The sequence below is a fragment of the Phyllopteryx taeniolatus genome, chromosome 11 (genome assembly GCF_024500385.1).
Source record: "Phyllopteryx taeniolatus isolate TA_2022b chromosome 11, UOR_Ptae_1.2, whole genome shotgun sequence".
NCBI classification, from domain to species: Eukaryota; Metazoa; Chordata; class Actinopteri; order Syngnathiformes; family Syngnathidae; genus Phyllopteryx; species Phyllopteryx taeniolatus.
Window position 1 is genome coordinate 18,862,909 of NC_084512.1, and position 60,948 is coordinate 18,923,856.

Consider the following 60,948-nt stretch of genomic DNA (forward strand, 5'->3'; position numbering starts at 1 on the left):
CCCATGGCGGAGGCGAGCAGGTTGTCCAGAACGAAAAGCTTGGATATTTATTGTCAAATACTGTGTAGGCTTTAATACAGTCAAGCCTCCGAAGTTGAATAGCCATGAATTCATAAAATTCAGAATTTCTGAGGTTTTTTTTTCCCCTGGAAAATGTAACAGGAGGTCCCACAAAAGTCAGCGGTGACTTTTGTATTTTGCGTTTTCTTATTTATTTATTTATTTATTTGTTTTTAGGTAAGATTTTGTATTCTTTTTTTTAATCAGGGTTGGCCGAATTGGAACTTAGTGCAAACCAGGAAAGTTATTCACGTGTCATTATATACACACTGATCAAATTTAATGGTGACTACACAATTTCTTATGTTTATTTGGTAATATAATAGTAATTAGCTTCTTTTTACCCTTGTACGACAGTTCCGGTTGTTAAAAAAATGCAATAAGTTGTGACCTCAGCAAATCCCTGGCGACTTGTCTGTTTTGCTTTTTCTTGGATTTCCATCAATGTTTCAGGGACGCCAAAGGAAAAGTGCAATGGTGAACAGAGAACCTGAAATGGAACTTATTGTTCACGCTGCTCAGTACAATATGGCTAAAGCAACAATAGGTCTATGTAAATAATTAAAGAAGCATGGAACCATTTTAATACTGTAAGAGACCTCTCAGGAATACACAATCAGCAAAGTAAGCGTGAGTACACAATTTATTGTTCTGAAGTGTTCTTTTATGAATATTTAAAGGTATCAACCCGTCTTCTGCAACACACATCCTTGAATGCATTTAGTTGTCTTCAGAGTGAAGGGTGAGTCCATCAAAATGTTATTGTACATTGGATAACTTCTCATTACACTTCCTTACCAACTATCCATCCATCCATCCATCCATCCATCCATTTTCTGAGCCACTTATCCTCACAAGGGTCGCAGGACCTTACCAACTAAACATGGTCAAAAGTTACTTAAAACTACTGTATTGTACTGTACAGTGAATAAAGGTGTAACAGTGGCAAAGGTTTGACAGGTGGTTGGTCTAATGGCCACATGTCCCACTACTTTTGTCCACATAGTTTATATAGCAGTTAAGAAATTGCATGCAGTAGTTTGTTCACCACCATCCCGAAATAATAGACGATAAACGTGGTTTTAGCATAATTCCGCACAGCAACGTGCACCTTCCATCTGTCCACGCCACAGCTTTTGACGAAAGGCAGCTCTGAGGTCACGTTTTCCCATTAAGGGTTAGCGAGCGTAAAATGTGTGTATGAGAAGTGGTCCAAAATGCGGCCTGGCGCAAAAAACGTCGGGGACGGCGCATAAGGAGCGCAGTGTGTGAGGCTGGAATGACTGCAAGACTCCTGAAAATAAACACGCATCAAGCAGAGGAGTGACTGATGGAGTGGATTGACGCTGACCTCAACAGCAATGACACGCACACACACAGAGCATTGTAGGAAAACAGACTTGTTGCTGCCACTGGGATGCTGAGATGACCTTTTAGCAATGCATCTACTCTATTGTCTCATGTGATGTTTAAGAAACATTTAGCAGCAAAATACAGTGCGTTACAGTTGACTCAAATTATGTTTTGTTTTTTTTAGATACATGCTCTTGTTTGGAAAAAATGTTCTGCTTTGACTAGAAAGCATAGATTTTAGATGCGAGCGCTCTATGGTGGCGGTGAACTCAAATCACAACAAGCAACAGTTTTTGCAGATAGTGAACAATTGTTCAAAAAAGAGGCCTCAAGCTGTTAATTGCAAGTCCCAGTTGAAGTTTGTTGTAAAGCTAAACATAAAACAAAACAACTACACATGGTGTATTTAAAACAACCACATAGCTTTGTCTTAATAAACTTTAGTCTAATGCTTAAAAAAATAAAATAATGCAAAACGCCATAGGCAGGCTAACGTATAGTATCAGTGTTATAGCCCTATAACCCATGGATGTTTGAACACAAAAGGTGGAGCAACGCATGGAGACAGATAATAAAACAATACTCACAGGTGTATATTGTTTATCCTTTACGAAAAATGACTAATCTTACTGCAGCTTACTGAGTCAGTTGTCCGACACTTCTTCGTGTGTCTCTGTATGTATTATACTGCCCTCAGGTGGCCAAGGTGCACACACCAGATGAAGCAGCACAATGTCCATTGAATTGAAGCAAAGAATGTGGTAAAAACTTTGATTCTTTTCATTCTATTTGATTATGTCATTTCTGTAAATTTCTCTATCGAGTTTTATAGATTGTTGTTTTTCTTTTTTAAACACATTCCAAAAATGTGGGTTGTTATTGGGGGGAGGCTGGAACGGCTTAATGGCATTTCCATTCATTTCAAATGGGAAAGATGATTTGGATATGACTGTATTAAGTTACAACCTTGATCACGGAACAAATTAAACTTGTATCTCAAGGCACCACTGTGCGCATATTTTAAAATTTCAATTTGCCATTTACATTTTTGTCGCATTCCAAATAACAGAGACCTTCATGAAAATGTGGATTGCATTGCACCCGTTTAAGGAGAAAATCCAAATTCCAAACACTTAAAAATCTCAAATAAAAATGATAAATGTTAAAAATGAAAAATAATGCCACCTCTAATGGATGCTCCAAATGAAAGAAAGACAAACAAATAATAATTATTATCGTCGTTCATCATCATCGTAATTATTTTAACATGCAGCTTTATGCTATAGTTTTCCAGTAATAGAGTTGTTTTTGCCTTGGTTAGTTGTCTCAGCAACCTAAGATTGTTCCTCAATTTAATATCGAAACTATATTTCTTTATAGGTGAATTGGCGAACTACCGTGCTGGCAAAAAAAAACATTTTGTGAAGTCATTTTTTTTAATTTATTTAACAACTACAGAAGTGGAACTGTCGGGAAATGGTACACTGGCTGCTCAGCATTACGATGGATGCTACAGATACGAAAGTACATTATGTGTGAAATGTTTTTTTAAGGTGGTAATAACCATTTTTCAAGTCAAGGCATTCCAAACTTAGAATAGAAGATAATTGTTCAGAAAGTCAATTTTGTGTGTAACTTTCTGTTTTTCTTCTTCTTCATGAAGGTCCATGAGTGTTCAAAGCATCCAATCTGAAGCCTGAATGTGTCTGAGTGTTTAAAAGTGGTTTCATCTCCTCCCCGGACTCTGAGGTAACAGGATAGATGTAAACAAACAATTATTGGCTGGGCCATCATTGGCGTCCAACTAACCGGTATGGACACCGAGCTCCTGGCTTTAATAACGTCCCTGCGTTTGGAACGCCCGTCCTTCAAGAATGTTCCTCATCAGTCCCTCGTGGCGCTCGTCTCAGTAGGAACGCTCGCTGTGGGTCTTCCAGCGTCGAGCGTTGTCCCCCAATCGCGCGTACGCTTTTGTGACATCTTGCAACAATCAGCCGAATTAGCGGAGGTCTCGGCGGAGGGCCGAGTAGCGGGAGGTTGTGAAAACAGGCGGGGGGCCTATTAGGGGAAAGGCGATCTGCATTCATCAGCAGTGGTAATAATTCTTCCTTAAGAGTTCTGATCAGGCTTCATCTGTAAGAAAGGGATGTTTACAAACACTGTCAGGGGCCCCAGCACAGCACCCTGTGGTGCTCCATAGCAATTGCCACACAATCATCTTTGTCAGTGTCCTCACTATTGATTTGTAACCAATGTTTGTTTTGTACTTTTCCCTGTTTTACAAGTAAAACACATTTTAGACCAAAGAATTTGAAAAATCATGCAAGGTGGGGACTTTTCAAAACTCCATCTTTAAACAGAATAGACGGGCAAACCTATAAAAAAAAAAAACAGATTAATTGGAATTGTATTTGTAATATAGAATAAATATAATGCTATGTTATTATTCTTGACACCATTGTTTCTTTAGTTTCGATTTTTTATTTATTTATATTGTTAACTGTGTTCGATCGCTATAATCTTTGAAAATGTACGCTACACTATAATCTTTAAGGAATTCCAGAAACTCCCGGTGCTTTCTTCTGGCTTCTGATTGGCTAAAATAGGTGTTGGTTAGGTTGTCACTGGACAACCTGTTGCTTTGCTTTTTTTGTGTGTTTGCGTTTTTTTTAATCCCAGTGGTATGGATAGATTTTTTTTAAATAAATTGATTTAGAATTTTGTTAAATTAGTATGTTATATTTGTATTTGTATTCTGATTGTTTGACTTTGTTGACACAGACTTGTTATTCATTGTTCAACTCAGCATCATTTAACATAATTCAGAAAATGGATGGATGAAATTTTCTTTACAAGTTGACGTGTGATTGTACGTCACTCTCTTTTATGTCTCTGAATTGGTCCAATGTCATAGCCTAATTTCTATATTGCTCTTTGTCCTCAAGCTCTTCAAGAAATAAATGGGCCCCTTCATTATGGTAAATATTAGGAAAATACTTTACAATCATATGTAAATATGTGTACATATTTATTCCCCACTGCACGTAGCAACTTGAGTGTTTTTGTTTAATGTATGAAGCCGATCATTTGACCACCTTTAAAAGTCCCATCGGTCAAACTTGCAAACATATTTCACTACAGCAGAAGCACTGTTTATATTGTAATATTCAGTCATTGCAAAGTGCCAAATTGCATTACTACTAGTAGTAATTCATAATAATTACAATAATATTATTGTTATTTAACTTTAGTTTCTAGTAATATAATAGGATTTCCTTCACATGCAAGTAGGTTTTAAATGGTTTCCTTGTTTTGTTTTGTTTTGTTTTATTCTCACTGTATCCATTTCAGGTGCAATGTGCTCCCTTCAACAATTGCCATCAGTCATCTTAATTCCATCATTCTGTCAAATGTGCTTAGTGCCAATTCACTTTATGACACACAAAAAGCTCCTCTTAATTGTACAAACGCCCATTCAGTTATCTGTTACAGTCTGTTAAAGCGTTTTTAAAGCCGCAAATTTGACCCAGCGATGTAGAAAAATTATTGTACGCCACTATTTTAATGCATATTTTGATTTTTAATTTACTTATCTGATAATTGTAATTTAATAATAATGTAAATGTGTTTTGAGGATCATAGGTAGATAGAGATTGTTTCAATCCATGAATCATTCTGTCCCATTTTGTGGTGGATATTGCCTCACTTTTCTTGCAACCCAAAAAAAAAACATAGTCTGGTGTCTTAACTATTTCTCCAAATTTGATTAATATATTTAAGTTTTATTAAATGCAAAGAAAAAAAACTATCAATTTAAGACGAAAAAAATACATGTTCATTAAATTCTGGAGAAATGAAAAATTAAATATGTAAAGAGACAGAAATATGTTTGAATTCTACATATGCACTTTCTCACTCTTTTGTCTTCTGCCGCATTTTTAAAGATGACTTTTTTTTGTTTTAGATCAAATCAAACTTTACTAGTAGACATCTAAATGCAAGTTTTTCACAGGGAAACATCTGCCAGGGTGTGTAAACGTATGAGCGCAACTGCATGCACCTGTGCAACAATACATCTGAATATTAAATCCAACCTCACCATTCACACACACACACACACACGCGCGCGCGCGCGCTCACAAACTTTTGTGATAGTGATTCAGTCTTTTCTCGTGCGTGTAAACGAATCCGTTTTTTGCAAGCGAACGCAGCACGTCATCCTCATTGACTTGTGCGCGCTCCGGTGTACTCCTCCTCGAAGTCGACGTGCGCGCCCCCGTCACCAGACGTTCTTTGGCTCCTCCAGGTGTCCGTCAAAGTGAGGTGAACCTTTTTTTTTTTTTCTTTTCTCTGTTTTGGACGTGTCTGTGTGCGCGTAATATTTCCAGTGGTGGGCGTGGCGGACGGGAAGAACGCTACCTCCACCTCCACGCGCGTCAGGTTACTTTTTTTTTTTTTTTTTTTTTGAGTGACAGCGTCACCATGGCGAATAATTCCACGCCGGGCTATTGTCTCTTCCGCGCCGTCCCCGGGCTCGGGTGACCGACCAATCAGGCTGCACGTCCGCGCGTGTTTGCCAGCTTGGAATAATATTTTTAAAAGGGAGCTCCTCCACGACAAGCTTGGAGAAGCAGGAGGAGGAGGAGGAGGAGAAGACTGCGGCAACTTTTTTTTTTTGTCTTGGTTTCTCCCCAACTTTGGAGGAAGGAGTTGGTTGGTTTTGTTTTGGTTTTTTTGGTTTTTTTCCATGGCCGGAGTGGAGTGTCACCTAATGGACTGAGTGGGAAGCACCCACAAAGTCCCCCCAGCTTGTCCACCATGTCCATGCTGCCGACGTTCGGCTTCACGCAGGAGCAAGTGGCGTGCGTGTGCGAGGTTCTGCAGCAGGGCGGCAACATCGAGCGCCTGGGCCGCTTCCTGTGGTCGCTGCCGGCGTGCGAGCACCTCCACAAGAACGAGAGCGTGCTGAAAGCCAAGGCGGTGGTGGCCTTCCACCGCGGCAACTTCCGCGAACTCTACAAGATCCTGGAGAGCCACCAGTTCTCGGCGCACAACCACCCCAAGCTGCAGCAGCTGTGGCTGAAGGCGCACTACGTCGAGGCGGAGAAGCTGCGCGGACGGCCGCTGGGCGCCGTGGGCAAGTACCGAGTGCGTCGGAAGTTCCCCCTGCCGCGCTCCATCTGGGACGGCGAGGAGACCAGCTACTGCTTCAAGGAGAAGAGTCGCAGCGTGCTGCGCGAGTGGTACACGCACAACCCCTACCCGTCCCCGCGCGAGAAGCGAGAGCTGGCCGAGGCCACGGGACTCACCACCACGCAAGTCAGCAACTGGTTCAAGAACCGGCGGCAGCGGGACCGCGCGGCAGAGGCCAAGGAGAGGTGAGCCCTTGGGACTCCAACTGCTTTGGGGAACGCATGTAAACTACCTCTACCACTACTACTACTACTACTACTACTACTACTGCTACTACTCAGACGCTCAGCAAGGTGGGGAGAACTTTTCCCATTCACTTGACTAGTTTACATTTGGGATAAGCTTTCGTCCGGCATGCAGCCGAGCTCACTAATGGATAGACACTATTCTGTACCTATAAAGATGAGATTTAAAATTTCACATTCATAAATTCAATTTGATAATTAAAAAAAAAAAAAGGATTTTGCTTCTGATGAGCCAATCAAAACAAAACTTGGAGGCCAGACCTAACTTGTAGGACCCTTGCCATATGCAGCTGCACACTCCCAACCTGTATGTAGGATATATTTTGTATATTTTGACTTTACTCGGCCATTGCATATTTTTTATTTTGTGGATTTTTACATATATATATTTTTGGACTATGCCTGACCATTCCATGAAGCTATTTATTTGTTCCTAAAATAAATTGTCTTCAAATTAATATTTACAGTATCGGTCAAAATGTACTCAGAAGACACTGAATGTATAATAACAACAACATATGTCTACGACCCATTAAACCGCAACTGGGCCCCTCATCTAACTTTTAGGACCCCTGCTGTATAGTAAATCCAGTTGTACTACATTTATATATATTTTTTATATTTGGATGACGTGATCATTCCATAGATCAAGCTTTTGTTCATCACACACCCAACCTCCCTATTATACATCATAGATTTCCATTCCAATTTAGTCACTGTATGTGACAATTATTACATTCATGTCCTCAATGTATTGATTCAAACAATTACTCCTGATGTCCCATCAAAATCACAATTTGGGATCTATTTTGGGGCCCTCGCCCAACTTTTAGGGCCGCCGCCATTAAAACCAATCCGACTCCCAACCCGCTTGTAATTTTCATATTTAATATTTTGACTGTATTTGACTATTCCATAAAGCAAACCTTTGGCACCTTGTACGTAACCTCAGTAAAATACATCATCTATTGCCACAACATTGAGATATACTCCACATAAAATGGTGATAATGTATACGTTTGCATTTGTGCAATTCATGTAATAGTGGTGGGTGGGGGGGAAATAATTTTTCCAGTACTGTATTATACTCCTGATGACCCATTAAAATCTGACTTGGGACCCGTTTTAGGGCCTTGACCCTAAAGTTGGAGACCCCCTGCCCTTTGGAAATGAATCAAAATATTCTGTACATAAAGCAATGTCAATGTCCACAGAAGACACGCCTTTCCATTAATGTAACTGTTTTATATTTTAATAATATAAATAGTATCTCACCACTGATGACCCAATAAAACCACAACTTAGGGCCCATTTTGCAGCCCCAACCCCAAGTTTAGGACCCCTGTGCTAGGAAGTCAAATGTATCCTTTCAACCTCACTCATGTATTGCCATAACAGCCATCGACATGCTGTACATCTTAATTCACACATAAAACATACATTTACATTCATTATTGTAATAGTTACAACAGTTTTGCACTGCTGCAATAAATCCTGGCCTTGGACCCATTTGGGGGCCCTGACCCTAAATATAGGACCCTGCCATATTGGAAATCAAAATACTGCCGCCGCTGTTCACTGGATAATTGTATTTTCCCTCAGCTCAATGACTTCACAACAATGGCGCCTTTGCCAAAATTATACGCTCATGACCCAAAACAGATCCCGGGTCAGTTGTTTTGCCCAAAATAAACTGCACTCTTGTTTTTTTTTTTTTTTTTCTTAAATTATTATTATTGCTGATTGTTGAGGAGACAAATAGAACTTTTTCAGTCATGATTGTTGTGTTAAATAAAATTGTGACATTAAAAAAAAACAATATTATCGCAATTGCTGATACATTTTGTATGTTTGGTCGCCAAATTGCAGCTTCAAAAAAAGTGAACTTCCGTGCAACATGTTGCTGAGACACTTTAGTGACGCTCCCCATTAAAAAAGTGAACATACTTTTCTGATTTTATTGAAGCGGTTGTGATGGTTGAAAGAAAACAAAAGGACAGGCCACGCTCTCATCTGGTGATACAAGTCTTTGATGTTTAATAACTACACTTATGATATATAACCGGTGCTTTCAGGAGCTATAAGAATCCAAAATATGTTGCTATATCCTGCAGATGACCACACAAGAAAACACCTCAGGGTTGTGTGCGCGCGTGTGCTTTCGAAGGGGACGAAGACATGTTGCTGTCAGGTGTTGGCTGCATGCTTGCATGCTCGGTGTCTTCTTTCACCCTCAGGCCAATAATTCGAGGCTGAAAGCTGCAAATAAATCACGTCTTCCCACACAGCGCGCGCGTGCATGTGTGGGAGAGGGACGACGACTTTAGGTTTAGGCGGCTCGCACATGTTGGCGTGCCGAATTTGCTCCGAATCCTTTTTATAGAGGAGGAGCACTCCATGAAAGCATTCCACATTTTCACACTACAAAAAAAAAACGTGTTGTCCAGGATTGCAACTGCTTTTAAAAAGTGCAAACATCCAACTGATTCAAGTGGTAATAATAACGCACACTTGGCAAATCTCACTAAAATACATCACCTATTGCCATAATACATAATCCTAATGCACACGGAAGTCATATATTCTCAACACAAAAAAAAAAAACATTACCAATATGTCCAGTTGGGGTGATATGATTGATGAATGAATCATCAGATAATTATCTTTATTGCACTTTTGTTTCATGATTGTGGTATTCTCAAATGCCCTCTAGTTTGATTTCAAAATAAAATAAATGTGTTCTGCCTGATCATGTTTTCTTCAAAGAATGGGACACTGAAAAAAAAAAAAGCTCTTGGAATTGACTTTATTGGAACATGTAAATCGGTTACACGTGATTAAAATATGAGGAATATCGGGTCAGTCACGTTTTTTCAGTGTACATGTTTTAAAACGTCTTCCAACATTTATAAGGACAGCTGTAGTTAATATAATAGCAAAAATACATTGTTATAATATTTTCCACCCAAAAACAATTTAGGTGTATTTAATTTAACTTTTACTGTTATAATACAGAAATTACACGGCTTTACAGTATAGTTACACTTGTCCACTGTGTATTATTGATGTGTACAAATGTCATTTTGTGTCATATTTAATTGTGGTCTTCATGCCAATCAATGTAAAGTTAAGAAAATGATGAATTTGCGTTTATTTGAATGCAATAATGAAGCGATTACTCACGACTTATAACATTTAGCTCGGGCAATGCATGTTATTAACTGTAATGGCGACGTGTTCGATATTTTTAATAGCATTTGCGTGCGTCATTTATGTTTTGCTCATGACAAAGGAATGCATTCTTTTGAAATGTGCAAAATATTGACAGCATGTGTGTGTTTGCAGGGAGAACAATGAGAACGCCAACAACAACAACAGCAACAACAACAATAACAACAACAATCCACTGACTTCCTCCATGAACGGAAGTAAAACTCTTTTGGGGAGCTCGGACGACGACAAAACGCCCGCGGGCACGCCGGACCACCACACGCCCCCGAGCCCGGCGCTGCTGCTGCACGGCTCCGCGGGCGGCGGCCAGCTGCAGGCCCCCTTGCACGGCCTGGCGCCTCCGCCCGGCCCCAGCGCCATCCCGGTCCCCGGAGGCGGCGGCGGCGGCGGCGACTCTGTGCACCACCACCACCACCACCACCTCCACCACCACCACCCCATGCACCACGACACCATACTGAACCCTATGTCGTCCAACTTAGTGGACCTGGGCTCGTAGAAGAAGAAGTTTGCGGAGGACGTTTTTCGCTTGTTTCCCCCTTTTTTTGTAATAGAGAGAGTGCAGAAATGTGCCAGTGGGGATTTTTTTTATTTTTTATTTTTTATTTTTAAAGAAAGCACTTAAAAAGGACAACATTTCCCCTTCAATTGGCAACAAAGGTGAGGTGGGTCCATTACAGTGGAAAGACAAACGAAAAAAAGTATTTTTAGCAAAATGTAACATGTCAGATTGTTGAAAACAATAATAATAAAAATGTCTTAATTATTGCTAATTGTTTTTCTAGGTGGATTAGATCGTTTTTCTTTGTTTACAGGGTTTTCTAAGAGAGCCCAACTAGTTTTGTTTTAGTTTTATTTATGCAGGGGGGGGGAGTGACTAAGGGGGAGTCGTCTTCAAGTGTCTTACATAAAGAGCCGTGATAAGATGAAATATCTTTCAATAATCTCTTGATATTATGATGATGATGATGATTATTATTATCATCATTTGGAGTAAAAAAAAAAAAAAAAAAAAAAAAAAAAAAGACTGCATGTGAAGTTTACACGATGAAGCCTAAAAGGAATCGCCTATAGTTTCATATAACCTTTACAATAAAAAGACAAGAAATATGGATTGGACCATTTCTTTGATTCAACGTGCAATATTGTTATTATTTTTATGATATTTTTACTGTTGGATAAATCTCAGCAAGGCAAACTGAAAACAAACAACACATGCGGACAATGATTGTCTTTCTGTTTTTACGATATTTTCTTCTGTTATACTTTATTACAAGCTAGTAAAAACATTTTTTCAAACTGAATTTAAATCTGCGCGCATGTGTCACATTAGTTCAAATGTTTTCAATTCATTATCATTCACCCTAATTAACCTCCCTTTAAAAGGCTAATTTGTGTGTTCTGATCAGTTAATCTTATTTACATGGGAAATTTAGTGATTATTAAAAAAGGAATGTTGCTGATATTTTCAAAATTGCCAAAAAAGTTATTTAATATAAGTTAATTCAATGCAAAATGGGCGAATTAAGTGAAGATTTCTGGCTGAAATGCTATTTTGAGTTTTGTTTTTTATTGGGGAAATACTTCAGTCGAAAACGAAGGATTTCCATAGTTGTGTGTGTGCACACAATCATGTTATTTTTCTAAATCGAAAAAAAGAAGAAAAAAATGTCTTTAATACGCCATCACAACAATGACGTCACTAATATTCCTTTTCGTCTTTCACCCATAGTGTGAATGTTTATGTTGTGTTTTGAAGAGACAAATAGTCATTACAAACTACGCAATGACGTCATCGGCGTCACCATGGCAGCGTGTCGTTAATGTGATGTTCCCCCACGCAAATGAGCGTGTAAAAAGTCTCGTAAAAGCCACAGAGCAAGGCAGGCCCACGAAACACTTCTCTTGGCGGACTAAAAATCATTAACAGTTTGACACTTTAAATCACGTGTCAGGATACAACGTCAATAGGTTTTCGATTTGAGAGGAATTGCATTTTTACTTGCAAGAAAATTCGACGTTTTTTTATGATTGTTTTTTTTTAATTTCTTTTTTAGCACTATTGCTTTTGTATTTTATCATCAAAATCCAAATTAATGCACGCTTCTAGCTGATTAAACATGTAACACAAGTTGGAACGGAGTTTGATAGAAGTATAGTTTAAAATGGTGTACATGCTCCCTAACTGTTCCAGCAAAAGATTCTTTTTGACAGCTTGAGTTTACTTTCAAACGAACATTTCACTCGGGAGCTGACATAAAAATGTACATTTGTGGAACTACTTCAACCTCTCGCCTGCGTCCAAGATCAGATGAAATGCAATCAGATAGCTTAAGTGGCCTTTTTTTTTTTTTTGCTTTGGTCAGTGTCAGGTGCAGCATGTAGTCTGTAAGGAGGGAACATTTTTAGTGTGACACATTACTGGTCCCACTGGGGAAACTCTTCACTTAGCTCCCCATCACAGGGGTCAGTGGTCAAACGTTTATTGCAGGCTGCTTGGAAAGGACTTCAGACTGTCCTGCTGATAGATATAGATTGATAGATTAATAGCATAATTATAAAGTCATACAATTGTGGCCAAAATCGGAACCCATTTCGAATCATTTGAAACACCATTTCATTATTGATTGATTTATTTTGTTTTTTTTTTTTTGCTTGGATTTAAGTTGCATTTAATGATTGGAAAATAAGATTATTATGTGATTGCTATCGTATGCAGAGCCCCGTACATGAAGTAAAATAGAAATAAAACATGTTTCTCGTGTGCACCAGAAAGTTTCTCATGCGTGCGAGAAAGTTACAACTGTCATCACATGACGTGCAAAAACATGTAACACGATTTTTGGCTATCACAGTTTTCTTACGTGTAATATGTGCTCTGGCGGTGTCTAATAAATGACATTAAATTACATCAATTATAAACACATTTATAAAGCTATTATCATATGGTTCTTCTGAACATTGATTTTTTTTTTAGCTGACATCCAAAAATCAGATAGACCTTAAGATCCAAATGATTTATATATATATATATATATATATATATATATATATATATATATATATATATATATATATATATATATATGATTTATATATATGTATAATATTCAGTATTAAAATAAATATTATGTGATATAGATCCTTCATCCTTCCTAAATAGTTATAATTTAATCAAATTTAAAGTATGTAAAAGAAAAAGATTATAAAAAAAAAAACTTGGCCATCCCCACCAAACATTTAATATCTCGAAATATTTGTATTGCTTATCTAGAAAATGGGCGGCACGGTGGCCGACTGGTTAGAGCGTCAGCCTCACAGTTCTGAGGTGCGGGGTTCAATCCCCGTCCCCGCCTGTGTGGAGTTTGCATGTTCTCCCCGTGCCTGCGTGGGTTTTCTCCGGGCACTCCGGTTTCCTCCCACATCCCAAAAACATGCATTAATTGGAGACTCTAAATTGCCCGTAGGCATGACTGTGAGTGCGAATGGTTGTTTGTTTCGATGTGCCCTGCGATTGGCTGGCAACCAGTTCAGGGTGTACCCCGCCTCCTGCCCGATGACAGCTGGGATAGGCTCCAGCACGCCCGCGACCCTAGTGAGGAGAAGCGGCTCAGAAAATGGATGGATGGATGGATATCTAGAAAATGGCCCATTTTTGTGAGCCCTTACCCTTTTGACATTTGATCAATTTAAAAATATAACATTTTCCTACATTTCTTATTGCAATGGATGGAGAGCTCACCTCTTCTCCTCCTCCTCTTCCTCCTCCTCCTCCTATGTTGAGGTGAGCATGCAACATGTTTATGAACCTGCAAAAAGAGTTAAACCCATTCTGCTGCTGTCAGTGTACATTTTGGACTATACAGTATCAGGTGCATGCTATAAAACAGCAGTGTGTGTGTAGTGTATTGTGTTACAGTCAAAAAGGAGAGCAAGATGGTGGCGGGAGCTGAATGTTGAAAGAAAAAAAAAACATCTAGGTGCTTTCCCAGGTGTTAGCCACGTCCAACCTCTACCATTTGGTTGGCATTCAATCCACTCGGATGACTTTTCCAGCGATTGTCACTCGATAGCGTCTCATTAAATGAGTCTGACGTGACAATTAACGACACCTTTTTTGAAAGTTTTCCGCCGCATTGGGCTCGGTTGAGCCCCGAAGGGCACGTTAAAGCTTGTAGTGTTCAGAAAGACGCCTTCAGAGAAGTTTGAATTCAATAATATATTTATTAGTGTGGTGCTCGTTTGCGATGGTGTAGCGCAGTCGTTTGCAACCGCTGAGGAGAAATCAGATGTGCCATTAACCGGTCCGAAAGTAATTTTTTTATTTCCAAAGAGAATTAGTTTTGTTCATCCATCTATGTCAATGACGTATAGTGACAGACACAACAATTACTTTCGCAGAAGGTGCAATTATAACTTTGTCGCCACTTGTTGCCACTCATACAACGGAACAACAGCTTTGTGTTCAACTAAACAGGCCCAGAGTTCACCCGGAGTCAGTAAATACGCAGATAAATTGTGATGAGATCATCATTATATCAGAATTCATACTTTGTGGCGTTCCGTGAGATATTTTTCATGCAAATCACAGAATGTGCCTAAAAAGTTCTCTCCAGTTTTCCCCGTATAGTCACGACTCCATTATTCCGCTGCCGAGTATGAAGAAAATTAGGGGCGGCTGGCTTGACTGCTACTTTACGAGCGGAGGCTGGCTTGACTGCAGCAGAATTCCCCTTTTCACAGATTTGATTCTGAGAACCTATCCTCCGTTCATCGCTGAAAATGTCACCTACTGGCCGAAAGCCTACCTTGGTGCCGAGGAAAAATGTTGAAGTGACACATCACGCCTGAAAGACCATTCTAAATATTTTAGAGGCGTCAATTACTCCTGTGAATAATGATTTATTCCCTGCTGAATTGATATGTTTGCGTACTTACAAAGAAATGAAGACGTTCCCACCGTGTACTTTGAGGTTGCTCTCTTACCTTTCTCATGATCACCCTCACTTCACAAGATCTTGACCAAGGCCAATTGAGTGTCTTCCACTTTGCAACCGCAGCGCCAATAGTTGCCACCTTCTCGCCGAGCCTTTCAGCTGATGGTTTCGTAACCGAGTCCAGCCTCGCGCACATCTACAATCTTGTCCCTGACGTTTTTCGACAGCGCTTTAGTCTTTAAACCGTGTTATTGCAATTTGTTGATTGAAAATCGATTCCTCCAAAATTTCTTCTGTTCACACGAGTAGATCAGGAGTCTTGCTCATTGGTTGATGGGCACCTCTTGTAGGGGGATCAAATATTTATTGCACTCATTGGAATAATTTTTTTAAATTTTATATACCTTTTGTATTGTGTTTTTGTTTTTTTTAAGTATTTTTGACCGATATTCCCCTATTACTATGTTACTTTTCCATCGAGTGGAAAAGCATTTCATTGTTCTAGCGGTCACAACAAGTGACTGGAATAGATAAATGAACAAACATGACTTGTTTTAAAATGTATTTTTTATTTTTTTTTTAATTTCTAATAAAGACTAATTTTCTGGCCGATTAAGTGCAATTGGAAAATTTCCCACGGCACACCTGATGATCTCATAGCACACTGATTGGGAATGACCGCGCTTCACAAGTGTAAAAATCGGATGTCACTCATGATAGTGTAGACCTCCGCCAAGGCCCAACTGGAGGAAGAATGGTGCTCGTTTGTTTCCAGGGGATGGGGACGCTCGGCACCACTGATGCCAATTCCGGTATTTGCAGTTTTGTCCAGATTCCAAATGGCTTATCCTTAGCCCCAATGGCAACTGGTTGAGTTTTCGAAATCTGATCCAGTTACGCAGTGACAATTATTGGAGCATGCAGACATCAATCAACAGGCAGAGGTGGGTAGTAGCACGTTTTTACTACTCCATTATTATTTATATTAACTCTCTCCTTTATTTGTATTTCCCTGCTTTTTATATTTTAATTTTGTAACCATTGAGTAATGTGTCACGCTAACCTGGTTGCACTATTGGCTCTCGGGACTTTTTATTTTTTTTCTATTTGTTTACGATGCTCACGTACAACTGCGAGGCCTGAGACTCACCGAGGGAAAGTGAGAGACAGAGGATGGAGAAGGACAGGAGATTTCCAAAGTTGTTGTCTTAAGTGGCTTCTGGAAATCGAGCTGCATTCCACTCTAGCAACAAGAATCCCGCGCCCCACCGTCGTCCAACTCCGAGTTCTCGTCTCGAAGAGGAGCTACTGCATGTACAACCTTTAAACTTTGAGAGGCTTTGGGCTTATTTAGAGCGTCACATCTCCTAACCTTTATACCAACTTTCCTTGACCTTTCTAGAAAAGGTCATCAGGTCGAGGCGAAATGAAAAGGTGCTTCATTTCGAACATAGGAAAAGACAGCACTGTTGACCATGAATTCGACTCCACTTTTCCTAAGCAACGTCATCGCGCGACGGCCTGGGGGCCAGATCTGGCCCGCCGCACCACTTTATGTGGCCCGCTAAAGCAATGAATTACTTGTTTCTTGCGAAATAGGTTGGTTCTTTTCATTTTTTTTCAGCAATCCCTTCTTAACAAACAATAGCTGTAGACTTAAAATGTGTGTGCCGCAATTTTCCATGACTTCTGATTTCAAATTCAATTTGTTGTTAACAATATACGCAACAATTAAATGCTGGGACAATTTTGTATATGAAATAATATAGTGAGGTGACTATAAATATACTGTATATGGTTTTCATAGTCATAAGGGGAAAACCGTAACTGTGATGTGGCCCGTGACAAAAATGAGGTCGACACATAGTATTTGTCCTGCTCATCGAAAGATAGATATTTCAAAATATTGTTCTTTTATTATTTCATTTCTATTTATTTTCTTCATGTCTTCTTGGTGAAGTTTTGTATATTGGCCAGCCGCACCTGCTTAGCCCATCTGAAGTTGACTTTATATATATAAATATAAAATCCTGCTACTATTTACAGTTTTTTCTATGCCAAAACGAGTGCCAAAATAGCTCCTCTGTTACTCTTATCAGCTAATTGGTTTCTCAAACATTTGACATGAATAATACATGGCGAAAAAAAAAACATGAACTTTTAGCCTGGCACCTCCGCTCCAAATGTTATTTTTCAATCACTGTTTGGGGCTTGGAGGGATTTACTGAGCTTGTGCAACAACACATTTTACCGTCCACGGCTTTTCTGGCCCATCTTACGAGCAGCAGAGGAAGGGAACTTCCTTGTCATTCTCGTCAGGAATTGCCGTGAACGCGTGTGTGTGTGTGTGTGTGTGTGTGGGTGGGGGTTCAGCTAAAAATTCTCACACGTTCAACCTGCCAAACAGCTGAGATTGCACAGTTGATAAGCACGCACATGCTGTAACACCGACACATCCAAGTAGGAAAGATGGTCTGTTGCTTTCTTATGCAACCTTTCCCCGCATTGGTGTGTTGACACACACTGCGTTAAACTGACAATAGGAAATATTTTTGGGGGTGGGGGCAGCAATAACAATAACTTTGTTTTTTCTCTGGGAAGTATGTCATTTTGCTACTCCAGCACTGAGAGGAAACATGTAAAGTTCAGGTTTTTGTATGTTTTATTTATTTAGCTGTGGCATTTTTTAAACATCTTCAAAGATATACACTATCTTTTTTTTTCATACTTGGGTTTATTGGACAACAACAAAAAGACAATAGCCCTATTTGAGTGAATGCATGTGGAAGTGGCCTCAATATCTTAGCATTAAGTAGTACACTTGACTTGCTCTGCGCATGGAAATCATGCTGTGTGATGCGTGTGGATAATATTTGAAAGAAAAATTGCATGGATTGGACCTTGCAGGCCATCTTTCTGCCTCTTGTCACTGGCGCTTCAGTATATTTAACATTGCATGTCATTTTTAAAAGGGGTCAATCTGACTCGCAACATAACGGGGAAGTTAACTTCAGATTTTGGACAATTCCATGCTCCCAAATTTGTGGGGAACAATGTGTGCTTAACGGTGCCAGGGTGACTTTGCACCAGTGCACAAATACACGGATGAGAGAATTTGCTGTGGGTGAACTCCACTGGCCTGCAGAGTCCTGACCTCAACCCGACAGAACACCTTCGGGACGAATTGGAGCCAGGCCTTTCTTTTCCAACATCAGTGTGTGACCTCACAAAAAGTCCCATAAACACACTCCTAAACCTTGCGGAATCATATTAAACCCTATGGATTAACAATGAGCTCTTGATTAAATTCATATGCGAGGAAAGGCAAGTGAGCGAATACTTCGGGCAATAAAGTGTCTTATGCAGACGTTGCACATCCGAAATTCAAAGTCAGACCCCGAACCAACAAAAACTATATGATTGGGCATCATTGCATAACCCTTGCCCTTTATAAGGCAAGGAACATTTTTCTGGCGACCGAAACTGAAATCTCGAGTATAGAGCCACGTGATTCTCCCAATCAGAAAAAAGAGATAACAAACTGGTATGATCACGTCTCTGTGTTACTGTAATTCAAAATGACATAATGTAGTTGACTGCTACGGATATTAGTTGCACGTCTAGGTGGTTTTGTCACATGATTGCAGCTGAACATTTACATAGAAAGGCAATGCATTTGCCACATTTATACTAATGCAGCTGTTACCTTCCCCTCATTGGTCCTCTGATCATTTACTGTGTGTGCACGTGTGTGTCTGTGTGTGTGTGTGTGTGTGTGTGTGTGTGTGTGTGCATGCATGTGTGTGCATGTGCGTATGTGTGTGTTAGTCACGTTCTCGTGTGAGCTGCTGGAGGTCCTGCTTGTTGCCTTGCTGCTTGATTAGCTTCTCCGCTTGTGGGCTTGATTCAAAAGCAATTGTGTGGCATATTGGGACAAACATGCCACTGGGTGTGATTGCACCATGAGTGGCTGTCATCGTAAACGGTTAAAAAATAATAATAATTAAAAAAAACACGTGGTGGAGGTGTACGGTGCAGGGGGGTAAACTGACCTTCAAGATTGTTTATACACCATTTGTGCATTAGCGCACACTTCACTTGACACACATACACACTCATACAAATATGACAGTGCGCATGGAGGTGACGTGCATCTAAGGAAAGTGAAAGACCTGCTGTTAAACTGCTTTTCTTGTTAAAAAAAAAAAAAAAGGTTTTATGAAGAATTCTAAAGTTGAGTCTGTAGTGCCCCCTGGTGGATTAGTTGATCATTGCAGTTCATTGATTATGAGCTGACATGTTTCGGGTCTGGTGTTTACATATGGAGAGCTAAATGTTACTGACGCGTCTGGACTGGTCGTGTTGACGCATTCACTAACTGGTCACTTGGGTGACCACTCCAGGCTGTACCCCGCCCCTCACCCCAAGGTCAGCTGGCAAAGGCAAACATTTTGGAAAATGGATGGATGGATGGATGGATGGATGGATGGATGGATGGAGTGAGTTTGCAGTGGTGTAGAAGTTCACTGCATCATCCTGAGAACTGCTTCTAGTATTTAGACCCATACAAGTAGACCAATAAGGTCAGCTAAATATTCGAAACATCTTTGGAGATGATGCACTTGTCGCCCAAGCACAATAATATACACCTCCATAGAAAATAGCAGCATCTACTGTACAGTAGATGCTAAGTGGTATATGTTGTGTTTGAATGAGATGCAGTATAAAGTCATTAGTACACAGAGAGCTCAGTGCAGTATGTGTGTGTGTGTGTGTGTGTGTGTGAGAGAGAGAGAGAGAGAGAGAGAGAATTCCTTACTGTGTGTGCATTCAAGCACATTTCAAGTGTTTGTATGTACTGTGAACACACACACACACACACACACACGCACCTGACATTTAAATGAATGGATGTGACATCTTAATCCCCCCTTGCAAACACACGTACAACATCCCCTGCGGGTTTTAAAGGCCATCAGGTGTGTTGGACAGCCGCATTACAAGTGATGAATCAAAAGAGACCAACGTGCTTGCACAGAGATTGGAGCTAAGCCACTAAACGTATACTATACATATATACGTTGTTGTTGTTGAGTTCAATTTGATGCAATTTCCGGGTCTTTTTGATGTCAGACATTGTAAAGAGTACTGGTTGTGGCTAATAGTTTTTTTCTTTACCCAAATAAACACTGGGAACACACAAATTGCTGTAATATTATTTCATATTTCATACTTAGATGAGAAGATGGATGGAGTACCAAAATCACTCGCCCATAGCACTTTTTGGGAACCTGCCACTGGGTACCAACCACAGTGATAGGGTACCAAAAGAGGCGGAGCTAGCTGTAGTCCAGCCTGTTGATTGGCGGATGGCAAATGTTGTCTTCCCTAACGGAAGGCGTGTCTTCTTCTTGTCAATAAACCAAGCACATGCATTCGGTACCAAAAAGACACGACGCGGCTCCCTTTCTGGAAGTGAACACCCAACCGACATGTCTGCTGTCCTAAAAGCAGAGCTAGACACAACGGAGCCTCTTGATTGGTTGACAAAGAATCTTCACTTACAGAATGTAATGCATGGCTACTTTTCGTTAGGGTACCGAAAGGGGCAAGGGTAGCCACGTGGCACCTAAAGGGCCCTTCCAGAGCAGGAGCTGTGTCGAAGAAGACACAGAGACTAAACTAGGCCGCTTGGGGGCCTGAGTGTGAGTACGCCAGTGTGGAGGAGGAGGCTTCAATAATGCATGGGTAGAAAGGCGGGGGGGGGGGGGGGGGGGGGGGCACCTCGGGACAAGGGGGCCGACTTTAAAGATGTGACTCATGTACAGGAGGAGTGCATTAAAAATGGAACGAGTGGTCGGACAAAACAGCCGGATCCCCTCCGATTGGACCCCGCCCACACTTTTAACGCACAGACAGTGAAGTACACACGATGGACAGTATGTGGAGTGAAAGTCGTGAAGTCGCTCATGCCAAGGGGAGCAACTGGAAGAGAAGAGCGATCACGCACAGATGATCACTTGGCTTCGTTTACTGTACAGGCAAAAGTATTGGGACGGCTACAGATGCCACTGGCGTGCTGCGAGCTTCATGGCCGGTGAGGCGCTGATGATGTTCGAGTCAGACACAGTCCAGGATTCTCAAGATTACTTCGAATTTTCTTTGAGTCCTCCCCGATTCGTTACAGTGCCGTGAAAAAAAGTATGTAAATATACCGGACAAAGATAACCCAAGTAAAAATGGTAATTTCATTTAAGGAAAAAAAAAATACTTTTCAAAGATCCCCGGTCCTGTGTGAATACATCATTGTTAAATGGTGAATTAACTGAAATACTTGGCCCATAACGATTCGATTGTATTTTCCCCGCTGGAGGCAGCACTTCATCGGCAAGCTGACAAATCAGACTTTTGTCAACTGATGCACTGTAGCGGGATCATGCATGTGGTGCATGCGGCGGACACATCATCAAACATAAATAGCCCCCACCCACACCTCGACAACTTAGCCAAAAATGTATACGTGCCTGTTATCAGACTATCTGTGCAGCTCTGCTTACCTTTTAGCTTTGGAATAATAGACCTTACGCGTGGTCCGGCCACTGCTTGGAGATGGCAGATCTTCCGTCAGAGTCGCTGCCAAGTCACGGGTGGAGAAACGTAACGTGGGGTGAAGTTGTGTAATTTAGTTCGCTCACAGATACATTTTTAGAAAAACGCAGTTAATAAAAGATTGACGTTTTTCACACTTGATAGTTTGGCAGGCGCCTCAAACACAATATTTGTATACAAGCTATCAAAAAATCCAACTTTCTGTTTTGCCTTGACAGACGTATGTTCTCTCTGAAAGTTACATAAACATTTCAAACATTTAGTGCGCTCCGTGCGGCCCCGGGCCCTGCAAGCCAACGAGAGCGCCTATAAACTGACCTCGGTGACCCCACGTGACGGTTTCGGAAACACGCACGTGAACCTGAAAGCAAATTTAGGACAAGTGAGTGGCCGCAAAGCGAGGAAATAATAATACAAATGTTCTTGCCCCCGGCGTGTCCGGGGCTTTCGTCCTGCCGTCTAATGGCGGAGTCGGCCCGCAGCGGCCGGCGGCCTTTTTTACTGCCCACTTACAGTGAAATCTTCTCTGTAACCTGCTCACCGTGCCCCTCCTCACCACAATAGGCGGGTTAAACTCTAAAAGGCCGCGCTCCAGCGGAGGCCATTATGCCCTCGGCGTCATATAAACGCACACGAGTCATTCATTGGGTGCGTGGCAGGTCTCAGGGTATCAGTGTTGGCAAATGAAGCAAGGATCTGGGTTCCATTACACAGGCTGAATCTCAGATCTTGCACTAAATGGAGACGCTGCTTCAGTGTTCCAACATCGTTTGACTTTTATGTCATCAAACTTTGATGACCGCGTGTGTGTGTGTGTGTGTGTGTGCGTGTGTGTGTCGCTTGTGCCTTCGCTGCAAACATGGCTGTAGTGTTCACGTCTTCACTCTTTGACATTAACTACTGGGGATGCAAAACACCGATATGATAAAGTGGAGGTATTGTACTTGCCACCGCCATGGAGCTTCTTTCTTCTTCTTTGTTTTTTCTAGTGTGCATGTGGATACGTGTAAGTGTATGTGTGTGTGTGTGTGTGTGTGTTATTTTTTAATTTATTTTTTTACTTCCAGTTTTTGAGCTCGCAATCATTTTTTTGTTCCCATTATGTTTGTGTGTGAATAACAACAAACTAATTATAATATAACAAAAATGGAGGGGGGGGGGGGGGGGGAAATCCAGATTTTAAAAAAATAATAAATTCCCACAAGTATGATCCCTACTAAAAATTGTGACTTTAATATTTTGACATTAATTTCCATTCATGTCATACTTTTTAAGTCAACATTTTTTTGTGTGTATTATGTTCTAAATGGAATAAAAAAGTGATACACATTTTTTTTTTTTTTTTCAATTTCTTAAATTTTAACTGCATATTCCTAATCCAATTAATTTATAAAATACCTTTTAAAATATATATTTTTTAGAACATCTCATGTCAAATCCCTGTTTATTAAGCGATTTTTCTGATCTAAAGTGGATATAAAAAGTCTACACACCCCTGTTTGAATGACAGGTTTTTGTGATTAAAAAAGAGAAAGAGAGGGACCAAGAGAAATCATTTAAAAACTCTAATGTGACCTATGATCTGTACAACTTGACTCAGAAAAAGAAAAAAGAAATCTTTTAGAGTGGGAAAGTAAAAAGCAAACACCTGAGATCAAGTGGTTGCAAAAGCGTGCACACCCTCTTGTACTGTCACTGGGTTTGTGGCCGTGTTCAAAATGTGAAATTACGCATAGTTGTGGGTTAACCTGCAACATGTAAAATGCTGCACTCTCTTGCCACAGTATTTGGTAGACCCACAATAATAGCATTTGATAGGAGAGACCCAATAAAAAAATGTATTACTGCAACAATATTGCTTATTATGGTGGTTGTGCCCTTTGTGGTGGTGTACAACTGCACTGTGTCATCCTAAGAAATGTTCCTAATGTTCTGGTTATTGGGTGAGATTGACAATTCTTTGGCCATTCACCTGAGAGGACAATATTTATAGGCCGATTTTATTTTTTGAATCACTCTTCTATTGGATGTTATTCGACTGAGCAGGTGTACCTCATGAAATGTCCCGTGAGTAAAAACGTTCACGACATCTCCGCTAGATGGCAGTCAAGGAACACGTTTGGCTTCGCTGCGGTCAGCAAGCCCCCTGCGCACCCTCCCGGTGGCGGCGCGTGTGCTCGTGCGCGTGCGCGTGTCAACTGGGAGTGGCGGCTGCCCTAATCCGCGCCATATAGCGTTGTAAATGGGGGATGAATTGATAAGGGCAACTGAGCGTCGGTCAATCCCTGACCTTTTGTTTGGGTTTACTGCACAAAAAGCCTGCGTCACGCCAGGGGAGGCTTTTGGCCTCGCTTGAAATGAAAGACATCTCTGCTATTGATGCCATAAATGTGCTCTGCTGCAATATAGTGCAATGTGTATCCTACAGATTAAACCATTGATGTTGGGTTCATTCTGTGGATCGTGATTACATGCAGCACACTTTAAAGGGCACAGCTCGGGCGAGTTGAAGTAGCATAACCCGGAAAGTGTGCGATATGGTTTTACGCCCAGCTCATTTGCACACGTGCGCTTATGTGACATTGTCCACCATAAACGCAAACAGGCTGACAAACAAGGCAGATGGCAGGAACACACGCTAAACATATTTTGCCGTCCTATCCTTAACATATGCTCGTGTTTTACGCATGCATGTGCGTGTGTGCGGCGACTCCGGCGTGTAAAGTGCACGCTAAGAAGGCCTGAGAACGGCGGGAGAAAACACAGGTGCTCGAGCTCTATTTAAGCTGCTCAGCCACTCTGTCCGCTCGGTGTGCACAGGGCGAGAGATCACAGCTTGCACCCGGTGGCCTTCCACAAACAACACGCACACACACACACACACACACACACACACACACACACACGCGCGCGCGCATATATGCACAGTAACCCCCAACCCCCCACCGAGCCACATATGTGGATGCAAAGCCTGAGCGCGTGCACGCGAGAGGCTGAGCGCACGCTCGAGTAAGTATGATGCTGCTGGGCTGCTTTCATGTCGCGCTAACACACACACACACACATACACATACACACAGTGCACTTTGAGAGTAAACATCATGACGTCTATACAACAAATTAATAGGAGAGCATCTTCAAACAGTGTGTGTGTGTGTGTGTGTGTGTGTGTGTGTGTGTGTGTTGCATGCAATAAGTGTACAACAAGCAGCAGGTGCACGGCGCGTATAATTTACACAGCAGACACGCCGGTGAAAGTCGTGAGTTAACCTGCAAAATGTAATATGCAATCATCTGTCCGTTATGATGGATCATATTATCTCTCTATCAACGCGCCAGGGGAACCTCACTCCATTCACAAATATGTTACAAATATTAAATAATGATAGCAACTAAACTGATTGTATTTACTACTAATAAAAAATAATATAAATATAAAAAAGTGATATAATGATAACTCACAACTATATCGTGTATATAATACAGTACTGTATATTATTATTATTATTACTATTATTATTATTATTGTTGTTGTTATTATTATTATTATCTAGGCAGATTATTCGAATATTATTATTTATACAAACGCCTTTCAAGGGACCCAAGCACACGTAATATACAACAAATGTATGGTATCGTTCAAAATTATTAATTTTTTTTTCAACTAATCGGGCAAACTATTAGAAGGAGCTCCCACTATGAGGCGGTGCAAACTATATTTGATTTGTGCGGGTGTGCCTAATTCTTTGGAAAGGGAGCGTTTATACTTCCAAGCAGTTATGAACGCAGTGTCCACGATTGAGATGGCATTCGTTCATGTCCCCAAATAAATACATACATAAATCAATGCATATGCATATGTCTCATCATAAGGAGCCGTTTCATTTTGCTTGCTGATGAGCTGCTGCTGCTGCTGCACGAGGACACACCAATGGCCAACTTGTGTGCAGTTAAGCGGCGAAATGTGGAAAAAGAAAAAAAAAAAAAAAGAAACAAAAAACAGGGCAGGGCAAGTATTTCTCACTGCCAGACTCTTAATAACACCTCCCTGATTCCCCCCCCCCCCCCCCCCCCTCCCCTCCTCCCTTCCCCACGTCTCTATTAACTTTGGGGATTGTAGAGTTGATAAAGCCTTCGATGCCAAACCAAAAACAACAATCCCAAAGTATGTTGTGTGACAAGTTGAAGCGGCAGGAAAATCGGAATTCAAGTAAAAGTGGGCCCGGTTCGGCGCCGTGTGATTGTCTCACATTCTTGGCGTTGACTCTCGTGTAAGTATCACACACACAGATTACTCCTCGCTAAGTTCTTTTGTGTGCTGATCCATATTTGACTTGACACATCACGAACACGACCCCCCCTCCGCACACACACACACAGACACACACACACACACACGCTTCCAGACGCGCCCACGTATGTTTTGCAGTGACACGCCCAAACCTTCGAGGCCTAATTGGACTTCAGTCAGATACACAACCCATTTATATGCAATTTACATTTTTCAAACATCTATATATTTCAGAACTTTTTTTTAAAAAGACCTGCAGGAATCTACACCTTTAAAAAAATGGGTAAAAATTATTGGCTTTATTAGTTATGCCTGTTTTCTATTGTCTTGTAATACTCCAATTTGAATAGTTTAAGTTTCATTTGAATCAGAAGCACGACCTCGCTATTAAAAAAAAAAAGTTACGTGTGTGTATGGTAACGTGTTTGATGGTACCAAAAAGGCATCTGGCAGATAATTGGTTCTTTCTATAATAATAATAATCATCATCAGCATCGTAATAATAATAGTATCATACTAAATTAATGTTTCAATAATAATACACGTTCATAACTGTAATTTTTAAAATACTAACGTGAACTACACGGCACTAATCCACAAAACCAAGTAAAGTGTACGCCCTCGAAGTTTTTTATTTATTTATTTATTTTTAAATCAATGATAGAATAATGAACTAAAGCTTTTTTTTCTTTTGGTGGGGGGGGGGGGGGTCAAAATAGGAGCTTTATTTTTTTTTCGCAAGAATGCCTTTCCCCCTGTTAAAATATGTCCTCTCTCTCTTCCTCTTTTGCATCTTCCAGTGAATGTTTCAAATGTTCTACACAATTATCCTAACCCAAAAGTCTTCCCCAAGCTGGCAGGCCTTAGAGGTTCCGTTCTAGACATTTTTTGGGGGATCTCTTCAGAGTGTATGTGTGTTTTTGCTTTTGGGAAATTTGGCTTTATAAAAAAATATATATATATACATTAAAAAAAAAAGGTGTAAAAGCAGGACAGGAGACTCTTAAATCCACACTCAACACAACTCCCCCAAATCCTGCAAGTGTCCTGTGACAAATGTGCTCATTGGTTGGAGATTTAACTGCAAAAAAAAAAAAAAAAAAAAAAAAAGCCGACTTGCCCCTGTTTTTGAGAGGGGGGGGGGGGGGAGGGATGGGCGCGGGGGTGCTTGTCGTCCCGGGAAGAAAAGCTCTTTTGAGAGGGCCACAATGGCAGATTGGGCCATGGGAGGAGTCCTATCGCGATTAGGCCATTTAATGGCGCGTTTACTTAATTTCTGCATTCACCAGCAACGGTAAACAAAAGGTGGAAATGGCACTCACCGTTTTGGGGGTTTGTTTTTGTCAGCATGTGTGCATCTTACATTGAAACCGCAGGTCACGTGTGAGGCGGTGTACCTATTTGAATGACACACAATGTGACAACATATTTCCCCCCGCCGTGTGTCGCTTAAGCTCCAAAAGGTTTAGGTGAGTTGACCCCCCCCCCCCCCCCCCCCCTTTGCCTGACTGTAACCTGCTTCAGCCATAAACCCGCAGAGATGAGCGCTAAAGCCCCCACAATCCAATAATGATCCAAAATGAACATGTGTTTAGCCACTTATCGGATGGAGAGAGCCACTCAAAATCACGCCAAAACATTTCAATTAAATATTATATTTGATTATTTAGAAAAACAACATAAGATCCTATGATATTCACATATAAAAACATGGTTTGAAGGTGAGGAGGAGGAAGAGGAGGAGGAGGAGAAAGGAAGAGGAGGAGGGTCCACATTGTGATATGCGCAAATGTCACATACATAACAGACAGGCCTTCAGCACGTGAGTGTTTTCAGTTTGGAACAAATATTTTATGTAGGAACACCAAGTCGAGAAAAGTGAGGGAGGAGGGGGTAGAAAATAGGATGAGTGGGTGGGACAGCTGGGCAGCCAGAATTATGTACAAGCATATTTTTACACGTATATTACACAGCGGGAGAATGGTGGCATTGTTTTTGTTTTTTTCTTCTTCAGGTATACATCATCCCATATATAAAAAAAATAAAATAAAATTGCAAAATAAAAATCTGACACATTGTTTTGACCCACACAGGCAGTGACAAAAAAAATAAAATAAAATTGGAAAATAAAAATCTGACACATTGTTTTGACCCACACAGGCAGTGACAAAGGAATATTATTTTATCTCTTTTTTTTTGGGGGGGGGGGGGAGCAAAAAAAATATGAAAACAACAACAAAAAAGGTGCTGATACGACTTGAAATGATTGTCTGGTGAACAAAAAAGAAAAAAAATAGAAAAATGCATCTTGTCCGCGTGACGTCATCACCAAAAAGAAATGGTCCAAAGGTTTTGATTCCCTCTGCTCGATGCAAAAGATTTTCATTTTAAAAAGAAACAAAGAAAAAGGAATATTCATGCAAGTCTAGTTTCGTTGGTGTGTGAGGGGGCGTGAAGAAGAGGAGGAGGACGAGGAAGAGGGTATAGCATGGGTCCTTTTTTGAAAGCGCTTTTAATTAAAAAAAAAAAAAAAACACGTGCTTTATCTCTTTTTATGTAATATTTATAGCAATCGGTCCTTTTTCTTCCTCCATCCAAGTCCTTTTTTTCCTCTCAGGTCCATTTTCCCTGTAAATAATTCTCTTTTTCTTGTGTTTTTTTTTTCTTTTTCTTTTCCCTCCTGTTTTGTTTTGTTTTCTGCGTATCATACGTCGCACTCCGAGTCACTGGAGGTGACGGACAGGATGGAGGTGCCGGTGTCGACCCGCTCCGTCATGCTGGACACGCTGGTGGTGGGACTGGCCGCCGTCGAGGGCGACTCGGCCGAGCTGTGAGGGGTGAGGCCGGCCTCGGAGAGGGACCTCATGCCAGCCGGTCCCATTGCTTGGTGCTGGAGCCTGCAAAGGACAAGGAGGGGGGGGGGGGGGGAGAAAAGCGTGAGTTTTAGCACCCAAAAAGGAGCGAAATGTCAATTAGACTTTTTAGAAGGCACCCCCTTTCACCGCGAGCACCCCTCCTCATCGTGCTCCCCCTTTTTGTGTTTTTGTTTTTTGCAAAAAACAAGCTTTCCCCCCCCCCCCCCCCCTTCAGCTCCCTGCAGCCAAGCATCCACGCCTCTTATCAACCCGCTTTCGGGGGCACAAAACGCGGCACTGCTCGGAGCGAACGTTGCCACGTCTGCTTTTATTCTGCAGTCGAAGCCACAGAAATAACGTCGCCGTGAACGGGTGACGCGGTGCTCGTTGCAATCATCCTAAATGTCGATTTGCAATCCACTCATGATAATAACTCCACCGTGGTGGCAGGCGGGGGATAATAATATCAGCGTGGAAATATATCTGCACCGTTAAGAACGCCTTTCATATGGCTTACAGCTCATCTGCTCGTGTATTCTTCTTCTTGTTTTTTTTTTTAATCAATTACAGCATTTTTTCATTTTTTTTTTTTGTAGTGCAGTGATACCACACTTAATGTTATGAATACAAATGCTTTTAAATATATCAATGACATTTTCTATTATCCCCTGCACGGGATAATCTTAATGTGCAACGATGCAAAGTGACTTTATAAGGCAGCAAAAATGTGTTCGTAACGCGTGAATAAATAATAAAGTGAAATAGAACATTTCCCCCCCACCCCCAAAGAATTCTGATCTATTTGAAAGTCTCGAAAAATGTGTTTGAGCAAGATATTAAACATGAACGCTTTCCCATATTCAAGTATTTTTAAACCCCTTTAGAAATATTTTAAATATGTGAAAATGCGAAAGAAGACGTGAAAGAAGTAACATAGAAATAACAAGAATAAATAAGAGCACGTATTATAGGTTCGTTCTGTGCAAAAAATGGCGATAAAACGAAGTGACAATCCAAAAGTAATTTCCTATTTGATCGTGACTTTCAAAACATGGGTGTCAAAAGACATTTTCAGCGCAAAGCAATTTGAGATGTGATCGTGATTTCCACTTCTAAATTCTCGAATGCGTGTCCGTAATTTGCCGAATTCAAGCGTAATTCGCCAGGAAAAAAAGACGCCGGATGGGGGTCGAATCCGCTCGCGCGACCCTCGCGGACGTTCGCAACTCGGCGGCCGCTTCCGCGCTCCCGTCGGCTCCACCGACCTGTTTTTGGCCGCCGCGGCTCTGTCTCGTTGCCTCCGGTTCTTAAACCAGTTGCCGACCTGTGTGGGAGTGAGTCCGGTGGCTTGCGCCAGTTCCCTTTTCTTGCTGGGGTTCGGATAGGGGTCCTGCAGGTACCACTCCCGCAGCAGGCTCCGCGTCCGCTCCTTGAAACAATGCGTCTTCTGCTCGCCGTCCCAGATGGTCCGAGGCAGCGGGAACTTCTTCCGCACGCGGTACTTGTCCACCGGACCCAGCGGGCGTCCGCGCAGCTTTTCGGCCTCCTGGTAGTGCGCCTCCAGCCACATGGCCTGCAGCTTGCCGTGCGAGTCCTTGGTGAACTTGTGGTTCTCCAGGATGTGGTAGAGGTCCCTGAAGTTGCCCGTGTGGAAGGCCACCACGGCGCGGGCGCGCAGGATGGACTCATGCTTGTTGATGGCCTCGCACGCTCCGGGCGCCACGGGCAGGGACCAGAGGAAGCGACCCAGCCGCTCGATGTCGCCGGTCTCCTCCAGCGTCTCGCAGACGCTCGCCACCTGCTCCGGGGAGAAGTTGAGTGTGGGTAGCTGGAACATGGACGAGTCTTCCGCGGACCTGGCGGCGGGCGCGCTGGTCGCCAGCAGCAGCGGGCGATCAGCGAAGCTGGGCAGGAAGAAATGGGAGGGATAAAGCTCTAAGGGCGAGCGGAAAACCATGGAAATGACCTGAGAGGGAAACCCAAATTATGGAGGAAAAAAAGAGGGGGCGAAAAAGCCGCGGCGAAGTTGCGCCGGAAAAAAAGCAGATCGAATGATTCAATGGCTGTCGCCTAATGACGCCAGCCTCATAATATCTCCCCCCTAAATCCGCCGTTGAGTGTAGCATTGAAACATTTTGTTTCCCTTTTCTATTGGTCTTCTTGGTGTCGCCGCGCCGTTGCCATGGCAGCGCTGCCAATCACTGTCAAGCGTGCCAATCATTAGCCAGTACGTAGCGCGAGGCTTTCACCGCCAGTGCCGCGCGCACGGGGGGTTATCAGGGGCTTCCATCGCCACGGCAACCCCCGCAACCCCCGACCCCCCATCCTCTCTGGCCCGCCCCTCCCTCCCTCCTTTTTATACACACCCGCCTCCATCGCAGCCTATCTGCTGCACGGAATGAGCAATTAGAGGGTGGAATATTTTTGCCATCTTTAACGAGGCGCGATAAAGCAACCAGGGGCGGGGGGGGGGGGGGGGGGGGGAAGAAAAATAGGAGGACGCAGCATGCGGGAGGCGGCAGACGAGGCTTTAAATGAGGCGCACAAGTGGACGATTTGCAACTCGGGACGCTTAGTTTTCTTACAAAAAGAAAAAGAACTGCAATATAGCTGAATCAAGTATTTCTTTTGCGTGTTTTTCTCTCTCTCTCAATTTCTCTTCTCTAAATTTGTTCCGATAGGTGCTGCGGTGGTCCCCGGTGCGGGCTGCGACGCGACGCCGCCTCCCCCTCGCTTCATCCCGGCCGGGACGATCGGCTCGGCCCCTCCTCCCTCCCTCCCTCCTCCTCCCTCCCTCCCTCCCTCCCTCGGTCGCCCCACCCCAGAAACACGAGCACAACTTCAAATCGATATCGAATACGAACGACTCCTGCTCACGCGTGACTATGGTTTGGTTGCCCAAAGTTTTTCGCCCCCTCCCTCTTTTCCTTCCAGCCTGATCTCAAGCTGAGGACGCGATCGGCGTCCACGTCCACGGTCACAGGACTCGGCTTAGCGCTGTAGCCGCGGCGGTGTGATTTTCATGTTTGCGGCTCACATTTCCGACAAGGGGTGTTAAAATCGCGCCGAGGAATAGTGGGCGGCATTGTGATGGGTTCTCGCGGCTCCTGCCGCTGGTTCTGCCGCGCACGATTCGAGACGCCTAATCCGACCTGCAGAAAGCTGACATCGTGATCCTAAGCCGCCTTCGCTGCAAATCATTGTGGAATTCAAAACTTTTCCTTCGCCCTCTCTCTCTTAGATGTGCCGCTGAGCACCGAGTGACCGCCGAGCGTGCGTGCGTAAAAGCAACATCGCGCACGGACATTTACGCACAACGTTGAGGCCATCCGGTTGCACCGGGAGGACATTCGGGTGAGTTTCTCCGTGCTGGGATTCAAACGTCATTGTAATTCCAAGTGGAAGGAGGTGGGTGGGTGTGTGTGTGGGTCGGGGGGTCCGTGGGGTGGAAGTAAAAGGCTGGTATTTTCACGCTGGGATTAAACCCTGCGAGCCTTCTATGCGCCAAATGAAGTTACAAGTGAAGGGCTTAGCGCCGCCACACAGCCCATAATGCAAAGCCCCCTTTACCTGACCGCCTCTCCTGGTGCACCAATTTAGGTGGCCACCATTCAAAGTAAAGCTGCAGGTATTATCTAGCATTATGTTTTAGTGGGGGCACTTTTGTGTGTGTGTGTATAGGGGAGTGGTCGACCCTCGCAGGCAATTCGGAAATCGCTCCGAGAGTGGACAAGAAGTGAAATGTAAAACCTGAATGGAGAAGGGTGCAGGCTGCGGGGGTGGGTGGGTTGGGAGGGGTGGGGTGGGGGGGGGGGGGGGGGGCTCGCAGTGCTAATTCGCATTCTTCTACGCGCCTTTTGTTTACGTTAAGCATGTAATTAACACCCCCCCAAACAAGTTTATTCACCTGCCGCTAATTGTGTGTTTATCCGAAGGCTTGCGCAATGTTCCGAGCAGCAGGGGGGGTTTGGGGGGGGGGGTCTACAGTGTGGGCTGATTTAGTCCTCAATGCACACATGCATGCATTTGTATGGCGTACAACAGCTCTTGTTATTTAACCGCTCTCATTAATCCGACAACATTATAATATTGCTCATCCGACGTGTATTGAGATGTGCCCCCCCCCCCCCCCCCACACACACACACGGTGAACGTGGCCATTAGTTTCTTTTTGTTTTAGCAGTAAGTGCAGGGCAAATAAACAAACGCTCATGTTACGTCACAGAGAGAGAGAGAGAGAGAGAGAGAGAGAGAGAGAGAGAGAGAGAAATGTGTTAACAGACAAGGTGCAAAGTGAAAAGAAGGTGAGTTGTGTTTGTGACCTCTCACCGTGTGTTTGTGCGTGCGTGCAGATGCGGGCACGGGCGCGCGCTCCTCCCTGACGCACACGCGCACAGGGATGTGCGTGCCCGCGTGGCCACGTCGTGCACACGTGGAGCAACACGCGGCGGCGGCAGCGGCAGGGACGGTAAGACACAATTATCCTTTATTTGATTGGAAAAGCTTGAGATATTTCAGTTTTTTCCCCCCCTTGCGTGTAGTTTGTTTGTCGTACAACTTTAAATTTAAATTGCTCGTTTTTCTGTTTGTATTTTGTGGTTTTATCTATCAAGAATGATGTTTATTGTATTTGATTTGGTCTTTCTGGTCCAGTCTGACCCCGAACCGGTGTTGTGTGGACTCGGATCCCGTACAAAATGTGCAAATTCAACAGCGTCACCATGTGAGTATCGCCCAAGATTAACTTAACTTAAAAAAAAAATGTTTATTTGCTGTAAAATGCAATTTATTAAGTTCTGAACGCTTGGTAATGATGACTAATTCGGAAAATACATGTAATTCATTAATTTTGTACGATGCAAGTAAAGTTCAGTTCCAGGTTGTAGCTGTGGAATTTGATTAAATAATATTTCAATAAAAGCACACCAACTCAATTCTGCAACGTTTGTTTTTTTTTTTAATGTGTTGATTCAGCCTTGCCAAATGCCATTCAGCCATTACCACAAGTCAACCTTTATCATCAATCTATATCATTTTTAAAAATCCTCTTTGGCAGGGTTGCTGAATGCTGAAATATTTCTTACTGTGTATAATATACATATTTGTTTACATTTTATCATCCAGAATATGTATTGTTATTATTGTTGTTATTAGTTTGTATGTTATTTTAAATTCGTTAAGCTTTAATTTACATTTCAGGCTTTTTTTCCCCCCTACTTGTCTTCTTTTTTTTTTTTAAATGTAATAAAGTAACCCAAAAATGAGAATATATCAGGATAGCATTTCCCACTGACGCGCCAATCAACCTCAGCGTCGACGTTTTAATGCATAACAATATTTCGAAGAGCTGCAAGAAAAAAATACTTTTATTATTAATATATTTTTTTTTAAAATGAAGTCTAACAGCAGAGTTTGCAACAAAAGTTTCTAACATGTCTGTGGCTCTTTTCTTCTTCCCTCCGCCTCTCCTCATTCTTCTTGTGTATAGTTTGCATTGTGCGCTCTCATTAGGGGCACTTCCTAGTAGGGCCGCGCGCTTGTATCGGAGCTGTCCAATCAGTGTATTTACACGGCTTGTTAGCGACAGTTAATGAGCCCCTCCCCCCCCCCCCCCCCCCCCAAAAAAAAAAAAAAACCTTCTTCAACATTTCCTTGTGTCGACTTCTAATGAAGCTCTGTGCAAAAATGCCTCCAAGTTGGGTTCAATGAGGGATCTTTCTATAGTTTGTGTGTGTGTGTGTGTGTGTGTGGTGGGGAGGGGGGGCTCCTCACTGCGGTGGGCTCTTCTATTTCTACAGGTCTGCAAAGACGAATTTGTACTTTTAGCCTCATAAGTCATTTCCAGAGAGGGTGACGTGTCTTGGGGGCTTTTCTGGGAGGATGAGGAGGAGCAATAGGAGGAGGGGTGGCGGTGGTGGTGTTGTTGGGGGGGGGGGGGGGGGGGCGGGGGGCGCTCGCTTGGCAGCGTGTGTCACCGGCGTGATGGATCCGCCATTGTGCGCTGAATGAGGCTTGACATGCCGGCTTCTTGCCTCTGCAGAAGAAGTTCACGTTAGCGTCTCCCACCAGCACCGTTTTTGTTTTCTTTCGCTTTGTTTCCATTCTACTGATCCATGGTTAGTGACTGATTACGTTGATTGGGGCGAATAGCTCCGAAGCAACTTCACAGTACACTGTGCTAAATAAGTCAAACAGAACAAGCACGCTTCACTTCTTTACTGTATCTTCACCTCTTCCTTTCTCTCGCTTCCCGCCCTCTTCTTTTTCCACTTGTGATCCAGACAGTTTAATAATAATAATAATAATAATAATAATAATAATAATAAGATGGTTTTGACATGTTTACAATTTTTTTTCTAGGGTCACATTCAGGGAGCACGTGGGGGACTTATTTCGTATTGCCATTTGTAATCATAACCATTGGAAATGGCCTTACAATTGAATCTAGGTTAGAGTTTGCATTTTAAGAGTTAATATTAATGAGACTCTTTAAATATAATTATATCAAAGGTGCCCCCCCCCCCCCGCTTTTGGGGCGCCCCCTGGAGGCCACGGCATCCTTAGCACTTGCCTGATGGGCCAGCCAGTTGTGAGCGGCCCATCGCCCCCCAGCGCATCCATTCAGGAGGAGTTTGGCCCTCCCTGAAGTGGCGAGTGGTGGACCCCCCCCCCCCCCCCCCACCCCCCCCCCCGCCCCCCAGCTTCCCATGCATCCTTCCCCTTCTTTTCGTCCGTGGAGACACCACTTAAAATTCAATTAGGCCTCCTCTGTCACTGTAACTCGCAGGTGGCCTTCTGAATTTGCAGACTTCAAATAAAAGAAACAAAATCAATACCTCGAGGTCATTGGTGAGTTTATTTTGACATTGTCCTGATCCTTCCTTAGTCAAGATTCAAAGTCCCTAAGGAAAGAAAATACAAGTAAGAGACAGGCATGAGAAAAGTACAGCAAACTACGATATGCAAAAGAGTGCAATTTGAAGATAAAGTGCAGCAGTTCATTGTTGCAATATTGATTGACCGTTGCATGAAACAATGAAAAGAAGTTGTACAAAGGCACAAGCACTATCTGAAAATCATATCGTGTTTGAAAAAATGTGTTCGAGCAGGTTCATGCCATATATCCCAAATGAACAGCATTGGTCATTATCAAAATTATGAACCCAAATTTGTATTTAATGCTAAAAATAAAAATTCAATCCATCATTATTATTGATGGCCATGAATTGTGATATGTAGCCACAGCGTAACACACTATTTCTTGAGATGTCAAAAATAGTTTTAGTGATATTTAAAAAAAAAAAAAAAAAAAAAAGTGATTTCAGTTTGAAATGGCTCAAGTCTGTTCAAAATCATAAACAAAGATTTTGCTGAAATTGAAAGACAGGCGAACCAATATCATGAGGTCATGTGATGTCATCTTGCACTCGAAATGGAATCACTGAGGAACAGTGCACGAGTATGATGTATTATGGATGCACATGAAAATTCAACATCATATTAATGTAAGCTATATCATGTTGGTATGCAAGAGAAGTATGAATAGTGAATTAGTGCAATAAATCGTCACGGCGTACACACTGTGTGGCCACTCCGCTGCATGCAAATAGGATCAGCGGTCGTCTATAAAAACGTACTATCAGCAAGCTATCGGAGGTTTTGGTGCAGCCGGGGGGCCGGAGGGTGCAGACCTGAGCCCCGCTTGGTGCTCACTCTTCCAGGTAGATGCTCTGATGAGGAGAAAGCCAAGTCAAGACATCAAATAAGTGGCCCCCCCAGCTTCACATATGCTGCTCGGTGTCACTTGTTCCCTCGTGACTTGATATTCTTTTCCGTGTAGCGAGCTGAAGGCAAACTTATCGATTGCGGACTTTGTCATTCGTTAGCATGTGAGCTTCTGCAGTATGAACACGCCAACCGCTTACCTTAAGTCATTTTAGGTTTTAAAAGCAAGTACAAAGTGCTGAACTGTACTTTAAATAGGCCTCTGTAGCGTATGTGCATATGCTTAGAATGATGCATGTTGCAGTGATTTCCAAGGGCTAATGGCTTTGTTTCACTATTTTTGAAATGCTTTTCTGGGCGATAATCTACGCGTGATGTTTGAAGGTATTCCCACTGTTTTTGTTTTGTTAGCAGCTGCATTCAGTTTTGTGTAGGAGGAAGAGAGACAACTTCTAATATATTGATAAATGAATCAGAAGAGAGGTCACGACGATCGGACGCTTCGTTGGTCCTGAGATCGATAACAGATCCAGACGAGGAGGGGTCATAACCCTTGCGTGTTATGTGCTATTCGTTTAACAATATGTTTTGAATGTGCTCGTATTGTTCGCAGTGGCAGAGAAGTTTTCTAATATTTTAGTTGCCACGTACGGCTACACGAGAGGGTCCAAAGATTAAGAGCATTCCATGCAAACTGCAAGCTCAATGAAAAAGATATTGTTCAATTATTACCTTATTTGCTGCAGCATTATTAATAATAATCATCATCATTTTATTTGCAATTAACATTAAATATGCTGTTAATAGACTTGTCCATTCCTGTGTTGCTAGTCATTTTCTGTGATTATTTTGTGATAGTATTATGGGGACGACTTTTGGTACATGTTGTGTGATCCAGACACAAAGTGTATCGGAATAAAACGTTTGTTATTAAAATACATTGTAATCATAGTGAATAATAATAATAATATTAGTAATTGATACTGATTGTGACTGCTAATTCGAATCCATTGCGAATAATAATCACGTCACTTAATATTTAATATAGCAGACTTGAACTTTGTCTCATTTAAGCTTACTGTATTATACAGTATGAGGGAGGGAAAAAAAAACTCCATTACACAGACTTCACACCTTTTATTAACAATAAAAATGAATTTCTGCATCATATGTTTTGCAATAATGCAGTTGCATGTCTGAATTGCAAGGTCATTACTCGTGTGTGTGTGCGCGATAAGTGTTGTTGTCCCACCCACGCACGCGCACCGACTCCCCGCCATCGACAGCATCGTGTTTTCCTCCACGCGTGCACCGTATGAAGCCTGCGTGGATGTGACCCCCAGCGCGAATCCCATTCAGCATAGACGCGGACTTGCCTCATTGACATATTTGGCTTATTATTTATTGCAAGTCTTCATCGGTGGCAGATGTCACGGCGCGGCCGAGGATGTTTACGTGGATTTAAGAAAGGAGCCATTATCCCGCACGCTTATCAAACATTCATGCGTGGCAGCTGCACTTGTGCGGCGTCTCCCGTGGACGGCTCACCACCACCTCCCCCTCCCCCACCTGCACCACCTCCACGGCTCGTCGTCAGGCGCCCACGCGGCCCGTGCGCGACCCTTTTTACACCCCACTTGACTCGTCCTCTTTTAATATTTAACACATAAACAAACTGCCTGTGTGAGCGGAAAACGCCAGACACTTCATTAGGTACACCTGCCAAGCAAAAACGTTGTATCCAAACATAATAATGTCATCAATTGAACAATATGTTTATTATTGTGCTTGTAGTTTGCAAGACAATAGAGGTGTTTCTTAATATTTTGCTTAGAAATAAGAAGCAATGAGAAACAAATTTTACACAATTTAACATGTTTAAAGGCAGAACTTTCGATATATGTATATCATATGTTGTGAGTCTATCAAATTGATACATATGCAATAAAGGCCCATGTATAAATGTAAAAAAAAAATAAAAATATAATAATACTCAAGCCTCATTGGAGGGCTAATTTATTGCACCCAATTAGGCAAGATCCAATTATTTAAAGCAAGTGCCCAGCAGAGCCCATACAAACAACCAGAAATGACCAATATTATGATAATTATCATTAATAAATAAAATAAAAGGACTAAACATTTTACTTAAGCTTCACATTATCAGGTGTAGAGGCCGATACATTTTTCGGGATACCCACCATATGTGATCCCCACTCAATAGGCCTCAAAATATTTTTCTTCTTTATTATTTTCATTAAACGAGAAAATAACATTATTATTATTAATCCAGTAAGGGGAAATACTATGAATTATTCCTCTTATTTGTTATTTTTAAATCCTAACTTATATGATTAAATAATTTAATTAAACATTCATTAAGGGTTTCAAAGTTTGAGACATTATACTACTACAATTAATAATAATAATTATTATTATTATGAGTAGTAGTAGTGGCGGTAGTATTGTCATTATTGTTCTTATTATATTACTGCTTGCCTTTTATTTATTATTTTCTTTAAAAGAAGAAAGAGCACTTAAATCGCATTGTCGTTAATATTTGTGATTTTCTCCATCCAGGTCATTCATTTTGATTTCCATTATTAAATAAATAATAATAATAATAATAATTAAAAAAAAGTTCCAGATATATGTTTGCAGCATCATACTGCGTCTGTCTGCGAATGATTGTTGGGGTCGCCCCTTCGCCTTGTGAACGTCGTGCAGAGCCAATGGGAAGTCGTCGCAAGGTGAGGTGACGGCGAGGTTCAAGCGAGACGTCCACGACTCCTATGTGACCTCCCCCCAAAACCCCCCAAACAACCCCAACAAGTGGCCTTCCTTCCTATACAGGAGGATGTGTGACCCCCCCCTCACAGGAAGCCAAGCAGCATCCCCACGTCACGCAGGACCAGGGAGCTCAGCACTTGACATCCCTGAGAAATCTTTTGTTTGTTGCTTCTATTTTTAGCCTGCATGGCATGCAACCTGCTGCCGCTCACCCTCAACGTTTTATCATTCATAACAAAGAGTAGAGTACTTGTATTACTAGTGAAAATGATTGCATTATGGATTGAAAAATAAAACTAAAATGTGCTCCGTTAAAGATGATAAAAATCATGCATAAAAACTCTGATTTTGTGTGACGGCACATTTTGTCATGTGTGAGACACTTTATAAAAGTAGATCAATATTCGATTGTTGCACTTTTTTATAAGGTTGACTTGCTTGGATTCTTAATCAAGAGTTTCAAACAATTTCATTCACAGCAAATATGAATCTGCTTTAATAGTGCGTAAGACAAAACGTGCGTGAAGCCCTTATTTGAAATAAGTATATTCTAAATGCATTGGTTTAATAAAAGCATAAAAACGTTTATATGGGGAATAATCATTTGGAAAATGCTTCTACAGAATAATCATGTCAATGTAACGCTTAACTTGACCTGGTTAAAAACAACCTGATTGATTTCGACTTTGCTAAAGCGTGCAAGTGGAAGGCTCGACACTTCATCTAAGAGACTGTTGCCGTGCCTCGGTAGGCGCTGCTGTTTTGGGTCGCAACAGAGTTCAAATGGTCTCAGTGGTCACCTCTTGGACGTCCAGGATAATGCCACTTGGCACTTGGTATATTTTCCATTATGTGAAAGGGGAGGCGTCTATTTGAGGGAGGCATTTATTTCTTTGTCTTGGGTGGATGACGCATTTGGCGAGCGATTGGAGCACAGTGCCTATTCGAGGAACCCTCACTATTTCCTTCACATTTTTAATGGTCGCATGCTATAAAAATCCAAATTTCTCCACTGTTTTATGCAGACCATATATGTCAAAATGAGTCTGTGACCCGGTTTGAGTTTGACATCTGCAGTTTGTCGATTGTATGCAATCGCCAATGAAAGACAAAAAGCAGAGAAATGAGCCCATCAGTTTCAGGCGTGGTTGTGACGTAGTTACATTACTTATTATTCGAGTACTTGTTTCTAGTTGGCACCAGCCGCTCAACTCAACATTGGAAAATGGCTGAACGACAACACAAATTATGCAAGAGTAAAACTTGCTCTTTGCATCACCTGCCCACCCCAGAGGAGTTGAGAAATAAAATTGCAACAAATTCAATTTAGTTTTGGAGAAATTCTCAAACATTTGGGAACCAGAATTGTGTTGTGTTCAGTACATTTCGTGAACGATGACGTTGTGAACTTTGGGGAGTACAGCAAAACCTGGAGTTGTGCCATCACGCAAGCCTGCTACCCTGATTACTTTTATGTACACAAGGATATTTTGTTCTAAAAGCATATGGAATATTTAACTGCATCATATCATCAGCACATTTGGACAAGGCTAGCATGAACAGTCAATGTAGCATCTCCAGCTAGAAGAAGTAGCTATTAGTTTCAAGTCAGATTAGGCTATATCTCGGCAGCTATTGTGATTACTGTTGCGACAACGCACCATCAGTAAGGTAAAACTAACCTGTCTTGTGACAGTCTACCAAAGCTGTTTTCGATATGCAAATTCACTGCCATTGACGGCTATAGAAGTCAAATATCCATGTTAACTGGAACGGCTGGCAGTGAATGACTTAAGGAGAACAGTCATCCAATCAGAGCAAAGCTAATCTACATATAGGATAATAATACATTTCATCTACCAGGCACTAAAGTAAGGGTTTGCACTTTTCAAACTACTAGCAAGATTTAAATGTAGCTCCACACTCAGTCTCCGCCCCCACCCCTTTGCATCTCTGCCCAATGAAACGCCGCCCCCCCCAACTCAATGAACAAGACCCCGACACTCGCCTGGCCGCCTCAGAGTGCACATCCATCGGCCGCGAGCACGGAGACGGCCCGCTGGAATTGGCCTCAAAAAAGGACAGTCCACAAAAAAAAAATACAAAATAAAAAATCAAATAAAAGATTGAAAAAAATATAAAATGAAAGCTTGACAACAGTAGGTCACGGCACCTGTCTCTGCAGCCTCTGATTGGCAATTCTTGTCACGCTGTGGACAAATGTACAGAATAAATAAATAAATTAATTAATTAGAGGCATAAAATGGAGCCAGAAAGGTTAATATTTTTCAAAATATCATTTTAACAATATTCTACTGTCAGTGGTGTTGTTTCTCTTCAAACTGCAAACCCTTCCCTTTAATGAACGGCAGTGGTGAACGGTCAGGGCCAGCAAGGCCTTCTTTGCTGGCCCAAACATTATCAGAAGCACTGACCTACATTTACAACCTACATTCGAATATTTGCTGAATGCACTTTATTTATTTATTTATTATTTATTCCCAAGTCTGCTGTCTTCATCTTGTAGTGTTTCTATTGACTGCGCTGCTTCCAGTACGTGTATGCGAATGTTAGATTTGTTGTCCAATCCGATTTCGGCCGTTGCCATGTCAATCTAATCTGCCCATGGGCTTCTAAATCAGTAGTGCTGGCCAATATTACGCCAACTATTTTAGCCATGGAACTGTTTCTTTAACCAATCACATTTCAAATTCCTCCTCACAGGGCCAGAGCGCTGGCCCTTTGATGGCAGCATCTGATTGGTTGGTCAGCGCAAAACTTGTGACAACCGACTTCAGGCAGCAAAACACACCTGGAGAAATCTGCATAAATGAATACATTTAATAATCTCCATCTCTGGTGAGTATGATGTACATTAAGTTATATAATTTGTGTATGTTTTTGTCACTTATTAGCTACAGTAATAATATTGATTCTGAACTGCTCCAAATGATGTTCATGGCACAATTAATTGTCTGTACATTTTTGTATGCCACTGATGGCTTTCTAAAATATCGACTTACTAAAAGTTGTGTTAAGTCGGACCAGGTACCAAATGTACACACACACACACACACACACAGACAAAATATGAAACTCCAGCAGCAGAGTCCCACTGGTGTCGCTCTCTCAATCAAATTCACTAAAGCCTGGGCCAATCATTTTTACACTTTTTATTCATAAGGCGATATTGGGACTACCACCTTCATACATTTGTACCTTCATTACTCTGAGAAAAGCTGTATCTTATCCACCATATTCCTTGTGGCGCTCATGGCCAAAGTATTATGGGCGTGACTTGGCTGATAGTGTATAGTATAGCATATAGTATAGTATAGTATACAGACTTGTTCTTCCACACCAAACTCATTCATACACGCTTTGCTTTTGGAAGAGAAAAACTGTTCCCCAAAAGTTGGAATGGTCCCAAAAGGTCTTGTTTTTGGGACTAATCCAACGTCTTCACGATTAATCAACTGATTCAGAAAAAGTATGTGTCAAAGTTTTTGTGTAGCTATCCCTTTTTTAACCATGGAAAATACAAAAAGTATCCCTGGAATTGCGTTACGAGTAGATTGCATCCAAACATTGCAGTAACACACACGGCATTCATTAATTCATTCACACCTTGAGTTGTAATGTGAGAAAACGCCGATTTTTTTTTTACATTATGCGGTTGCCAACCACGGCGAGAGCACTTAACTAAGCTATGGTGCTGACGCATGCCGTTGCCTTGACGAACAATCAGCGGTAAAACACACCATGTACTTGGACCATGTTGAAAATTAGATGCACGCACACATACGCGTCCCCGCACACACACCCACACACACACAAATTACTTTTGCTGCGGGTAAGTGGTTTCTTTTATGACACTGGATGCCCTAATCCCCATTTTTTTTTTTTTTTTTTTTACTGAATACATATTTCATTTAGGATTAGCACAACAACCGATACGCTTGTTTTCAGAATATTTCGCCATACGTTGCATAATATTACCTTGGCCCAAATGCATTCATAATAATAATAAAGTCCCTTGTATTGTTTAATCTGTGTTCTCTGTTCTCTTATTACTCATGCAGAGTGTATTCACCATCTAAGATCATTTTGTTGCTTGACGACTTTGAATGAAAACAAGCTGATGAACCTCACCCAACATAAACAGGCCGAAATAGAAGGCAAGCAATGCTAATGGGTTGGGTTGCCGTTGCTTGGACTTTGCGACTAGCCAAGCAGCTTCTACTTGTGGAAGCGCAGCCTAGAGTGTGGCAAAAAAAAAATAAAAAAAAAAAATAAATAAAAATAAAAAAACACGCACCCACTAACACATTTATTCATAACTGTTAAATTTGTGTGCTGATCCATGCCTGTGGTGCATGCAGTAGACAAATGGACAAACACAAATACACCCTTCAACTTCACCAAGCAATCAAGTATGTGCCACTTATCAAAAGCTACGCAATTAGCGAGAGCTAATGTGTGCATCCAACAAAACTCCATGCAGCTCTGATTAGCTTTTAGCCTTGACGATTGAGTGTTGTAGTGTAGTGTTTCAGAAAGTGCAGTCTGGCCATGGCTTGAAAATGGCGACTCTTAGCCCAGCTTAGATGACAAGTCATGAGCGGAGAAACTCGGCATGGGTTTTCCTTGACTAAATCGGGACTAAAACTGACATATACAAGTGACTAAAATGTGACTAAAACCTTTTCCTCCAAAAGACTAAAAACTAAGATAAAAACTTAGATGGTAGCTAGAAACAATACTGCTTGAAACCCTAATTTGTTACAATTACCATCATTTGAAGCCCTAATTTGCTTATTTTCTTCCATTTTTACTTCATCTATGTATAAGGGCCATACGTCCCAATACATTTGTCCACATGTTCCCGAGGTGTAAAAGTCAAACGGATCAGAAAAACAGAATATTTGAGTGACAGGCCATTGCGCCCCTAAATATCCAATGGTTTACTCAGTCTTCCTTTCTGAGCGTCTTTAGGTTGAGCGAGAAGGAGAACAGGCAGGATTATCTCATTGGTGGGGGGTGTTTTATGAGATTGTACAACTTGGTTGGGAGCGTCTCGGGTGGCTTCATTGCTCAAGCATGCAGAAGTGACCCAGCCTTAGTTCTTAGTAATGTCTCGCTATACAGGTGCAGCAGTAACTCCTCCCCCTCCTTCCTGCAGTCAGCGTGTCGCTGGGAGAGGCGATTAAAGTGGCAGCAAATGGCTTCATGGGTGACATTTGCTGACATTCAAGAAAGTGCATTTATCAGCGTAGTACAATTCACCTTGGTGAATGAAGTCCATTTACGCCGCAGTGATGGCGGTCGAGCTCTTCCTTCCTGGCCTAAGTGTAGGCCACGTGCACACGAGTGGGGAGGGGGTGGTGGGGGGGTTGGCACGGCGACGTGGCGTATGCTTTCTTAGCCACTCTCAAATGTCACAGCGGAGAAATGGGGAGAGAGAAAAAAAAAAACAATCTTTAATGGGCTAAGTGTAGCCTTTTCCAGTGGTGACTTGCCAGGTAATGAGAAATCTCCAGCGGCCTCCTCAAAGGCTACACCACTAATCACCCCATGAAACAATCTGAGCCGGCAATAGCGTGTAAAAGTCTCACATTCTCCTCCTCGCAGAATATGTTTAGCCTGGTCATTATTGTCGAAGCCCACATCATTCGCAACATGACACCTCCTTTTATAAGTGGTGCAAATTTCATGTAAGTGAAGGCATCGTTGACACTATGGCAACAAGGCAGCAAATCCTGTTGACCCGCAACGCTCCTCGAAGAAACGCTTCCAATGGTCTACGGATGAGGTGTGTCAGAAAAGTTCCGGGACTGGTGTCACAAAAGCTTGATTTTAAATCCAAACTACAAAATGTATAATGTTCATCCTTTGAAGGATTCCCACTGGAATCTAACACACTTTCTGCCACAGCTGCATGCACTCTTTTCTGGGATCGCAGCTCTGTCGTCACGGCCATCTTGATTTCATCCACGTCTTAAAAACAGGTTCCTTTGATGACCCCATTGAGCTTGGGAAAGAGGAAAAGAAATCACACGGAAAAAGGTCGGGTGAGTAGGGAGGTCGCTCCAGAACGGCGATGCTCTTCTCGGCCAGGAACTGTCAGATGCTCAGGGCAATTTGAGCAGGCGCGTGGTCATAGTAAAGCCGCCACGACTCGTCCTGCCTCAATCTTTGCGTCTTTTCGCGTACTCACTGAACGAAGCAAATGGCGCAGGATCTCTAGAAACTCCTAGTTTGTGGTTTGGGTTTGAAATATATCTTTTGTCTTTTATATTTATCTTTTATATCTTATCATTTCGGACACACTTGCTAAAAACGGACTCGACAACCCTAAATTGGTTTCTTGGAAAACTAGAGAAAATAAATGTTGTACGATGCTGCTTTAGGTGTTTTTAATGCATTTTTAAGTCGTTTGGCATTTGTCAATGAACTTCACTTCATTAAACACAATTATACAACCAGTTGAGGCAATACATCTTGTGGTTTAAAGTCCGACAAGTCCTCATACCCGAGCAACACGGCACATGTAGCTACAACGAGGACGCCAGACAGAAAACTGGCGCCGCCTGTTCCCCTGTCACGTTAACATGACAGACACTGTGTCTGAGTCTGAGCATAGCTAAGCTGTATCACATTACAATAAAGGTACGCTTATGAACGTGTTAATAACTGCTTATGAACAATGACTTTTGAAAAGACTCATGTAACGCATAATATTCATGGCTGATCGGTAATACAACTCTCGAATAAAAGCAAAAGAAGAAAAGTAGAAAATGTAGAAAATGGAAATAAGGAACTGGAGCACATCATATGAAGGTTTCATAAAGAAGAAATACAATAATGCAACAAAGTGAAAAAAGAAGAAAACCTAAACTGACATCCTAACCCTATCTTTAAACCCTAACATTGTCTTGAAACCCAGCTTTGAAATCCAAAACCATGTTTGAAATGCTAAGAATTGAAACCCTTAATTAAAACCATAAACCTGACTTGAAACCATAACCCATATTTGAAACCTTAACCCTTGCGTGAACATCTAAGTTGAAACCCTGAATTGAAACCCTCACTCTCACTTAAAACCTTAATTTGAAAACCTAACCCTTGTTTGAAACCCTACTTTAAAACCCTAACCTGTGTATGAAACTCTTACCCAGGGCAAAACCCAAACATGAAACCCTAACCCTGGCTTGAAAACACTAATTTGAAAACCTAAACCTAGTTTGAAACCCTAACCTTGTCTTGAAACCCTACTTTTAATCACTAACTTATGTTTGAAAACCTAAATCACGCTTTAAACCCTAACTCAAAACCCAAATCTTGCCTTGAAACCCTAACTTTGTCTTCAAACACAAATTTAGAACATAACCTGGCATGAAATCTTACTTTGAAACCAACCCTACCCCATGTTTGAAGCCAAAATCCAGGCTTAGTACCCTAATTTGAAATGCTAACTTACCCTAACTCTCTCTTTAAACCCGAACTTGAATCCTTAACCCTGTCCTTAAATACCAATTTGAAACGCTAACCCAAGTTTGCAACCCCAACCTTAGCTGAAAACCCTAAATTGAAACCCTAATCTGTGTTTGAAAACCTAACCCAGGCATGAAACCCTTCAAATGTTAACATAGAACCATAACCTGGCTTGAAACCCTACTTTTTGAAACCCTTTCCATGGGCAAGTATCGATACCAGGTATTGGTATCAGGCCGATACTGGACGTATTTCAAGGTATCCGGTACTTGTTAAGGCTGTTGATACCAGCCACCGATACTGGAACAACAACAAAAAATCTGACAGAGTAAGTCCTCCTTACCTGTAGTTGGCGCTATACTGCGACTGTTTGACACATCGGCGAATCATCATGTGCCTTAGAAAGAAAGTCCATCCATCCATCCATTTTCTGAGCCGCTTATCCTCACGAGGGTCGCGGGAGTGCTGGAGCCTATCCCAGCTATCATCGGGCAGGAGGCGGGGTCCACCCTGAACTGGTTGCCAGCCAATCGCAGGGCACACATAAACAAACAACCATTCGCACTCACATTCACACCTACGGGCAATTTAGAGTCTTCAAAGAACCTACCATGCATGTTTTTGGGATGTGGGAGGAAACCGGAGTGCCCGGAGAAAACCCACGGAGGCACGGGGAGAACATGCAAACTCCACACAGGCGGGGCCGGGGCTTGAACCCTGGTCCTCAGAACTGTGAGGCAGACGCTCTAACCAGTTGAACACCATGCCGCAAGAAAGAAAGTCTTTGTTCATGATCATCTGTCAATGTGTTAATTGAAATTTTATGTATCAAAAGTACTAGTGGTATCCGTACTTGTTATCGGTGCATATTCAAGAGTTAAGTCTCGTGTTGGTATCCGTCTGAAAAAAAAGTCGTATCGAACATCCCTAGGTGAAACCTAAAACTAGTTTGAAACCCAAATTTGAAAACCATAACCCTGGCATGAACATCATTGGTGGCACCAAAGACATTTAAAATTTCTCTGCAATGTTTTAATCTCTATAAGCTAGTAGCGCGTTCGGTTCAAGCCACCAAAAATGGTTCCTCGCTACCGTAACTGTCATGTTGGCGGCTGCAACGACGACAACAACAACAACAACTCAAGAGTGCGGATTACCATGACATTTGTTCCTGGCAGGGATCACCCGTGCCCGCAGATGACTGACAGTGAGCCGTGTTATGTGACGTGCGTACGACAGATCAAAAAACATGCGGCTCAGCCTCGGTGGGGAAACAAAACAAAATGAAAGACGACGCTATTAATAAGGCGAAGATCCTTTTTCATCATATACGCTATCCACATGAGGCAGACATGTTTGGATGTGTAGACTTCTACACACACACACATACCTGCGAGTGTTGGTTGCAAATAATATTACATCCCCGCAGGCAAAATGTTAAGACCAAGCGGATGTGTCGGGAGGAAACGGATTGACAGACTTGACCTTTTTGTGGAATCCTACTGTAAATTTCATCCGCAGTTTCTATACTTTTATCTTTTATTGAAGAAACCGGCTGCACCACGTCGCAGAAAACGGAAGCAACTACACGTGCACTGAGTGTCGTTTGAGTGACATTTTGCCATTCCAACTGCAGAAATCTCCAGAATCTCCAGCTCTAATTTTAGATCATAAAAGATGATTGCATCATTCGAAAATAATTCATCATAATAGAAAGCAATATAATGGAGTCATTTGGAGTATTTCGCCTCACAATATTGATAAGCACGTTTGAGAAATTCATGAGTAAAGCCTTAAATGTGCCACAATACCCAGCAGGAATAAAAACAAGAAAATCGTTCTGCCTGGATAAACAGCATCAACAAAATACAAGTCACGTTGTTTGCGAGCACTGCTTATCATATTGGCAATATTTGTGGTGTTTTGCATACAGAACAACACAGACAAGGCTTAAGAGTCTATAAATGTACTTTTACACTTTGTTTCAAACGATTACGCATGTAGAATTTCAGTTAAATACACATCGTTTTTCTGGAGATGTTTTAGCATATGTTGTTTTTCTTCTGAAATAAATCTAAGACAGGTTTGATAATTAGTTTCCCAGATGAGACTAGTGAAATGAAAATTACTAAAGGAAGATGTCGGCATTGAGTGACAAGCCCCGAATCCAACTCAAAAGGAGAAAGATTTACAATGGGCTCAGAAATACTATTTTCCAAAGAATTGTGCTCGGTACTTTGGATATTCAAGATGGGTGGATGGTGGTCTGGACGGTTGGTGGATGGTTACCATGTTCCAGCCAGGCTGTCTCGTCAGCAAGCAGGTGGCGGTGTGATGACAAAGATGCTAAGCCCCTTTAGGGTTCCCGAAGAAGAAGTCCAAATGAAACTGACCATTTTCTACCATGCTCGAAAAAGAAGAACGAGAGTGAGAAATAGTTCTCATAAGACAATGCTGTAAAAAACAAAACAACAACAACAACAACAAAAACATACAGGTAGCAGCTTTAGCTGCTATGTGTGTAAAGGGAGAAAAAAAAAATATCGTTGTGGCCACCATCATTCTCTGACTCCAACCCTATTGAGATATTGTGGTGCAGGGTTAGGAATATCTATGATGGTGGACAAAATGGAGCATCTATCACACACATGCACACACGCACACATGCACACGCACGCACGCACGCACGCACACACACACACACACACACACACACACACTAAATGTACAGTATATTAAGTTGTTTGGCATTTATAGAAGAAGCGTGTGGTTTATAAGTCAACCTTTTCTCCTTCTGCTTGTGTTCAGTTTTTTTTTTCATCTCTTTTCATGGCGCTCGGCCTCTTTATTGATAAGAAGTTGTCGCTCCATTCAGGGGGAACACGGTCTGCCCAACAAAGACTTGAAAATGGGCGACAACCTTTGGGGTCATTCGAGAGAAACAGCAGTTGTGGGTTTCTGACACCCAGGCAGGTCTATGAGAAAATGAGGGACGTAGGTCTCGCAGGGATGAGTGTGTGTGTGTGTGTGTGTGGGGGGGGGGGGGGGGGGGGGGGGTCTCTTACTGTGCGACATGGGGTCTGTCAGCGAGTCGTCTCCAGGAGTGAGACTGTGTATGTGTGTGTGTGTGGAGATGTATCAGAAAAGGCCACAGAATGTCTTCCACACATTCCCCAGGCAGCCCAACCATGTAGTGCTTTTCTGTGTTTTAATCTAGGACACATATATGTGTGTGTGTGTGTGTGAGACTTTGCCAAAATGTCAGCTCTGGACAAAAACACATCGTATTATTTCCAAAAACAGGTCTCTTATACAGCTGAAAAAGCACAGCCTACACAACAAAAATGCAATACCGTGTGCGTGTGTGTGTGTGTTTGTGCAGAAAGCTCATTTGTTGACAGCGCACGAGGTCAGAGCTGATGAGGCTTATTGAGTCAGCCGTTACGGTCTTAAAGACAATCTTATTACCATGCAAAACGCAGAGGCCGTGATGTTTAACATCAAAATTGCCCCCATTAAGTCAATACCAAACGTAAAACCTTACATTTTTTACAATTATTCTCTCATCATTTACAGCGTAACCTCTGAAGATCATCATTTGTTTGTTATTTGGGGAATATAGTAGGTTACATTTTTTTATTTATGTAACATTCTTAGCTGTCATACACGTATAAAAGTTAACAACAGTAAAATAATATAAAAAAATAACTCTCTTGTGATGAGGCATAATGTAGACTTTGCACTTTTAGAAGTGACGAGAGAGGCCTTTAAAGGAAATCGACTTTTTAACATTCTTAACTGTCAAAAAAAGCATAAAAAGAAGTTAATCAATGTATATTAAAACTTGAAAAAGCACAAAATTAAATTTAAAACAATAACTCACAGGCAGGATTACTTTACAGTTGATTTAAACCTCATGGATTTAGCTAGCTTGTGTTTAGTAGCTAAGACAATGATGGATGTATGTTACAACCAAGTACTGCGGTTTTAAAAGTGTCTAGGCTGTTTAAAAACAACATCCAGTTAAAAAATTTTTTGGGGATGTTTTGAACTTTAGGGGCGCTTGGGATTCATTTTAGGGGTGCTTCAGCACTCCCCAAAAAGGTTGAAAATGCTGATATGGCCTCTTTAAAGCAAAATGAGTCAAATTATTCCATAACGTGAGCCATCATGCACAACGGGAGACTCGCTTAAAACAAGTCCCCTCATCTCCTAAAGGTTGTCTTCTTTATATAATAAATGAAGTTACTTTGTGTAATTGTTCATTATTAGAGAGGAGCGCGGCCTCAGTTGTGGTGGGGTCATGGCGATAAGACGCTGGCACGCTGCTTCAAGGACGTCGCGAGCGGCCGCCGCGACAGTCTGAGAAGTCGCCGGAATGGTAATTGTTTCTAGATCAAGAGAGACACAATTAATTTGTCCTGAGAGTTTGGCGAGGGGGGATGGAGTAATCATAAAAGCTGTGCAAAAGCAATAAGGCCCAGGAAATGTGATGCAATGCTGCGACGGGGTCCGAGGTGGCGTGTCACGCCGCCATCCTGTCGCCGCGGAATTGAAATCGCATGACGGCAGCGGTTCGTGCGGCTGTGTCCCTCTACTTAATAGTTCTACCGGGGCAGTGTTTAATACAAGGGGGGCCCTGGCTTTTTAAAAACTATTTAAAAAGAATGCATGCAAATCACAGTGGTGAGCAAAATGGGCCGCCTTAATGAAAACGCGTCCGTCAACAGCGCCCTGCGGGACGCCCGGGAGCGGCGGGAGGCGGTTGGGAATGCACGGACCGCGGAGTGCTGTATAATGACCACGGACCCCGGACGGCAAGACGCACGCTTGTTATGCTAAAAGGCGAGAGCGGTCGCCTCAGGGCGGCGGCAGGAGGGAGGGCAGGAGACACGCATAAACACAGGCACCACTGGGCCTTAATAAGCTCATGTAAATGGCCGCCATGAAGGCGCTGACGAGAATGCACAATCAAGACAAAGACCTCTTTTTTGCACTAGACACGGAACTCGGCGTCATTTTTTAAACTCATGGCACACTTCGTTAGGTACGCCTGCACAGTTGAGTTCGCGTTTTCCCACCCTTTATTGAGCCTAGGCACAAATTGGAGAAAAATCTCTCGGGACGCCACCCAAAAAAAATATGTCACAAAACTTGACTTACAAGTTTAATTAATCCCATGACAAAGCATGGATCTCAATTGATTCATGTGCTGAATTAACGTTCCCTACTGAATTCAATGGAAATGCCATCACTCTGTTCCAGCCTCCACAACTTTCAGTTTTTAATAAAGAAAAATAGAAAAAAAATAATAAAGCAACATGAATCAGAATGTAAAGCAATATACTGTGTTTACAAAGTGTAATTACTGTAATATTAGTGTGTGGAATGTGTGTCTTTAAGGGGCGTGGCTTGGTGAGTGTCGCAGGAGCTGGAGTCGATTTGGCCAGTTCGGCCACGTGTGAGCGTCTGGCCGTGAGTTGTGGGCTACAGCAGCTCCATGCAAGTGTTCTGTTTTTGTATTTGTGTGTCCTTTTGCCATCTAGTGGAAGAGTATTGAATTTTTCTGCCTGTCACCATACTTTGCTGATTTTGCCACTCTATGTGTTGACAGGTTACTTTTCTTAATCTGAACATTTATTGGTTCTCAAACAATGGCATCACCGTATGGTTGGATGGTCACACAAGTCACTAACTGTCCAATCAGATTGTTCTGCTGTCATCCCAACAATGCTGACTGCCACCAGGGGGCATATTTTCACGGTATCCGGGGACTGCCATGATATGCTATGATTTATGAACCAGCCTTCTAGCGTTTCTGCAGGTCTTGTTTACCAATAGTTGTATTGTTATGGATTATTTTAATTGTTATGCTTACTACTTGTTACAGAGAGCTGGTTCTAATACCATACATGTACCTTATTTCTGGGTAGCCAAGGGCAGATGAGAATCCAAAAAACATTTGATTTATGTTCGCTATCCTCTCTCCCTGGGTGGTTAACTCGTGTTTGCTTTCTTCTGGACGCAAATATGAATCTGCTTATTGCATTAGGCTAGAGCAAGAACTCTAATGTCTTTGAATGAGCTCCAAGGTGATAGTGGCGACCTTGACGCATATGATAAGACAGAGAAAGATGCTTCCTTTGCATGTACGTCTGATTTTCTTCATTCACCTGATTGGATTCCAAAGCGACAAAAAGGTGTGTTGCTAATCTTTGCTAGAATGTCAGGTGTGTGTGTGTGTGTGTGATGGAGAGAAAGAGTTGATTACAGCCTCCTCTTCAACGCGGAGAACCGACATTTCTCAAGTGTGTGTAATTACAGTGAGCAGCAAGCCTCCTAAGCATCCTGTCAATCTGAATCAGATTGCAAGACACACACGCACACAAAACACTAAGTTGTGCTGAGAGTGTGCGCTGTCGAGTGTGTGCAATCATTGTGTGTGCGTGAATGTGTGTGTGTGTATGTGCTCAACCTCAATGAGAGAATTTGGCTGCAAAGACGGCGTACATGTCTGCACAGAGCCGGCCGGCGTCTCGCTCCACCTCTTGCACAATGGCCAGGTTTGGGTTTCACATGCTCAAGACGTACAATCAGCCGCTAAACAAGGCGATTACCCTTTTTAGCTCACGTAGCTCGTATAGCTCAATTATGTTGTGAAATGAGTATCCAGGCCCAAGGCCAAAGCTGTCAAGAGCGAAAGTTGACGTCGGTGGAAACGGCAGATATGTGTGTTCCTGCGTCTCACGTGTCAGACAGCTCCAGCTCACCTGTGCGCCAACACAAACATGGCGACATGCTGCAGACGTGTGGCAACACAACGCACTTGCATGATGACACTAATGCAGTGGTACCTTGACTCATGAGTTTACTACAGAGCATAAATATATATACACACACACACACACACACACATATATATATATATATATGTATACACACACACACATATATATATACATATATATATATATATATATATATATATATATATATACACACATATATATATATATATATATATATACACACACATATATATACACACACATATATATATATAGATATACACACATATACATACATATACATACATACCTACATATACATACATACACACAGACACATATATATATATATATACACACATACATACCCACACATATATATATCCATATACATATATATACATATACATACATACATATATACATACATATATATATACATATATACACATACATACATACATATATACATAAATATATACATACATACACATATATATACAAACATATATATATATATATATATATATATATATATATATATATATATATATATATATATATATATAGACACACACACACACACACACTTCAAGACGCCTCCTGTATGGTTAACCAGTTGCATGCAATCCTCTGGTGTGATTTTGGTGCATTCCTCCACACAAGCAGTCTTCAAATCTTGAAGGTTCTGTAGGCTTCTTTTATAGACCTGGAGTTTCAGTTCTTTCTATAGATTTTCGATTGGATTCAAGTCAGGTAATTGGCTGGGCCATTCTAGCAGCTTTATTTTGTTTTTTTGTTTTTGTTTCCTTGGCAGTATGTTTTGGATCATTATCCTGTCCACCCTCATTTCATTTTCATCATCCTCGTAGATAGCAGCAGATTTTTGTCAAGAATGTCTTGATACATTTTCCCATTCATCCTTCCTTCCATAATGTGAAGTTTACCAGTACCATTTGCTGAAAAGCAGCCCCACACCATCATGTTCCCACCTCCGAACTTCACTGTTGGTATGGTGTTTTTAGGGTGATGTGCAGTGCCATTTCTCCTCCAAACGTAATGTGCATTATAGCATCCAAAGAGTTAAATTTTGCTCTCATCTGACCAGATTATATTCTCCCAGTATTTAACTGGTTTGTCCAAATGTTGTTCAGCAAACTTTAAATGAGCTTTGACATGCTTTTTTTCCAGCAATGGGGTCTTGCGTGGTGAGCGTGTATACAGTCCATGGAAGTGGACTCACATTTTTCCTTGTGACAACAGCACCTGCTAATTCCAGGTCTTTTTGAAGCTCTCCACAAGTGGTCCTTGGTTCTTCTGATTATTCTTTGCACACCTCTGTCAGAAATCTTGTGAGGAGCACCTGATCGAGGCAAATTTATGGTGGTATGACTTTCCACTTACATATTATGGCCCCAACCGTGCTCACTGGAACGTTCAGAAGCTTAGATATGTGCCTGTAACCAATGCCATCGTTATGTTTTTGCAACAATTAGTCTGCGATGGTCTTGAGACGGCTCTCTGCGCTTATCCATCATAAGGTGTGTCTTGACTCACACCTTGGCAAAGAGACCTTTTTGTAGGCCATCAATTAGGACGGAACCAGCTGATAATTCATTTGCACTGACAAGTGGCTGGATTGCTGTTCGATTGAGTTTAGGTGTTGTCTTGGGTTCCCATGCCTTTTTGAATCTCCCTTTCTTCATGTGTTCAATACTTTTTCCCTGTGTCATTTCAAATTTTTACGCACAACTTAATTTCTGAGTTTATTTGTTCTACCTTCTTTGTATGTATGGATTACTTGGGTTGTTCCCAACATCTGGCGAAATCTTCAGGTCCATAGAACCTTTGGAAGTATTATTTAGTTAAAAAATGGTGACAATTTTTACTTCAGCCGCTGTATTTGCCGTCTGCTGAATGCTATTTTAAGTTTATTACTGTCCGATGTTAGAGCAAGAACCCTATTGATCTTACAGGTTCCGCAATCTAAGATTAAATGCGGGCTAATGCTTTGTGTTTTGAAGTTTTAACACGTAGGATCGCTAAAAAGTACGAGTTGCCCGCTGATGTTTTTTCAAAATCTCATCCTGTGGGCCGTGCAATGTTTCTCATATTCATGACGGAAACCCCGCTGGCTGCGCGGCCTCGCCCGCTCCTCCTCGCGAAGAATTAAACGAGGGGTGAGTGGCGCAGACCGATAGAGAAGAAGAAGAAGGAGAGGCAGCAAATTACATTGTCAATTCAAATCCCGCCACTAATGCATCTCATTGAGTCTGTGTCGCCGTCGCGCCGCACCCTCGGTTATCGGCCATGTTTACTGCACCAGTTGGACTCGGCCGGGTGAGCGAGAGAGAGAGAGAGAGAGAGAGAGAGAGAGAGAGAGAGGCGGAGATGTAGCAGACATGCAATATGTGAAAAATGTAACTTTCCTGCACTAGTTTATGTGTGTGCGTGTGTGTCTACAGAGCTGTATCAGTGTAATTACAGCTAATGCCCCAGCGCCGACACGGCCTTTTTCCTACGTGAAAAAACGTCCATGCAACGCACACACACACACAAAACACACACACAATTGACACATAAATAAACCCACTAGCCCGCTGCCCTCCTCCTCCTCTCTCGAGGTTCCTCGTCCTCCAAACTATTTGAAAATCAATTATCTCGACAAAGCAGCTTTAAGGAGTGGCTGCCACTTACTCCTGAAGTGAACAACTTATTTGAAATTCATTATTGTGTCGAGGGCGGCGGAGGAGGGAGTCCTCCCGTGTGCGGCACTTCCTGTTCTTCCCTCTCTTTAGCGCTTATTGTTGTCTCCTCACGTAAGAAAACGAAACAAAAAAAACAACAACAACACCCGACTGGACCAATCAGAAGTCTCATCTGCATACATGTCCGCCTCCTGTCATGCAATTTTAACCAGCTCAGGGCCATGACACACACACACACACACGCGCACAATCACATGGTACACTTGATTGGCTCGCCTTATTTATTTATCACATGCAAATGAGACAGAGATGTTCCATCTCCCTGCTACTGCTACATGCATAAATATGAATGAAAAGAGGTTATGAAGGAAACCAATATGGACACCTATAGATATATTCTTGCTTGTTTTGTCTGTTTCTAAGTATTCATCGACATAGTCACAATTCAGGTGTTATTGGTATCTTTAAATGTTACAAGATATTGGGAATGCGTGGCTTGCATTAAGTCTGTGTTAAGGTATGATGACAAAATCAAATTGTTTTTGGCTCAATTTAGAACAACAGCAATTGTCATAATATGTTTACAATCACGTGTTTTGTGATTATTGAAATTATCAGCATAATACAAAGACAAAGTGGATGTCGATTATTTTTATGTTTGGGTCCTTGGGTGATTAAAAAAATAAATCTTGCCGGATGCTGTAAACCAAAATTAAAAAATGGAATATATTATGCAACCAAATGATAGAAACAGATTTAACATGTTCTTTAAAGATCTATGTTACTCATGTCAACGCATTGAAGATGAGAGTGACATCCAGATATTTAAGTTATCTTTTACATTTTGTAACAAATTTTGTTTGTTTTGTATCCCACAGCACAGTAGAATTGGTGGTTAGCATGGTTGCCTCACACTCGAGAGGTTCTGGGTTCGAATCTAATCTCATGGAGTTACTGTATAGCGTTTGCATGCTTGCGTGGGTTTTCTTAGAGTACTTTTACTTTCCCCACATACCAAAAACATGCATGCTTGATCCTTTGAAGGCTATTAATTGTCCATAGGTGTAAACGGTTGGTGCTCTACATATGCCCTGCGATTGACTGGCAACCAGTCCAGGGTGTACAGGGTGTAAAAGTCACGCGACAGGCTCCAGCTCACCCGTCACCCCAATGAGGACAACCCGGGCACATTTGTATTGCATCATCATGGCTGCAGAACGGGGATGGATGTTTTGGATGCAACATGAGTATAGAAAAATAAGACGTGTTGTTGCATTCAAAGAGGATAAAAACAAAAAAACAACTGTGGAGACTTCCAACTCAAAGTGTCCTCTAATCCTACAAGGCTGGCAGACGAGCATATTTTGCATGTGTACATTTTTTCTCCGTTTTACTTTGTATTGTGGAGGGAATAATCTCAGGCTGAATGGACGCAAATCCTCTGCAGCCTGGTGTAGGCTCAGAAATCTGATGGAAAGCCTTTCCAGAAAAGTTGGGTCTGTTTTCGCAGCAGATTAATACCTCAAAGATTACATCGGCATCGTGTTTGTGCGGGGCACATGACTTTCAGAACAACACCAGCAGAACATAAGTACTGTCACTTTTAACTCTGTAGTATGCTTCAGGCTACATGTCCACACAAATGCAAAACATCTTATCATCTGGTAAAAAAAAAACAACTCTGTCCACAACATTATGCTTCAAAATGTTTAACCAAACTATAGAATGCTGTCTAACAAAATTCTAGTTCAATGCTAACATAAGTGGACCCCCACTATTTACGACAAGACGTAACAGGGAACGGGCCAGACAGTGATGGCTGTTGTCTTCGGACAAAGTTAAATACATGTATATCATTTATTTATACAATATCATATATATCATATAATGCATGTGAACATGAACAAATCCCAAAAACCGTCTATTGTGATTGTTGGTGGCTCTGCGGTGACTTGTTGTGTTAATAAAAAAAAAAAAGACACTGTAGACATTTAAAGTTCCTACGGGTGCTTTGAAACGATCCCCTTCCTCATTCAACTGAGCGAGGCGGAAGTGCTTTTACCTGATTTGCCCAATGCAGAAGTAGTTTCCGCATATACAGTATTGGCAGCCATTAAAATTGCATTGGAAATGTATATTATTGTTTAAATTATTTATTCTTTAAACCCCCAAAATTATTGAATAAGCGGGGATCAACTAACAATAAGTGATTTGGGATTGCTTCCCCCCACAAAAAAAAAAGAAAAAAATTGAAAAAAAAAAAGTAAATTGGAAAAAAACTAATTCCGCATTTTGGGTGCTGAGCCGCAAGTATGCGGGGTTCTACTGTAATGCAAAACACCTTAGACGTGCATCCATCCATCCATCCATCCATTTTCTGAGCCGCTTCTCCTCACTAGGGTCGCGGGCGTGCTGGAGCCTATCCCAGCTGTCATCGGCCAGGAGGCGGGGTACACCCTGAACTGGTTGCCAGCCAATCGCAGGGCACATAGAAACAAACAACCATTCGCACTCACAGTCATGCCTACGGGCAATTTAGAGTCTCCAATTAATGCATGTTTTTGGGACGTGGGAGGAAACCGGAGTGCCCGGAGAAAACCCACGCAGGCACGGGGAGAACACGTGCTAACAGAAATTAGTGTAGACGTTATGGTATGATATAAACATTCAAACAATTGCTACTTTACCACACATGGAGGAGCAACACATACAAATGTTCATTATGCTGCATCTCCTTCTAGTAGACCTCAGTGCTGCCTGGCATATTGCGACACAGCGTGGTGCTACACTGAAGGTGCGCGACGTTAAATTTGAACTTGCATGTATTGTGTAAAAAGCCATCAAAAACAATTGCTTAAAAATGGCGCAATTTAGAAGGACTTCAATGTACAGTCCATGCTGACTGAAGTAATAAAATCCTGGCTGGACGCTTTGTCTTCAGGCTCCAAAAAGTGGTGTGTCCTTGTAAGAAGAGTCAAACATGGGTCTTTTGAATATTATTTTTGTACTTCCTCTGGCCCCTCAGCCTCCTCTGCTCAGTGACTTTGGTGTTGGCCTCATCCAACTATCTCGTGGCGTCGAGGATCATAACAGAGTGTGACAGCCCTGTCATGTATGTTGCAGCGCTGGCCAGCGAGGACCCGTTGCAGCGAGACAGGAGGTGTCATGCACGGACGTCTCGCCACCAGCTGGACACTCACCCTCTCTCCTCTTCTGTCACACTCCATCTTCCTCCCGCTCTACCGGACACTCACTACTTTCCAAGCTCGTCATTCTACTGATTTGTGCTATAAATGCAAGAAATCAACTCCCGGGACTCTACTCTACTATGCAAAGCAAAAGCCATTTATCAATAACACCGAGAAATGCCGCCGGCTTCTCTGGGCCGAGCTCATCTAAGATGGACCGATGATGAAAAGTGGAAAAGTATTCTGTGGTCCGACGAGTCCACATTTCAAATTGTTTTGGGAAATTGTGGACGTTGTGTCCTCCGGGCCAAAGAGGAAAAGAACCATCCGGACTGTTATGGGTGCAAAGTTCAAAAGCCAGCATCTGTGATGGTATGGGGCTGTGTTAGTGCCAGTGGCATGGGTAACTTACACATCTGTGAAGGCACCATTAATGCTGAAAGGTACATACAGGTTTTGGAGAAACATATGCTGCCATCCAAGCAACGTCATTTTCATGGATGCCCCTGCTTATTTCAGCAAGACAATGCCAAACCACATTCTGCACGTATTACAACAGCGTGGCTTTGTAGTAAAAGAGAGTATGTAGTATGAGACTGGCCTGCCTGGAGTCCAGACCTATCTCCCATTGAAAATGTGTGGCGCATTATGAAGCGTAAAATACAACAACGGAGACCCCGGACTGTTGAACAGTTGAAGCTGTACATCAAGCAAGAATGGGAAAGAATTCCACCTACAAAGCTACAACAATTAGTGTCCTCAGTTCCCAAACGTTTATTGAATGTTGTTAAAAGAAAAGGTGATGTAATACAGTGGTAAACATGACCCTGTCCAAGCTTTTTTGCAGCCATAAAATTCTAAGTTAATGATTATTTGCTAAAAACAATAAAGTTTTATCAGTTTGAACATTAAATATCTTGTCTTTGTAGTATATTCAATTAAATATAGGTTGAACATGATTTGCAAGTCATTGTATTCTGTTTTTATTTATGTTTAGCACAACATCCCAACTTCATTGGAATTGGAGCTGTAGCTGAGTGAATGTCATATTGACACATTTACATTCACATTCGCAACTTTCATTGAATCTTTCAAGATTCATGGATTCAATTTTCACATTGTTTCATTGTCATCTCTTACATACCAGACTGAGCTTTTCATCAGTAACTGTATGAACCTCGAGTAACAAGCCTACCACTGACTTTGGAACAGAAACACAAGACACAGAAGACTACAGTACATGCTGGTTTACGTATAGTAAACATCCGGGGCAAAGAAGATGTCTGGGTAACCTACTAGACACGAGAAGAGCCAATGATTGCATAAACGTTGACTAAAAAGCCTGCCAATGGCGTGTCAGTTGGACGATACGACAAACACAAACTCTACAGCAGTAAATTCATTGATAGTACTGGCCTGATGCTTTCAAGTGCACATGGTAAGAAAAAGAGGACATCTGGTTACCCCACTTATCAACCTAC

The 60,948-nt window shown here is 42.0% G+C and overlaps 2 protein-coding genes and 1 long non-coding RNA gene across 12 annotated transcripts; 2 read left to right on the plus strand and 1 right to left on the minus strand.

Annotated features, from left to right (window-relative positions):
• The first annotated feature begins 5,576 nt into the window (after nt 1–5,576).
• Nucleotides 5,577–11,194, plus strand: six2a (SIX homeobox 2a). Of its 2 annotated transcripts, none has more exons than XR_009790898.1 (2): nt 5,577–6,899; nt 10,197–10,275. XR_009790898.1 is itself a non-coding variant. In XM_061790662.1 (2 exons), exons 1-2 carry the CDS (start codon nt 6,232–6,234, stop codon nt 10,579–10,581), a joined length of 945 nt encoding a protein of 314 aa, XP_061646646.1. In that variant the 5' UTR covers nt 5,577–6,231; the 3' UTR covers nt 10,582–11,194. The 2 variants fall into 2 exon arrangements, 1 of the variants encoding a protein (XP_061646646.1); XM_061790662.1 differs by having other exon boundaries at nt 5,577–6,791; nt 10,197–11,194.
• Nucleotides 11,195–27,444: 16,250 nt separating this feature from the next.
• Nucleotides 27,445–31,111, minus strand: six3a (SIX homeobox 3a). Of its 2 annotated transcripts, none has more exons than XM_061790459.1 (2): nt 30,099–31,111; nt 27,445–28,816 (listed from the first exon to the last, which is right to left on the minus strand). In XM_061790459.1, exons 1-2 carry the CDS (start codon nt 30,729–30,731, stop codon nt 28,643–28,645), a joined length of 807 nt encoding a protein of 268 aa, XP_061646443.1. In that variant the 5' UTR covers nt 30,732–31,111; the 3' UTR covers nt 27,445–28,642. The 2 variants fall into 2 exon arrangements, with proteins under 2 accessions (XP_061646443.1, XP_061646442.1); XM_061790458.1 differs by having other exon boundaries at nt 27,451–28,816; nt 30,040–31,109.
• A 63-nt stretch (nt 31,112–31,174) lies between these two features.
• On the plus strand, nt 31,175–60,312 carry LOC133485972 (uncharacterized). 8 transcript variants are annotated; one of them, XR_009790870.1, is made up of 5 exons: nt 31,175–32,128; nt 33,127–33,242; nt 33,428–33,497; nt 42,014–42,148; nt 59,305–59,417. It is a non-coding gene; the product is annotated as an uncharacterized LOC133485972 (long non-coding RNA). The 8 variants fall into 8 exon arrangements; XR_009790871.1 differs by lacking the exon at nt 59,305–59,417 and adding an exon at nt 52,187–52,206; XR_009790868.1 differs by having other exon boundaries at nt 31,176–32,128; nt 59,403–60,312.
• The last annotated feature ends 636 nt before the right edge of the window (nt 60,313–60,948 follow it).

What these genes read in the sequence shown, in the direction of transcription:
- six2a (XM_061790662.1), top strand. Translation starts at nt 6,232, where the DNA reads ATGTCCATGCTGCCGACGTTCGGCTTCACGCAGGAGCAAGTGGCGTGC. An exon ending in GCGGCAGAGGCCAAGGAGAG is followed by an intron (nt 6,792 to 10,196) that starts GTGAGCCCTTGG and finishes GTGTGTTTGCAG; the next exon opens with GGAGAACAATGAGAACGCCA.
- six3a (XM_061790458.1), bottom strand. Translation starts at nt 30,731, where the DNA reads ATGGTTTTCCGCTCGCCCTTAGAGCTTTATCCCTCCCATTTCTTCCTG. An exon ending in GCCGCGGCGGCCAAAAACAG is followed by an intron (nt 28,817 to 30,039) that starts GTCGGTGGAGCC and finishes TGTCCTTTGCAG; the next exon opens with GCTCCAGCACCAAGCAATGG.